At 40.6% G+C, this 72089-nt stretch overlaps 1 protein-coding gene across 1 annotated transcript; it reads right to left on the bottom strand.

Moving 5' to 3' along the window:
* Positions 1-22478: 22478 nt before the first annotated feature.
* Positions 22479-63847, bottom strand: igsf8 (immunoglobulin superfamily, member 8). Its single transcript, XM_060919380.1, has 6 exons — positions 63509-63847; positions 36437-36817; positions 35897-36349; positions 33657-34067; positions 29540-29962; positions 22479-24663 (listed from the first exon to the last, which is right to left on the bottom strand). Exons 1-6 carry the CDS (start codon positions 63576-63578, stop codon positions 24530-24532), a joined length of 1872 nt encoding a protein of 623 aa, XP_060775363.1. The 5' UTR covers positions 63579-63847; the 3' UTR covers positions 22479-24529.
* Between the last annotated feature and the right edge of the window lie 8242 nt (positions 63848-72089).

The raw sequence follows: 72089 nt of genomic DNA, 5'->3' as shown, positions 1-72089 counted from the left end.
AGTTTAGGGATAGGAATGTTAACCCATTCTTGTCTAATGTAGGATTCTAGTTGCTCAACTGTCTTAGGTCTTTTTTGTCGTATCTTCCGTTTTATGATGCGCCAAATGTTTTCTATGGGTGAAAGATCTGGACTGCAGGCTGGCCAGTTCAGTACCCGGACCCTTCTTCTACGCAGCCATGATGCTGTAATTGATGCAGTATGTGGTTTGGCATTGTCACGTTGGAAAATGCAAGGTCTTCCCTGAAAGAGACGTCGTCTGGATGGGAGCATATGTTGCTCTAGAACCTGGATATACCTTTCAGCATTGATGGTGTCTTTCCAGATGTGTAAGCTGCCCATGCCACACGCACTAATGCAACCCCATACCATCAGAGATGCAGGCTTCTGAACTGAGCGCTGATAACAACTCGGGTCGTCCTTCTCCTCTTTAGTCCAAATGACACGGCGTCCCTGATTTCCATAAAGAACTTCAAATTTTGATTCGTCTGACCACAGAACAGTTTTCCACTTTGCCACAGTCCATTTTAAATGAGCCTTGGCCCAGAGAAGACGTCTGCGCTTCTGGATCATGTTTAGATACGGCTTCTTCTTTGAACTATAGAGTTTTAGCTGGCAATGGCAGATGGCACGGTGAATTGTGTTCACAGATAATGTTCTCTGGAAATATTCCTGAGCCCATTTTGTGATTTCCAATACAGAAGCGTGCCTGTATGTGATGCAGTGCTGTCTAGGGGCCCGAAGATCACGGGCACCCAGTATGGTTTTCCGGCCTTGACCCTTACGCACAGAGATTCTTCCAGATTCTCTGAATCTTTTGATGATATTATGCACTGTAGATGATGATATATTCAAACTCTTTGCAATTTTACACTGTCGAACTCCTTTCTGATATTGCTCCATTATTTGTCGGCGCAGAATTAGGGGGATTGGTGATCCTCTTCCCATCTTTACTTCTGAGAGCCGCTGCCACTCCAAGATGCTCTTTTTATACCCAGTCATGTTAATGACCTATTGCCAATTGACCTAATGAGTTGCAATTTGGTCCTCCAGCTGTTCCTTTTTTGTACCTTTAACTTTTCCAGCCTCTTATTGCCCCTGTCCCAACTTTTTTGAGATGTGTTGCTGTCATGAAATTTCAAATGAGCCAATATTTGGCATGAAATTTCAAAATGTCTCACTTTCGACATTTGATATGTTGTCTATGTTCTATTGTGAATACAATATCAGTTTTTGAGATTTGTAAATTATTGCATTCCGTTTTTATTTCCAATTTGTACTTTGTCCCAACTTTTTTGGAATCGGGGTTGTATAATAAACTGTATAGTTTTCACATTTTTACAAGAGGCCTGTTGACATTGACTTCACCCAGTCAAAGTGCATATCTCCTCATTGTCTTCATTCTAAAACCATTTCAGTGCTGGTTCAGTCTTTGCTCCACATTTTATAGCAGGACAACCCTGAACTTTCACAAAATTCCTTGTAATCCTTAACCTGGCCTGCGGCAGGGGCCACTGAGTTATCCTATATGCAAACTTTTGGCCATGTAATATATTTATCATCTTGGTAAAAAATTAATGCTACATTTTATTACATTACATTTTATATATATGACAAACAGACAATGCACCACACAGAAAAGCAAAACCTTCATTGCACTGCTCTTGCATCACCTGATTGCTTCAGGGAAATTCAATCAACCTGGGATTGCTTTTTAAAAAATTAAAGGTGAAATGATGTAATTCTGAGTGGCACGGTGGTGTAGCCGTTAGCACTGTCGCCTCACAGCAAGAAGGTCTTGGGTTCGAGCCCAGTGGCCGGTGAGGGCCTTTCTGTGTGGAGTTTGCATGTTCTCCCCATGTCTGCGTGGGTTTCCTCCGGGTGCTCCGGTTTCCCCCACAGTCCAAAGACATGCAGGTTAGGCTAATTGGTGGCTCTAAATTGACCATAGGTGTGAATGTGAGTGTGAATAGTTGTTTGTCTCTATGTATCAGCCCTGCGATGACCTGGTGACTTGTCCAGGGTGTACCCCACCTCTCGCCCATAGTCAGCTGGGATAGGCTCCAGCTTGCCTGCGATCCTGTAGAACAGGATAAAGCGGCTACAGATAATGGATGGATGGATGGATGGATGGATGGATGATGTAATTCCTAAGCCATACTAGAGGATGTGGTTGTAATAGGACAAGGGAGAAGGGTCACAATCGTCATTTTCTAGGAGGTGTTGCCATCCATATACAACCCTAATTCCCAAAAAGTTGGGATGCTACAGTGGTGCTTGAAAATTTGTGAACCCTTTAGAGTTTTCTATATTTCTGCATAAATATGACCGAAAACATCATCAGATTTTCACACAAGTCCTAAAAGTAGATAAAGAGAACCCAGTCAAACAAATGAGGCAAAAATATTATACTTGGTCATTTATTTATTGAGGAAAATGATCCAATATTACATATCTGTGAGTGGCAAAAGTATGTGAACCTTTGCTTTCAGTATCTGGTGTGACCCCCTTGTGCAGCAATAACTGCAACTAAACGTTTGCGGTAACTGTTGATCAGTCCTGCACACCGGCTTGGAGGAATTTTAGCCCGTTCCTCCGTACAGAACAGCTTCAACTCTGGGATGTTGGTGGGTTTCCTCACATGAACTGCTTGCTTCAGGTCCTTCCACAATATTTTGATTGGATTAAGGTCAGGACTTTGACTTGGCCATTCCAAAACATTAACTTTATTCTTCTTTAACCATTCTTTGGTAGAACGACTTGTGTGCTTAGGGTCGTTGTCTTGCTGCATGACCCACCTTCTCTTGAGATGGACAGATGTCCTGACATTTTCCTTTAGAATTCACTGCTATAATTCAGAATTCATTGTTCCAGCAATGATGGCAAGCTGTCCTGGCCCAGATGCAGCAAAACAGGCCCAAACCATGATACTACCACCACCATGTTTCACAGATGCGATAAGGTTCTTATGCTGGAATGCAGTGTTTTTCCTTTCTCCAAACATAACGCTTCTCATTTAAACCAAAAAGTTCTATTTTGGTCTCATCTGTCCACAAAACATTTTCAATAGCCTTCTCGCTTGTCCACGTGATCTTTAGCAAACTACAGACGAGCAGCAATGTTCTTTTTGGAGAGCAGTGACTTTCTCCTTGCAACCCTGCCATGCACACCATTGTTGTTCAGTGTTCTCCTGATGGTGGACTCATGAACATTAACATTAGCCAATGTGAGAGAGGCCTTCAGTTGCTTAGAAGTTACCCTGGGGTCCTTTGTGACCTCGCCGACTATTACACGCCTTGCTCTTGGAGTGATCTTTGTTGGTCAACCACTCCTGGGGAGGGTAACAATGGTCTTGAATTTCCTCCATTTGTTCACAATCTGTCTGACTGTGGATTGGTGGAGTCCAAACTCTTTAGAGATGGTTTTGTAACCTTTTCCTGCCTGATGAGCATCAACAACGCTTTTTCTGAGGTCCTCAGAAATCTCCTTTGTTCGTGGCATGATACATTTCCACAAACATGTGTTGTGAAGATCAGACTTTGATAGATCCCTGTTCTTTAAATAAAACAGGGTGCCCACTCACACCTGATTGTCATCCCACTGATTGAAAAACACCTGACTCTAATTTCACCTTCAAATTAACTGCTAATCCTAGAGGTTCACATACTTTTGCCACTCACAGATATGTAATATTGGATCATTTTCCTCAATAAATAAATGACCAAGTATAATATTTTTGTCTCATTTGTTTAAGTGGGTTCTCTTTATCTACTTTTAGGACTTGTGTGGAAATCTGATGATGTTTTCGGTCATAATTATGCAGAAATATAGAAAATTCTAAAGGGTTCACAAACTTTCAAGCACCACTGTATGTAAAGCATAAATAAAAACAGAATATGATGATTTACAAATCATAGAAACCCTATATTTCAATGAAAATAGTACAAAGAAAACATATCAAATGTTACTGTTTTTTGAAAAATATATGCTCATTTTGAATTCAATGCCAGCAACACATTTCAACAACACAATATTTGGGAACTGAGGAGACCAGTTGCTGTAGTTTTGAAAGTGAAATGTTGTCCCATTCTTTCCTGATATACAATTTCAGTTAGTGGTTTGGGGTCTCCTTTTGTATTTTACACTTCAAAATGTGCAAAATGTTTTCAGTGGGATACAGGTCTGGACTGCAGGCAGGTCAGTTTAGCACCCAGACTCTTTTACTATGGAACCATGTAGTTGTAATACATGCAGAATGTGGTTTGGCATTGTCTTGTAGAAATAAGCAAGGTTTTCCCTGAAAATGACATCGTCTGGATGGCAGCATGTTGCTCCAAAACCTGTATATATCATATAGCACTAATGGTGCCTTCCGAGATGTGCAAGCTGCCCATGTCATATGCACCAATGCACCCCCATATCGTTACAGATGGTTGCTTGTGAACTGTGCGCTGATAACAAGCCAGATAGTCTCCTCTCCTCTTTAGTCTGGAGGACATAGTGTCCATGATTTCTAAAAAATAATTTCAAATTTTGATTCATCAAAGCACAGGACAGTTTTCCACTTTGTCTCAGTCCATCATATAGCTGGGGATAGCTGGGGCGATACCCCCCATGTCAAACAACCCCATATATAATCACCTCAGATATAAAACAAATACATCCCTTAATTTGATAAAGATATTTAATTGTCTGCTAGACAATCAATATTGAAGATATTGAGTGACTGCTATGGTGAGAAACAAGCTCATGAAGTTTTCCTGTTTTAGTTTGAAAGCTACTACTCTGCTAGGTGAGCAGAGGTGTATCACAGTGATAGCTGATGAAACACTGGAAGTTTACTGCAGGAGGAGAATAAGCTAAGATATTATGTTATTACCTCGCCTGGGATGGAGTCCACCAGGGGGTGAAGTATTGTTTTCAGTCGGGTTTCTTTGTTTGTTTGTTTGTTTGTTTTTTGTTAACAATATTACGGGAAAATGGCTGGATCAATCTTCATGAAACTTTCAGGATAGATGGGTATTGGTCTCAAATAGAACCTCCAGCATTTTGAGGGTCATCCGGTCAAGGTCACCAAAAAGGTCAAAATAGTTTTTGTTATGGCTACTGCCTCATATAGAGGTGCTAGCCACTATGTCATCATGCTGTAAGAATGTAACAATTGCGCACTGTGTATGCGCATACATGTGTTCCGATTAAAATGGCCGGTGAGTGTATACAATTCGAGTCACCATTCAAAATAAATAGACTAGATTTAAAAAATCCCTTTCAGACATGTTTATGCTTATTAGAGAGGGAAAGTGCGTTCCTAGGGGAGGCACGGTGGTGTAGTGGTTAGCGCTGTCACCTCACAGCAAGAAGGTCCGGGTTCGAGCCCCGTGGCCGGCGAGGGCCTTTCTGTGCGGAGTTTGCATGTTCTCCCCGTGTCCGCGTGGGTTTCCTCCGGGTGCTCTGGTTTCCCTCACAGTCCAAAGACATGCAGGTTAGGTTAACTGGTGACTCTAAATTGACCGTAGGTGTGAATGTGAGTGTGAATGGTTGTCTGTGTCTATGTGTCAGCCCTGTGATGACCTGGCGACTTGTCCAGGGTGTACCCCGCCTTTCACCCGTAGTCAGCTGGGATAGGCTCCAGCTTGCCTGCAACCCTGTAGAAGGATAAAGCGGCTAGAGATAATGAGATGAGATGAAGTGCGTTCCACTGAGCTCTAGTGCCCAACCATTTCCAGGAAATAAGAGTTTTGGTTATGGCGACAGCATGTGCATATCAGCCTCGGTTTGGAGGTTTCAGTTTCAAAAACTGTAAGGGGTAAGAGTAGAATAATATAAAGCACAGACACTTGGTATATTTTACTTCTTTGATTTTTATTAAATTGTTCATTTTTGGATTATGCTTCATTTTTGTGGCTACTGCCCCATAGAGTAAATATATATGCTATATATACTGTATGGACATGGTAACAAAACAATTTTATTTATAAGCAGTAGCCACATGTACCCATAGGGTACCTATTTTTTTCGTGATATCTTCTTATTCATCATAAGTGCTACCTGGCGAGGTTTGTTTTGCCTGGCAACACTTAATTATTTTCAGTGAAACTGTCATAAAGGCATTTTATTTCTTAACGTTATTAATATGTCAAGAATCAGTGATGGTAGGTTTCCCCTCAAATAATTAAATGTTACAGACTTTTTTGCTTGCAGTTTTGGCACAAACTTCACGTGTGGGTGGGCTGTGACTGATCCATTGACGGTAAACAAGGATCGAGTGGACTTCAGTGGCGACCATGATATTGAATTAATTCAACAAAGTGTAAATTCAATATCATAGTCGCCACTGAAGTCCACTCGATCCTTGTTTACCGTCAATGGATCGGTCACTCGTCAAACAGTCCGCCAGAATCCGAGTAGGAAATGGCCGCAACAGCCTCCAGGGAATGTCTGAGCGTAGCTGTCAGTCAAACACAAGTTAGCCAATGGGAATGCATTCCTGGACAGCCCACCCACATGTGAAGTTTGTGCCAAAACTGCAAGCAAAAAGTCAGGGAGCGCAAACGAGAAAGCTGGAATCACAATCAAAATAAATGACGTCAAACAAAACTGAGAAAGACGTGGAACAAAAATAAAAGGTTTCTGAAGAGTAATAGACTGATATTTTGCACGATTACATGAATAATTTGTTTGCCAGTCTAAAAAATTGACTTTTTTTTCCTTTTTTTGTATTTTGATTTGTCGTTTTTGTTTGATATTTCAAAAGTATTGTATGAACATTTTGGCACAAAATTGATTCCACAGACATCCATCCAAAATGCAAGCTCATGGCTCCTGGATGGTGGAACATAAAAGCATTCACCCTATTGTCAGGAGATTGTAAATTTGAATCCTGATGATGCCAATGCCATCTATGGCTGGGAGTCAAGGGAGCAAAATTGACCATGCTCTCTGGGTGGGAGGAAGGGATGGTCTCTCTCCCTCCCTCTCTCTACCATTAATCACACCAGCACTAGCCACTCATGAGCGTGTATGTGGAAGAGGGTAGTTAGTGTGTTATGCTGCCCTGAATTAACAACAGTTTAAAAACACACAGTTGGTCGTCTTGGTAACTGGTAGGCAGGAATTGGGGGGAAAACATGATTAGGTCACAGTTATCAAGTGATTTGTACAGATCATGTGGCGATTTTATTTAGCATATTTCTTTGCCACAGCCTTCCTTTCCTGATGAGTCTTCTGTATCTCATTACAGTGACACCTGTCAAGGGGTGGGATATATTCGGCAGCAAGAGAACAGTCAGTTCTTGAAGTTGATGTGTCAGGAAAAATGGGCAAGCGTAAGGATCTGAGCAACTTTGACAAGGGCCAAATTGTGATGGCTAGATGACTGGGTCTGAGTATCTCCAAAATGACACATCTTATGGGGTGTTCCCAGCATGCAGTGGTTATTACCTACCAAAAGTGGTCCAAGGAAGGACAACCGGTGAACCTGCGACAGGGTCATGGGTGTCGAAGGCTCAATGATTTGCATAGGGCACAAAGGCTACCCCATATGGTCCAATCCCACACTGTAAACCCTGATAAGTTGAGTTTACTCAAACAGTGTTTGGAAACTGGTTGCCTTGAAATTTATAGTACATTAAACTTCAGATGTCTTGTAAATGTAAATTGCTTTACCATGCAGCATGAACTAACCATTTTAAGTTTTTTGTACTTAAAAGCCTGATAAGTCGTATTTACTCAAACAGTGTTGGGAAACTGGTTGCCTTGAAATTTATAGTACATTAAACTGAAATATGTTTATTTGATTGAACTTAATATTTAAACTTTCCTAGAATTAATCTTTAGTGATTATACTTTACATTTTAACTTAACAAGAATTAATTTACCTGTTAAAGCAATAAAACAAATGACAGTGTATAAAGTTTTTCCATTGCATTTGTATTTTATTAACAAGTGCACAATAAACATTGAAACATGAAACGTTTTTTCTTTAACCAGATATGTGCTAACATTAATACGTAGCCCCTTAACATTCCCCGTACTGCCAGCGGGACGCTGTATACTTACATTATCCGAAAAGTTTTCAAAAAAAAAGTGTCCAAATCCAGAGAGCTCTCCACAGTGACAAAAGCAACTTAGCCAACAGATGAAAATGACGTGAAATTGGTAAAATACCACCTGTAACTGTAAAACACGCGATTTCCACTGCTCTTAAAGTTAAAACAAACATTCCCACCGACAGTCAGGATCCAAAATACTAAGTTCAGAGAAGAAACGTTGGCTGAAGCTCACTCAATTTTACCAAACCTCACGTAACTGCTGCTGATCTGTGAAAGTTAAAATGGCGGCTTCACAACTCTGCGCAGATTAAAAAAGAGGTGTGGTCATGACTAAAACTTAGAATTTTAAGGCCATTCAACTTAAACTTATTAACACTTTTGACTATGTGTACAAATTAGTAGAATATACTTAATATTTTTTAGTAATGCAATCAAACTTAAATTTTTACGTACATTGTAATTAAAACATTTAATTAAATACAAAGTCCGGGTTTACAGTGCACAGAAGAGCTACTGAAGCACAAACTGCTGAAAAAGTTAATGCTGACACCTTTCTGTTTTATCCAGCATTAACTTTTTCAGCAATCTGGGCATGTAACATTGAAGATAAAGGTTTATTTAACACATGCTTGTATTTCACCATTACTTTTGAAGATAAACAACATTTTATGCAGCAAAATCATTTTAGATTTAAAAATTGTTACAGTAAAAAGAACAGGATTGGTTTATATTCCTATTTATGGTGTTTTGATGGTTTGGAAACATTTTCCCCCTCCATTTTCCATTTACAGCTTTTACTGTTGCTATTTAACAGTATTTTACTTTAAATTTCACACTTTTTTTCACAATGTAATCGAGATTTTGTGATGTTAGAGTATTTTGTAGGAGCTAATAGCTTTATTTATTCATCTTCAGATTGACTGATTGATTCATTGTTTGTTTGTACACGATCCCTACCAAGATAAACAGACTAGATTTGATGGTCTACTAAGCGCTATTCAGGGAGTACAGGGGGAACTGAAGGCAGTGTCTGTGCATGTTACAGAAGCAGAAGACAAAATTAGCACCAATCAAGACAATATAGAATCACTGAAGACTCAGACCAACATGATGAAGGAGGCCACTGAAGAGCTTGTTTTTAAAATAGACGACATAGAAAACTGGGCATGCTGCTCAAACCTTCGCCTGGTTGGCTTTCCAGAGAAGAAAGAAGGGACTGACATTTGTGCTTTTCTGGAAAAGTAGATTCCTGAAGTGTTTGGTGAACATAATTTCCCAGAGCCCTTGCTGATAGAGAGGGCACATAGAATTGGCAGACCCAGCATTATGATACTGAGGCTATGGATCATTCTGGTGTGTGCCCCAGAGTGGTAATCATGAAGTTCCTAAACTACGTGGACAAATCTCAGGTCATGAAAGCTGCCAGGAGCAAGGGGCAAATACACCATGATAATCGGAGAGTCATGTTTTTTCCCCAATGTTTCTGCTGACCTGCTCAAGCAGAGGAAAGTTTTTGACTCTGTGGAGAAAGAACTGGCTTCCCTCTCTGTCCCAGCTCTGCACTATGGGATAATTTATCCTGCTAAACTTCTGGTAACTGTTAAGGGAAGACAGCACATCTTCAGCACTGTGTTGGAAGCGGAGGATTCTGTGCATGAGTTAAAGGCTGACACTTGGGAGGCTGGGGCAAGAGAGACAACTTCTGAGGATTGATTACTTAGCTGGTATGATTAAGACATTACACTCCACTTGCCATTCTCACGGAGGGTGATTTTTGGGACTGTTTAAACTGCGCAAAATACTTATAGGCCGTTTGGTTGATATGTATGTTATACGTTTAATTACAAATGCTTCATGTGGGGCTCTGTTATGATTGTTAAGCATGCTGTTCTTCACCATGATGTAGACACAGGTGGCCCAGTTAGGCTCCATAGTTAGCCTCTGTTTTGGGGCTGTTTGGATGTGTGTTCTAGGGGAGGAATGGGTGTATTTCAGTTGGGGAAGTACACTTGGTTATACAGTGTTTTAAAGCACATTTTTATTCCTCCTTTTGTTCTATTTTGGTGATCAGTCAATTCAGATCTACTGCAGTTAGATTAATTAATATTATCAACATGTCATATGAAATTCAGTTTACCTCTTGGAATGTAAGGGGTTTAAAAAAACTTGTCAAGCTAAAACAAGTCATGAGTAGGATCAGAAAGCTAAAAGCCAAAACAGTAATTACTCTGATACATGATTCCGTGCCTTTTCATCTTATTATTGTCAATAAGGATTGTTTTGGCAGATACCTTGTTATGCAATGTGAAATTCTTTCAGTTAGATTGAATCTGGTTAATTTGTATGGGCCCAATGATGACAACTCATCTGTTTTTAGACACCTGGTTTTATCCCTGGCTGCTTTGCCTGGTAGTTCTATTATAGGTGGAGACTTTAACTGTGTTCTCCAACCTGAGATGGATAGATTACTAGGACTGGTACTTCTCATAATCAGACAAGAAAGGAGTTATTATAGTATATTAAAGAATTTAACTTGGCTGATATATGGAGAAGGAGACATCCTGATCAACTAACTTTTTCTTGTTATTCGAGTACTTGCCAGACATTCTCCAGAATTTATTACTATTTGGCCTCTGCTGGTTTACTATCTATAATTTCACGATGCTGGTATGATAGCATTATAATTTCAGATCATGCTTTGGTTTCATTTACTCTGAACACGTTGGTCCTTGTTTGTAAAATTAACAAAATATTCAATAAATAAATGCTTATAAAACACACCTTTTCAAACTTGGGCAGCACGGTGGTGTAGTGGGTTCTGGGTTCGAGCCCAGTGGCCACCGGAGGCCTTTCTGTGCGGAGTTTGCATGTTCTCCCCGTGTCCGCGTGGGTTTCCTCCGGGTGCTCCTGTTTCCCCCACAGTCCAAAGACATGCAGGTTAGGCTAATTGGTGGCTCTAAATTGACTGTAGGTGTGAATGTGAGTGTGAATGGTTGTTTGTCTCTATGTGTCAGCCCTGCGATGATCTGGTGACTTGTCCAGGGTGCACCCCGCCTCTCGCCCATAGTCAGCTGGGATAGGCTCCAGCTTGCCCGCAACCCTGCACAGGACAAGCACTTACGGATAATGGATGGATGGGTGGACCTTTTCAAACTTGCCTATTCTGTCTGACTTCACTGCTAATGACATTTGCCATTTTATTTTTGTATTTTAGGCTTTGTATGTTGTTATTGTATATTGTAAGGTGTACTTGAATGCCTTGAAAGGTGCCTATAAACAAAATGTATTATTATTATTTGTTGTTATTACACCACTTATCACACCTGTTATAACATTGTCATTACACTGCTTATTACGCCTGTTATTACATTGTTATAATATGCGCTATTATGGGCCATTACACGTTACTACATTATTACACTGTTTATTACACCTGCTATTGTCAAACTTGCAGCTCATTTCTTTATAAAATTGTACAATGGTTGTGTACCTCTTTAAAAAAAGCAGTGTTCTCACACTTTTAGTTTATTACTCTTTACTGCTTATTATAGTATTTATGTTTAATAAAATGTAAAAACATGTTTGGTGAAATGTTTAATTTCATTTTTTTGAAGGCATCTTTCCTCTAACTTTGCAGTACTTGAGACTGGTCTTGACGTGACCAGTCCCAAATTGAACTTCCCATTCACATTTAATACAGAAAAGAATACTTTCCAAAAAAAAAGTGAGATTAGCATAAGTGCATTTGTACACTCATCATATATTTATATCCAGGATTAATGGTTACCACAGCTGTCAGTCACATTGTAGTATTTGAGAATGGTCTTGAGACCAAAAGACCACTTTTTAAAGGTCTCAGTCTCATCTCAGAATCAAACGCATTTTTACTCGGTCTTGTCTCGATCTCAGACATAGAGGACTTGGGATTTTATTTTAACACCAGTCAAGACCACAACTGTGGGGATTTCAACTAAATTACCTGTGTATTGTCTGATTTATTTGTTACCATCGTAACTGCGATTGGATATAAAACGTCCTCCTTCAAATGCAACAAATAATGTGACCCATTGCTAATTTGGAAAATTTCTTCTTGTTAATGGCTGTCACCCCTCCCCACCCTCCTTCACACACACTGGTCTCAACTCTGCCTTGGTCTTGACTTGAGCTCAACAACTCAAAGTCTTGGTCTTGTCTTGGTCATGATTTGATCTTGGTTTAGGTGGTCTGGACTACACTAGCTGTCAATCTGATGCTACAGATGTCCAAAATTTTTACCTGGTAGTGTATATTGTGGCTCTGATAATCAGTGTTGGATACAATCTAATCTACTTCACTTGATACTGTTTGGTATGTCACGATGATTAGATAATTTCAGTGACATTCACTTGTTTTCATAAAGTCCCAAACCAAGAATTGGGTCACCATGAACCAATTTTCAGAAATGTGATGTGTGTTATTGAACAGTCTTTCAGGACAATTTTCTGCTCTTGTAACACACAAAACTGAAAATATGACCTTTTCTTTTGTCATCTTTGCAATAATTTCATTTAACATTTTTTATCACTTCACACAATTTCACTTTTAAGGTTTATATAACAAGTAACTCATTAAAAGTACAATCAATTCATTTTTAATATTCCTCTTACATTGAAAATATAAATAATGGCCAACATCATTACATACAGAATTAGAAAAGCAGTGGCTTACATTATGGCAACTCCTGAGGAATTTATTGTTAAATCACCACTCTATAAATTACAAAGAACTTATATAATCCATTTATGTGAAATCGTGTAATTTACTGCATTACATTATCCCCACTACAGAAGATTTCAGAGGGAAACTGAAGCACACAAAAGGTTATCTATCCTCAAATAAATAAATTCATGCCACATATCATGAAAAAAATTGTGTTAAAGTCATTAATGGGTAATAAATAATTTGCTTAATCTAGTGTATTTCATGTAAAAAAAAACATCTGATACAAATAACTAAATCATGTAGGGGTCTTCACATATATGTTGTTTTATGCTTGATAATTAGAGGCTTGAATAATTAAATACACTGAAACTAAATTTTGAGAAATGGTCAAGTTACAGATCTTGTTTATTGTCATGACTATTTCAATAAGATTAGAAGTGCACATCTCCAATCTGTGTTAGGACTAGGACTGTTTTGGCCTCTAGAGGCCGCTGTTATTTCCTTTTCGTGTCATGTTTATTTTGGCCTCTAGAGGCCGCCACTGTTCCTGTGTTTTGTGTTTGTGTTAATTGCCTGTTTAGTCCTGATTATCTTCACCTGTGTTCAATTTAGTTTGTGTATTTATACCCCCTGAGTTCAGTCCTCTTGTCACGGAGTCTTTGTGCTGTTATGTTTATCTCCAGTTTCCTCTGTACCGTGTTCTTTATTTTGCATTTTGCCTTTCTTTTGGACCTAGTAGTTACTGTGTTTTTTGGATCTTCTGAGCTTTGGTATTTTTGCCTTTTCTTTTCTGTTTTTTGTTTTGTACTTTTGGATTTTTTATTTTTTCCCTTATATCTTCTGAGCGTTTTTGTATTTTTACTTTTTGGATATTTTTTGTACATATTGTAAATAAACCTTGATACTTTTTCTACTTCCACCTCACGCCTCTGCATTTGAGTCATCCCCCTGGTGGCCTAGTGGGGGTTTTCTGGATTATCACACCAACAAACCAGGTTCGAATCCCAGGAAAACCCTAACAATCTGGTGTTCTGCTCATTCTGATCACTCTTGTTATCTTCATCTCTATTCATAATTTTTGTACATTTTTAGGGTAGTATTGCAACCTGGTGGTGCAGGGGGTAATGATGGTGCCTCATGGTTCCAGATTTAATCCTGAGCTTACTATCTTGAGTTTTTGATATTCTCGTTGTGTCCAGGTACAACCCCGATTCCAAAAAAGTTGGGACAAAGTACAAATTGTAAATAAAAATGGAATGCAATAATTTACAAATCTCAAACTGATATTATATTCACAATAGAACATAGACAACATATCAAATGTCGAAAGTGAGACATTTTGAAATTTCATGACAGCAACACATCTCAAAAAAGTTGGGACAGGGGCAATAAGAGGCTGGAAAAGTTAAAGGTACAAAAAAGGAACAGCTGGAGGACCAAATTGCAACTCATTAGGTCAATTGGCAATAGGTCATTAACATGACTGGGTATAAAAAGAGCATCTTGGAGTGGCAGTGGCTCTCAGAAGTAAAGATGGGAAGAGGATCACCAATCCCCCTAATTCTGCGCCGACAAATAGTGGAGCAATATCAGAAAGGAGTTCGACAGTGTAAAATTGCAAAGAGTTTGAACATATCATCTACAGGGCATATCATCATCAAAAGATTCAGAGAATCTGGAAGAATCTCTGTGCGTAAGGGTCAAGGCCGGAAAACCAAACTGGGTGCCTGTGATCTTCGGGCCCTTAGACGGCACTGCATCACATACAGGCATGCTTCTGTATTGGAAATCACAAAATGGGCTCAGGAATATTTCCAGAGAACATTATCTGTGAACACAATTCACTGTGCCATCCGCCGTTGCCAGCTAAAACTCTATAGTTCAAAGAAGAAGCCATATCTAAACATGTTTCAGAAGCGCAAACATTTTCTCTGGGCCAAGGCTCATTTAAAATGGACTGTGGCAAAGTGGAAAACTGTTCTGTGGTCAGACGAATCAAAATTTGAAGTTCTTTATGGAAATCAGGGACGCCGTGTCATTCGGACTAAAGAGGAGAAGGACAACCCAAGTTGTTATCAGCGCTCAGTTCAGAAGCCTGCATCTCTGATGGTATGGGGTTGCATTAGTGCGTGTGGCATGGGCAGCTTACACATCTGGAAAGACAGCATCAATGCTGAAAGGTATATCCAGGTTCTAGAGCAACATATGCTCCCATCCAGACGACGTCTCTTTCAGGGAAGACCTTGCATTTTCCAACATGACAATGCCAAACCACATACTGCATCAATTACAGCATCATGGCTGTGTAGAAGAAGGGTCCGGGTACTGAACTGGCCAGCCTGCAGTCCAGATCTTTCACCCATAGAAAACATTTGGCGCATCATAAAACGGAAGATATGACAAAAAAGACCTAAGACAGTTGAGCAACTAGAATCCTACATTAGACAAGAATGGGTTAACATTCCTATCCCTAAACTTGAGCAACTTGTCTCCTCAGTCCCCAGACGTTTACAGACTGTTGTAAAGAGAAAAGGGGATGTCTCACAGTGGTAAACATGGCCTTGTCCCAACTTTTTTGAGATGTGGTGTTGTCATGAAATTTAAAAATCACCTAATTTTTCTCTTTAAATGATACATTTTCTCAGTTTAAACATTTGATATGTCATCTATGTTCTATTCTGAATAAAATATGGAATTTTGAAACTTCCACATCATTGCATTCCGTTTTTATTTACAATTTGTACTTTGTCCCAACTTTTTTGGAATCGGGGTTGTACATAATAAACCCAATTATTATACCTGTCTGCTTTCCTCTGAATAATTCCAGGGACCGCTATTATTGCTAGTCATCAGTTGTATTTAAAAATCAAGTTATGATAGAAAAATCTGTCACACTAATTTATTCTGTCATATACACACACATGCACAGAGATTTGCTGTGTCTGGTGGTTTGGGAGTGTGTGCTAAGAAAAGAGATGCACTTACCTTTGCCCTTTGGGAATATTCACCCAGGTTGATTGATATGGAGAGCAGTGAGGTCAAACATATACCTCCTCTGGCATGAGCCTGAGCATCAAAAGCACTTAACTGTTCAGCTTGATGGTGAGGCTAGGTCTGTCCTGATCCACCACTCATTACACCTGGATGCTAATATTTATAAGAATTACAAGAGCACTAGGTCATTTTTATATTTTATTCATATTACAACACCTCACATGCATATTCTGCCATTAAAGCAAAGCCAATAGTCTCTGGCAGACCCCTTGTAATCAATAACTGTAGTGAAGTACCCTATGTTATTTATTATCTCTTACATACAGGTTGATTGATTAGAATCGTTGTCGTCGGCCTCCTTTTGTCTCGAGAAACGATGGCTGCACCAGAGTATAGTCACTGCTGTGAATTGCATTTCCTGCTGTGGCTATGTAGACCAATGCGGGAGTGGCAGTCTCTCCTGCATGATGGGCAGATGCAAGTTGTGGCTGATTGCTCTGTAGGACTTGACTTGTGAATGGCTCTTTTCCTCCTCAGCAAGTCGATGTGTCTTCTCTCTGCTTGCTTCACCCCGCTCTAGATGGCAGACTTCCAGGGTCTATGCGATTCAGCCAGGCTTTCCCAGGACTGGACATCAATTCCTGTACTTTTCAGGTCCTGTTTGCAGACATCTTTGAAACGTAGCCGGGGATGGCCCCGAGACCTAAAACCCTCTGATAATTCACCGTACAGCAGATCTTTGGGGATACGGCCCTCGTCCATACGGCAAACGTGGCCAAGCCAGCGGAGACGGCGTTGGCTCAGAAGAGCGAAGACAGTCGGCGAGCCTGCACGCTCCAACACTTCAGTGTTTGGGATCCTGTCCTGCCACTGGATTCCAAGAATGCATCTTAGGCAGCGGAGATGAAAAAAAGAGTTAAGTCTCTTCTCCTGGAAAGGATCCCCGCAGCCTTTGTGATTCTTGCATTGATCTCTGGCTCAAGGGAGAGGTTTGTGGTTATTGTGGACCCCAGGTACTGGAAGTGGTCAATGGAGTTGAGCTCGTAGTCCCCTATGTGAATGTTAGGAGGGGAGTCGATGCCTTGTCCCATCACTTCCGTCTTCTTGAGGCTGATGGTGAGGCCAAACTCGTTGCATGCGTGCGCGAGGCGGTCTATCAGTCTCTGAAGGGCTTCCCCTCAGTGTGTGTCGCCAGTGCAGCATCATCAGTGAAGAAAGCCTCTCTGATGGTGACATGCCTGACCTTGGTCTTGGCTCTGAGTCTGGCTAGGTTTAATAGCTTTCCATCAGATCGCGTGTGCAGGTATACTCCGTCTTCATTGTTGTCGAATGCGTGGAATAGAAACTGCTGCTCCCCATGTAGTGTCAATGCTAACTTAGTGAAGCTGGAGCGACCTCTCCAGGTGCAGGCCTAGGCATGTTGAAATGAAGGATGAGCTGTTGCCCATGCAGCAGGTCCCCACTCTCCTCACCTCTGGTGGAGTCCAGGGGAAAAGCAGAAGCTAGTATGCCTGGCACCAGGGTGACGCAGGAGTTGCCAGAACAATGTTGATGACAACAGCGGACTGCCTTAGGGACTCCAGTTCCGGATTATTCCTCGGGGTTTACTCTCAAAGTATCTCCCAGGAATGGGTATAGCCGCGAGACAGCGGAGGTTTGAGATCAGAGTGTTCCTTCTCCTTTGATTAGAATAAACTAGGAGAAAACTATTGCATAGCAAAATAGAACTATCACATCTATCATATTTCTGCACGGTCTAGGAGGAAATAAATGGAAAACTTTTATCCAAAATGTTTTCCTCTCAGATATGGTGGCTGCTATAGGGGCCTTTCACATGATGTTATCATAACTGTGGATTTGTTTATGTGGCCATATTGCTGGGCAAACTTTGTGTTTGACAATGACCAGCACAGTAGCAGCACAAGTGTATATGAGTGATTGTAAGCTCTTTTCAGTAAACATTGACAGATAAACTTGTAGAAGTTCCATCTAAAAGAACAATGCCAGAGACCTGTAGTGTTTTTGGATGCAATAATAGATGTGAAGATAAGTCTGGTTTAACTTTTCACGGTGAACCCAGAAAGATGAGAAAAATGGCGAGCTAAATGAGAAGACTGGATCCCAACAAAGCATTTCCATGTGTGTGGAGAACATTTTATATCAGGTTAGGATGAAAACTCTGTGCCCGTTATTTCTTGAAACACTTTTTTTTCCAGCTCAAGGCCATTCAATTATAAAAATCCCATAGATCTATATCTAGCCTCGGTATACTCAAGTTAACATTCAACAAGTCTGTAAGTTGGCGTAACATGGACAGAATTTTGGTCTACATAGTAAAGCTTTTAATAGGCTGCATAGTCTGGCATGACTCAGTACAGTCGACTGGTACATACACAAGTGCGACATACTTGGCAGCTCTACTGCACTACAAAAAAAAAAAAAAAACCATGCCAAACGTATGAATGTTAAAATGTACATCTGGGTGTGGGCATTGGACACAATATATTTTATTAGACCTAATACTTGGTGAGACTAGCAGCATGTTTGTTATGTACTGATAATGAAGACTAGGCTAAACACCATAAAACATGCTAGCTCTAGGCCCTGGCTTACTTATTACTATTAGAAATCCACGTTTGAGCTTACCTTTGCCATAATGTATTTTTCTTTATCAGGAATTTCCCATAACATTCTGGCATGTACGAAACCTGCCTCAAAATATTGGTTGGCATCCGTACATTCGAATTCCTTTAGCATCTCTCCACCGTTTTTCTTAGTCCCAAATACTAAATAATTCAGGATGTTGTAGTGTCCCAAATCCAAGAGCTTGTTTGCTGAACACTTTTCAAGTGGAATAAATAAATTTGGATGCAAATTAAGAAGAAGCATTTATATTTTGTCACATGAACACTCAAGCACAGTGAAATTCCTCCTATGCATTTAACCCATCTGAAGCAGTGAACACGTACATGCAAACACAAGTATGCAATGAGCACATGTGCACACACGCAGCAGTGGGCAGAATAAATAATAAACAAATACATTTGTGGGTAAATTATATACAACCCCGATTCCAAAAAAGTTGGGACAAAGTACAAATTGTAAATAAAAACAGAATGCAATAATTTACAAATCTCAAAAACCGATATTGTATACACAATAGAACATAGACAACATATAAAATGTCAAAAGTGAGACATTTTGAAATTTCATGCCAAATATTGGCTCATATGAAATTTCATGACAGCAACACATCTCAAAAAAGTTGGGACGGGGCAATAAGAGGCTGGAAAAGTTAAAAGGTCCAAAAAAGGAACAGCTGGAGGACCAAATTGCAACTCATTAGGTCAACTGGCAATAGGTCATTAACATGACTGGGTATAAAAAGAGCATCTTGGAGTGGCAGCGGCTCTCAAAAGCAAAGATGGGAAGAGGATCACCAATCCCCCTAATTCTGCGCCAACAAATAGTGGAGCAATATCAGAAAGGAGTTCGACAGTGTAAAATTGCAAAGAGTTTGAACATATCATCATCTACAGGGCATATCATCATCAAAAGGTTCAGAGAATCTGGAAGAATCTCTGTGCGTAAGGGTCAAGGCCGGAAAACCATACTGGGTATCCGTGATCTTCGGGCCCTTAGACGGCACTGCATCACATACAGGCATGCTTCTGTATTGGAAATCACAAAATGGGCTCAGGAATATTTCCAGAGAACATTATCTGTGAACACAATTCACCGTGCCATCCGCCGTTGCCAGCTAAAACTCTATTGTTCAAAGAAGAAGCCGTATCTAAACATGATCCAGAAGCGCAGACGTCTTCTCTGGGCCAAGGCTCATTTAAAATGGACTGTGGCAAAGTGGAAAACTGTTCTGTGGTCAGACGAATCAAAATTTGAAGTTCTTTATGAAAATCAGGGACGCCGTGTCATTCGGACTAAAGAGGAGAAGGACGACCCAAGTTGTTATCAGCGCTCAGTTCAGAAGCCTGCATCTCTGATGGTATGGGGTTGCATTAGTGCATGTGGCATGGGCAGCTTACACATCTGGAAAGACACCATCAATGCTGAAAGGGATATCTAGGTTCTAGAGCAACATATGCTCCCATCCAGACGACGTCTCTTTCAGGGAAGACCTTGCATTTTCCAACATGGCAATGCCAAACCACATACTGCATCAATTACAGCATCATGGCTGCATAGAAGAAGGGTCCGGGTACTGAACTGGCCAGCCTGCAGTCCAGATCTTTCACCCATAGAAAACATTTGGCGCATCATAAAACGGAAGATACGACAAAAAAAAGACCTAAGACAGTTGAGCAACTAGAATCCTACATTAGACAAGAATGGGTTAACATTCCTATCCCTAAACTTGAGCAACTTGTCTCCTCAGTCCCCAGACATTTACAGACTGTTGTAAAGAGAAAAGGGGATGTCTCACAGTGGTAAACATGGCCTTGTCCCAACTTTTTTGAGATGTGTTGTCATGAAATTTAAAATCACCTAATTTTTCTCTTTAAATGATACATTTTCTCAGTTTAAACATTTGATATGTCATCTATGTTCTATTCTGAATAAAATATGGAATTCTGAAACTTCATTGCATTCCGTTTTTATTTACAATTTGTACTTTGTCCTAACTTTTTTGGAATCGGGGTTGTAGATCTGTGATGCTGGCACATTTCAGCTTTTCGATGTAATGTGATCTGCTGGTATAAAATAAATAAATAAATAAATATTTTTTCCATTATTAACTGTCACGGCTGTTTCTTTGTTTGCCTGGTGGGTGCCACATGATAAACAAAAATCTGTGACGTCAGTGAAAAGCCCCTATAGATGTAGCTTCAGGACAGCAAGGCAGGCAATCCCCAGAGTTTTGAGGTGGCCACCTGGAGGCTGAAACTAAATCCTTGAAATGATCAAATCTCAAAGTGCAGAATTCCCCCAAAACCTCTGATGGATAATGTACAACACTATACCAGGAACCACCCTAAAGGGGGCCCCATTTTGCTTGCATGTGGAACTTGTGGAAGTTTATTTTCCATTGTCACGCATTTCAAAATATAGGGAACGTTCCTGTCTGGAAGCCAGGAAAGAAACAGAAAAGAAGTAGAAAAGAGGAAGCAGAAGTGTAGACGCAGAACTGTGAAACACAAATAATAAAATAATTGGTTTGAAGCACATAATGTTAATCTTTGTTGGTATAATTCATCATTTTGCTCAAATTGCATGAATAGCTTGGTCTTTTTAAAGAATGTAGAGCATAAAACCCAAGACTTTACCAAAGATGTTTTGCTATACCCTACATGATGTTACATTGGTTTTATCTAAATGGGAAGATCTAGCACTATATCTAGCATGGAGAAGAATACAACACTAAAACTTTCAGACAGTTATCATATGGTTGCCTCATCATACTGGGTTACATAAACTTGAACGACTACAGTTTGGATTACAAGTAAAGCCAACAAAAAAAAGGACGTTTTCCAATTTTTAATTTATCTATCCAGCCATCCATTATCCATAACCACTTATCCTGTGCAGGGTCGCAGGCAAGCTGGAGCCTATCCCAGCTGACTATGGGCAAGCGATGGGGTATACCCTGGACAAGTCGCCAGGTCATTGCCGGGCTGACACAAAAAAAGACAACCATTCACATTCAATTTAGAACCACTAATTAGCCTAACCTGCACGTCTTTGGACTGTGGGGGAAATTGGAGCACCTGGAGGAAACCCATGCAGACACGGGGAGAACATGCAAACTCCACAAAGAAAGGTCCCTGTCAGTTACTGGGCTCGAACCCAGAACTTTCTTGCTGTGAGGCGACAGTGCTACTATTGCTAGAATTTTATAGTCAGGCTGTCTGTTGTTGCCCAAATGAGGATGGGTTCCCTTTTGAGTCTGGTTCCTCTCGAGGTTTCTTCCTCATGTCATCTGAGGGAGTTTTTCCTTGCCACCGTTGCCACAGGCTTGCTCATTGGGGATAGATTAGCTCATGTTTTAAGTCGTTCAAATTCTGTAAAGCTGCTTTGCGACAATGTTTATTGTTAAAAGCGCTATACAAATAAACTTGATTTGATTTGCTAACCACTACATCACTGTGCTACCCTTAATATATCTATTTTAACTTATTTTATATTCTACTCATTCAAGGAGTTGAATTGTATATTTCTATTAGCATAAAGCCATGAAAAAGTTTACATTCTAAAATGTTTTGTGTGTGTCTGTGTGTATTTCTGATTCTTTGTGTAGGCATCTGGGAAACATCTAAGAAGACAAAAAAATAAAAAATGCCAGGAGGACCCCTTGCATTTTCCTGCCTGCAGCGTCAACAGGCCATAGATTTGCCTCTGCCACATGTACTCCAGGCATTAAAAATCTCAGAATGCCTAGACTGAAAGCAGCCTAAGAGACATATGCAGCCAAACAGAATACAGAGCCTAAAGACAGTCAATATATTACAGTGCATTATTAATAGTAATTACACAAAGAATGCAACACTTATTTGAGTGAGACAAAAACATTGAAGGCAGTGGAGCAGAGTTAAAGGGTGGCCATGGCCAACTCTGAAAGATCAAGGACAGTGGAATATGTATATGCTGTTTACAAATAGATCTGACCATACACAACTTTGACCAAACGCAACACTCAGAGTTATTTATAAAATACTATGGACTGTATTATTTTAATAAATATGTTACTTCTTTCCTAATTGAGTCACCAAACTATACGTTTATTATAATCATCTTGATTTCATTATTTATTCATGTCCCTAAACCACAATTACGCAGTACAGGTTATTTTCACTGACAATGAAAATAATCACAGTTCACTGCCAACATGAGTAAAATGCAGTAGATTATGGACATCTAAACTAAATTACAAAATCACAGAAATTAGCTTTAATAGGCAGTCTAATCATCATTATAATTCACATTAAAAAAAACCCCAAACAAACAGATGGTACATAGAAAATTCACTTGTGCCTATGTGATTTTAGGTACATTACTTCTGAGGCCTGACATTTCCATGGGTTTGCTAAGTGAGTCCAAGCCTGTCCATGCAAAACCATGCAGAGCTATCCAGCAGCCACTAGTGCAAGAATGGGGGGGAGGCTACTAGGCTGCATGGAACAGATGCATAAATCCAGAACAGTGCATGACAAATTTAATGTGTCTTTGCAATGTAAAGATAAGGATTAATCGACAGCTCGTGTTACATTACTCTCACTGAAATGGTCAGATGGCCCAGCTGGGCGAGAGGATAAATCCGCTTTTAGATTTGTGAGCCGAACATTAAAAAGCACCTGCAACAGCAATGTGTGTTTAGTAACGTTCCAAATGTGTCCGCCCTATTAACAAATCACAGGGCTCAGAGATATTTGTTATCTCCTAAATCACAGTTGAAAACAACAATCAGATCAATTCTCTAAAAAAGGGACAGAAGTGCTACAGATTCATACAAGTGCCTTGTATTTTTGTCCCTGTACTCATGACCTAAGCCACTCTGTTTCATTTTCTTTCAACTTACTGTGGTTAAATCCTATAAGAGATGTTTAAAAAAATAGCAATAGTCTGATAGGAGACAAGTGCAGAATGATCCCCCTTATTCATACAAGTTACAACACAAAACATTTTTTTTTTTTTTTGAAAGACATCCATTTCACAGCCTCAATTCAATAGCAGTGCAACACAGGAAACCCAATAAAACAGAAAACATGCAAAATATAAAAAGGTTCAGAATACAGATTTAAAGAAAAAAATTTTAAAATTAAGAATCGCTTTGGTCCTACTGATTTAGCTGAAAAGTCCATTCATGGTTTGTCTGATTTGACCTGGATGCTTAGTTTTTGCGACATCATGTCATTTAGTCACTACATTTCAAGTTGTGTCTCCTAACAGCTCAAGTGCTGGTACATACTGCACTGCCTTACTGCAGTATAAGGGGAGCACCAATCAGCCTTTCAGCAGTAGAAAACATGGATCAGATTTATCAGCATTTTCAATTTTCATAAAGTGGTCAAGTTTCTTTTTGGTAGTTGAATTTATTTTACAGTGTGTACCATCACTGCTGGTTTAATTCAGAATATAACCTACTACTACTACTCCTACAGTGGCATGGTTCTATTCATTCAGTGGCTCCAAGCTGATTTCTAAATTGCTGGGATGCTACACACCGTGTTTAGCTTATTCCACCCACTGTAAACTAATTCCCATCATCAAGGATTACTTAATTACAGTACAGACTGCATAAACTGTGTGTGTGTGGGCTGAGTGTAGAAGTACCTGGAATGGCTTGTCTTTAACCCTACAAAGGTCAGTGCAACATTTTGCTTCGTTTTCATTGTTCCATAAATACCATAAAACAATGGTGAAACATTTATGGCATGCTATATAGGAATACTATACATGTTTCTTGTACCAAACCAGGTTTTGTTAAACCTATTACACATTTATAAAAAACACACAAAAAATTGGTCCATCCTTTGAAACAAACAAAAAAGCCATTTTAAGCCGCTGACATGTTTTGAATGCTGCGAATTTGACCACTTAAAATTTTTTACTCGTGTCAATTTGGCTAATTGTGGCTTAGAAGAAAATAATTAACTTGTTGGCACACTTTGAATGTGTGAGTTAATGATTCAACCCAACACTCAGAGCTCTCTCTCTCACAAACATACCAGCAGAAGTTCCTCCATTAAGTACACTCTTAGTTTTATATAATATATATTTTATCCATACAATTTGTTTATTGGCCTGCAGGTAGGGAAATTGGCCAGCTTCCTACTTCCTTATCTTGGAGCGCTGCCTGGCAAGGCGCTTCATGAAACAGCATGTTACCATGGCAATGATGACCACTCCCACAAACAGGGCAGATGAGACACCAACCACCAGTGGTATAAGCAGAAGGTCAGTAACTGGAGAAAAACAGACAGAAAGTAAATGCAAACAGATCCTTATGTAGTAGTTCAGCAATTCAGACTGTTTCTTATCGGCAAACATTTATAAATAACAGCACAGCAATGTTGCTCACTAAATCTGATTCAGTGCATTACTGTTGCAGACATATCAGCATGTCAGATATGCATCAAAATTAATCAAAGCCAATAGCTAAGCTTTTCCATAATCTCTTACTTTAATAATGCTTCTCTCTCTCTCTCTCTTTATTAAAGGCACGGTATAAAAAGATCACTAATATATTGTCTGAAGAGTGCCCTTTCGACAACTCCAAATCAGAAGTAGTAGGGATGGTTATAGAAAATGCAAATTAAAAAAAAGATTTCTAAATTTACTTTGACTTATATTTCATTTCAGACAGTATAAAATCAAGACATTTCATGTTTTGTCTGCATACATGTCAAGTTATACGGTTTCCTTGTATTTTGTACGGGAAAATGCAAATTTTTTGGCTAATACAGCGTACACTGATTTTCATATGGGAAAATTACGTTTTGTATCGGAGATTTTTTTTCTGTTACTCCCAAAAAATTCTTAGCATCCACCATTTATTTTTTCAAACACGCATGCCCAATGAAATGGAACTATTTTCGATTTATATGGTTTTATAGTTGCGCGTGGTTTTCTCGGTCATTTAAGTCCATTGGCTCGGACTGCCCAGACTTCTGGGACAGCTGCAGAAGTAATGTTCTGCCAATTTCTCGTGGAACACAACATGCCCCCGACTGTGGCAGACTATTTTTCGCAGCTAGTGAAAAAAAAAAAAGTTTCCTGATTCAAAGACTGCACAGGTAAGCATTTGCGTTTAAAAAAAAAATTTTTTTTTTTTTACTGTTTGCATGTAGGAAAGCTTCCTCCATTATGATGATAATTTAGGGAGGCGATACTGGGAGTCGCCGTTTATACAATGGCAACTGTAGTTACCCAGCGATTTCTGGTTTCGCTTCCCTAAACATTTTAATTGCTGATAGATGTTATATGTAGACACAGATGACCAACACCTGTTACTACCATCAGTCGTCAGTAAACTGGAAAAGTATTGAATGAAGAGTAATGGTGGTAACGACCGTTGGTAACCTGTCTCTAAAATGTGTAGTATGGGGATGCAAGCAATTTAACACCATCTACATGTTTGCCGTGCTCCGATTTTCTTTTATCGACCAGGAAAATAATAGATGTATATTGGGGAAAGGTCTTTGATATAAAAACTGCTCTGGGTGTTGCCAGGTTTCCAATGCTGAAACAACTTTTTACTGCTTTGCTGTGCCTCCCACATAGCAATGCAAATAGTGAGAGGGCTTTTTCATTGGTTAGGAAAATTCATCCTGAGTACAGAAAAAAAATATAGCTGCATATCTGCAAATTAAAATGAACTGTGATGAGGAGCTACAACTGCTGCCCAAGCAGTGATATTATAGCTAGTGCCAAATCTGCAACATCTTTGTACAACAAGGAACACTCCAAACAAGAATAAGATTTAAATTCTTGTTATAAATTACTGGGAAGATTTTCAATTTACCTTCATAATTTATTAATTTTTCACTTATCCTTGTTTACATAATATACTTGATGTGGTTCCGTCATCTTTAGTTGGCTCTAACACTGCTTGTGGAGTCAACACTTTTTTCTCAAATAGAACTTTTACTAACCTTCATTTACTGTTTGACATGATTATATATAATTGTGGCAGCGGGGGCGTGGTCAAGCGGCGGTCTGTGACCGGAGGGCGGAGTCAGGGAAGGTAAGTGGCAGAATCACTGCACCTGATGTTAATTAATGTTTGTGTGTCTTCCCCAGTGACCGCGCCCTATTTAAGGAGAGAGCGCGAGAGCAGAGGGAGCTCTCTCCCCAACCAGACGACTGTGTACGTGCGTGGCTGGGAGAGTTAAAGTTTTACACTCATCTCATCTCATTATCTCTAGCCGCTTTATCCTTCTACAGGGTCGCAGGCAAGCTGGAGCCTATCCCAGCTGACTACGGGCGAAAGGCGGGGTACACCCTGGACAAGTCGCCAGGTCATCACAGGGCTGACACAGACAACCATTCACACTCACATTCACACCTACGGTCAATTTAGAGTCACCAGTTAACCTAACCTGCATGTCTTTGGACTGTGGGGGAAACCGGAGCACCCGGAGGAAACCCACGCGGACACGGGGAGAACATGCAAACTCCGCACAGAAAGGCCCTCGCCGGCCATGGGGCTCGAACCCAGGACCTTCTTGCTGTGAGGCGACAGCGCTAACCACTACACCACCGTGCCGCCCAAGTTTTACACTGAAAAGTGAAAATAAAAAGGAGTTTTGTGAACTCAGTTCTGGCCTGCCGTCCTTCTGTGCTCCACCCACCCATACAAACTGTCACAGTGGTGCTGAAACCCGGGACCTGAACACAGAAGGACGGCAGGCCAGAACTGAGTTCACAAAACTCTTTTTATTTTCACTTTTCAGTGTAAAACTTTAACTCTCCCAGCCACGCGCGCACACAGTCGTCTGGTTGGGGAGAGAGCTCCCTCTGCTCTCACTCTCTCTCCTTAAATAGGTCACGGTCACTGGGGAAGACACACAAACATTATCAGGTGCAGTGATTCTGCCACTTACCTTCCCTGACTCCGCCCTCCGGTCACAGACCGATGCTTGACCACGCCCCTGCTGCCACAATAATTTATTACATGTAACCTACTATTTTAATTAACATACCTAGTTAGTACTGCTGTTATATTTCAAGTAATTTTCTTTGGTGGAATGTAATATTGTAGGTGATGTCAACACTTGTCAAATAGAACTTTGTGTAATTTTTATGAACTATTTAATATTAATACATTTTATTTGCAAAATTTACATCAATAATTCTGGTATTACTGATACAATGTATATTAAATAAGTTTATAGTTCAGTCACTCTCTTTAGTAGATAATTGTTTACTTGACTGTACATAGTCCTTTTTAATTCTGTTTTCTCTGGGATCTAAAATTTCTTTTTATTCAGTACATGCTTATTTGATCCCTTTAACTTGATGCAGTGTGATAAATATGCCTATTACAATAGGCGTGTATAATGTGGAATAAAATAATCGGTGCTTTGGATTATATATTGGAATTTTTTCTCGTGTATAAGGGCTCATGGGTGTATGTAAGGGAAAAGTACAGATTTTGTAAGGGCATGGGTAACTAAAGGTTGACATGTATGTGTCTGGTCAATTTTATTTCATTTGTGAACATACATCCATTCCTGTGTTTCAGGTCTGCAACACACTCCAAAAAAAGTTGGGATGTGGGCAATTTAGGGCTAGTAATGAGGTTAAAAAAAAAAAAAGATGTGATTTGAAACAGATGATGTCAAAAGGTGATTGTAATCATGATATGGTACAAAATCAGTATTCAAGAAAGGCCTAGTCTTTAAGGAGCAAAGATGGGCCAAGGATCTCCAGTTTGTCAACAAATGAATGAAAAAAAAAATGATTGAAATGTTTAAAAACAATGTTCCTCAAAGAAAGATATGAAGGTATTTGGATATTTCACCCTCTATGGTGCATAATATTATTAAACAATTCAAGGAATTTGGAGGAATTTCAGTGTGTAAAGGGCAAGGGCACAAGCCTAAGCGGAATACTCATGATTTCCAATCCCTCAAATGGCACTGCATCAAGAACCGTCATTCATCTACAGCTGATATAACCACATGGGCTCAGGATTACTTTGGCAAATCTTCGTCAAGCACTACAATACAGACTTGCAGCCAGAAATACCAGTTAAAACTTTACTGTGCAAAAAGAAAGCCTTATGTTAACGGTGTCCAGAGGCATCGTTGATGTCTCTGGGCTCTGAGACATCTGGGATGGACCATCACACAGTAAAAATGTGTATTGCACTCATAAATCAGTATTCCAAGTATTTTTTGTAAGAAATGGATGCTGTGTGCTCCAGACCAAAGACGAAAAGGACCATCCAGACTGATACCAGCAACGAGTCCAAAAGCCAAAGGTCTGTCATGAGGGTAACTTGCACTTCTGTATTGTCAGCATTAATGCAGAAAAGTACACTGAGATTTTGAAGCAAGATATGCTGCCTTCAAGACGACATCTTTTCCAGGGATATTTCAACAAGACAACGCAAAACCACATTCTGCACACATTACAAAGGCAGGGCTGTGGAAGAAGAGGGTGCCTGTTCACTCTGTCCTGAGTAGAGAACGTGTGGTGAATTTTGAAACGAAAAATGTGACGAAGACCCTGTACTGTTGCTCATCTTAAGGCCTATTTGCAGGAAGAATGGGACAAAATAACATCTTAAATGCTTCATCACTTGGTATCTTCAGTCCCTAAATATCTTTTAAGTGTTGTGAGAAGGAACAACAACATTATAAATGCTTTTCCGTCCCAACTTTTTTTTAAAAATGTGTTGCAAGAATCAAAATTGAAATAAGTGGTTATTTTTGGGGAAAAAACAAACAAACCAAAAAACCCACAATAAAAAACATGAGGTAAAACAAATATTGTGCTGTTGTATTGTTTTGAGTGCAATATAGGGCCAATAATTTTTTTTTAAACAAACAAATAATTGAATTATTTTCAGTTTTAATTTCAGTTTCAACATACCGTCCCAACTTTTTTTGGTATGGGGTTTTAGATGTAGATATACATATTTTCACATATTTCTTACCCACAAAAAAAAGTTAGGAAACCTCAAAACTAACAACAAAAAACAAACAAACAAAAAAAACCCATAAAAGTAAAAATAAACACAGAAGAGAAGGAATAAAGGGGGAGAGATACAGACAAAGCCACAATTTCACGTCTATTTTTTTTTTCTGGAATTGTCTTTCCTTAAAAACTTACCTCGTGCATATAAATACACGTATACCATGGCTGACTCTGCCGTGGCACCTGTATTGTACCAGCCTCCATGGGGGTCCTGGGTCCATACTTCTGCATGACACCGGTAATCCCCTTGGTCATCCTCCTGTGCTGAAAAGATGCGTAGTCTGTATTTTCCAGCAGAAATACAGTCAACGCTCAATTCACTTCCATTACTGTAGATTCGAGACATTCCATCATGGGTCAGTGTTGCGAGGATACTGCCTTTGGGATTTATTAGGGGCATTTCTTTCCCATCAAGGTCCTGCTTCTTCTGCCACCACTGCACTTCCACCTGAGTGGGGCCTGTGGTCACCACGGACACGTTACAGAGCAAGGTGATGGTGCTCCCACGTTTCAGGAGTGGCCGATGTAGTAACTCGATGACTGCCAGAACACTCACCTCTGTGCCAACAAAGGGAGAATCAGCATTTTAAACTTTGGTTGCAAGTGTGGAGCCTGTCTTTAGAGTATGTAATAGCAGAGGAATGATATGAGAGAAATGCTACAACAACCTCACAACTCAATATTTATGCTAATTTTCAATATTTGTGCTAGTTTTCAGCCCAATAAGTAAATGTTTTCTGTAGACATCTGTACACATTATTTAATTCATTAAAAAAAAAAAAAAAGTTAAAATGCTGTTATCCTTAAGTGGCTCATAAAAACAGTGTGTCTCATTTATCAAACTGGATATGAACAGATATGTGTAAATAAAGGGTGTGCAAATAGCAGAACTGATATTAATAGAAGAGATAGCACATTATGCCCTTTGGAGGCAAAATATTATATTATACACACACACACACACACCTCGAAATTCGCGGTGGTCCGGTCACCCGAGGCGACTTAATTTGTCATTTGGCGGGTAATTCCTGTCACTAGCCAGCCCAGCTGACTAGTTAAAAATAAAAAAATATATATGAAGCGAAGATTCAGACACACCGTCAACTAAAGCCACCACATATTAAGCGTGTGCCGTGTCTGTGTTAATCAATGTGTTTATCGGCAGAACGGAAAATACTGAAGAATTCCGAATCATATCGTGTACAAGTCAGGCTGTCGGTTTTTTCACTACTGCGCATGCATATAACGCATCTCGTTGAATATCGCGGTAATCACATGTAGTATTGGACCAGGTGGGTGGAGCACAGAAGCACGGCAGGCCAGGACTGAGTTCTCAATGAACTATTTATTGCTAGCTTTTCAGCCTTTTATCACTTCCCAGCCGCGCGCGCGCACACGTGTTCTGGTTGGGGAGAGAGAGCTCCCTTTCTCTGCTCTCCTCTCCTTTTAAAGGGCGTGGTCACTGGGGAAGATACACAAACACAGGTTAATCCCCATCAGGTGCAATGATTCCACCACTTACCTTCCCTGACTCCGCCCTCCATTCACAGACCGCCACTTGGCCACGCCCCCGCTGCCACATCACATTATCAAATTCAATAGATGTGGCCACATTATCGCCCGTTTAAACACGCGTTTTTGTTGTTGTTTACATCTACATCTGCCAAAGCTACATTGCGATGTGAAATTTTCTGAAAGGTGTACAGAAACCGCCAGAGACGGGGACAAAGCGACCTCGGTCTGAAGAGGAGAAAAGACAAAAGACTTATAAGCAAACGTGGGAGCAGGGTAGGCCTTGGCTGCGATACGATTTTTATGGAATAATTAATTTTTTTCAAGTTGATTCCTAGTCAATATGAAGCTCCTAATGCTTTCTCTCTCATAAATGGTTAAATACAGAAAGCATGTTGGACAGATTTTGGGTGCTATAGTCATGATAGTAAGTATATTTGCTTTCAATACTCATACACCAAGTTGCCAAGTTTTCCAATATTATTATTATTTGTTGATAGTATATTATGGTGCTCTGTGTTGTTCTCATTTATGTATTTAACAACAGTATCAAAATACTCGGGTCTTGAAATAAATGCACATTAGTCATGAACAATGGTAACTACTCTCTTTTGTGTTATTTTTGACAGAAGTAAAATTCATACATGAACAAATTTTGGCTTGTTGATTTTCTGTTTGGCTAGTTACTTTGGAAGGTAACTAGTCCGGCTGGCTGGTGGGGGAAAAAAAAAAAAAAAAAAAAGAATTTCGAGCCCTGATTTTTTTTTAATATATATTTTAGAGGCTGAAAGCTGGCTTATAAGTTGGTTTTGCTTTCCATGGGATTCGTCATGATTTGTCTTCCACTAGTAGCAGAGAAACACTAAATTAAAAGTAATACTTTTTTTTTTTTTACTCAGTTTTTGCGTCAAAATATTTTCTTTTGACTGCGCTTACAGTGGTGCTTGAAAGTTTGTGAACCCTTTAGAATTTTCTATATTTCTGCATAAATATGACCTAAAACATCATCAGATTTTCACACAAGTCCTAAAAGTAGATAAAGAGAACCCAGTTAAACAAATGAGGCAAAAATATTATACTTGGTAATTTATTTATTGAGGAAAATGACCCAATATTACATATCTGTGAGTGACAAAAGTATGTGAACCTTTGCTTCAGTATCTGGTGTGACCCCCTTGTGCAGCAATAACTGCAACTAAACGTTTCTGGTAACTGTTGATCAGTCCTGCACACCGGCTTGGAGGAATTTTAGCCCATTCCTCCGTACAGAACAGCTTCAGCTCTGGGATGTTGGTGGGTTTCCTCACATGAACTGCTCGCTTCAGGTCCTTCCACAAAATTTCGATTGAATTAAGGTCAGGACTTTGACTTGGCCATTCCAAAACATTAACTTTATTCTTCTTTAACCATTCTTTGGTAGAATGACTTGTGTGCTTAGGGTCATCGTCTTGCTGCATGACCCACCTTCTCTTGAGATTCAGTTCATGGACAGATGTCCTGACATTTTCCTTTAGAATTCGCTGGTATAATTCAGAATTCATTGTTCCATCAATGATGGCAAGCCGTCCTGGCCCAGATGCAGCAAAACAGGCCCAAACCATGATACTACCACCACCACCATGTTTCACAGATGGGATAAGGTTCTTATGCTGGAATGCAGTGTTTTCCTTAATTGAAAACACCTGACTCTAATTTCACCTTCGAATTAACTGCTAATCCTAGAGGTTCACATACTTTTGCCACTCACAGATATTGGATCATTTTCCTCAATAAATAAATGACCAAGTATAATATTTTTGTCTCACTTGTGTAACTGGGTTCTCTTTATCTACTTTTCAGACCTGCGTGAAAATCTGATGTTTTAGGTCATTATGCAGAAACATAAATTCTAAAGGGTTCACAAACTTTCAAGCAACACTGTATATTGTACTGGATAGACAACTCCTCTAATTTCTCTTCATATTTTGGCTTTTTCAGGTGCTGTGAACCTGCCAAATGCACTGCGAAATATTATAACATATACGACGGTAAGTCAAAAAGTTCTAAGACAGAGGTTATAATTTCAAAAGGAATTCAAAAGAATTCAAAAAAGGAATATAAAGAAGGAATTCTCCGATGGAAATCTCGCTTGCAGAAGTATTTAGACTTAAATGGAGGATATGTAGAGAAATAGCTTTATTTTCATAAATTAAGATTTTTTTCATTTGTCTTAGAACTTTTTGACTTACCCTCGTATATATTTTCTCATAGACATGAGTCAAAAGTACTTCCGCTTCAGCCTAATAGAAGTTTTTCTTTTGGCACTTTCTGACCCGTAACCTTGACATTGACATTTTTGTGGGCGTCACCACACGAAATCAGCCGTGGCATGCACACGCCCAGTAATCTCCAGGTGATTGCCATTTATCAACCAACATGCAAAAGAAATCAGCATTTATAAAACCTTTTTAAATGCAGCAGAAATAATTTTGTTTACTATGGCTTATGCAAATACTTACACACAAACATTTTCTACATCGCCAAATGTGGAAATACAGTTTTCTCTTATTTTCACCAGCTTTGTTTGGGCTTTAAAACTCAGCTTCCTGAAATGTAACATTTTGAGGGATGTACCATGCCTAAACGGAACAATACTTGTACATCATCTATACTCGTGTAACATTACAAGCATAAATGTTTTAGATTACCATACATTATCAGTACAAAGGTCAAGTCAACATCTGTGCTCTCAGCCACTCACCTTTACTCTGGAGGCTGACCATTACGGCCTCAGACCTCTGAGTAAGTGTAGCAGGGCTGGATGGTGCTGGACTGAGCTGTCCAGCGTACACACTCACAGAGCAGCGGTATTGTCCAGCATCGACTGGGTGGGTGGAGAAACGTCGCAGAGAAAATCTCCCCTCTGCCCCCTTCTCCATGCTGCCCCCTCCTTCGCTACTGATGTCATCGCCCCAGCTCACCACTCCGTTGGGGCTCATGCGGGCCACCTCCACTTCCACTCCTCCTGCTGGTCCACGCCGCAACCACTGCACCAGCAGAGCCGAGCGATTCCATGAGCCCGCACCCGACACCAAACACGTGAGGCTGAGACGAGACCCAGGCTGCAGTGCCACCTCACCCACTGGCACTGTGCTCACAGACAGAGTGTCCGCTGCAGCAAACAACAAGCATTACACAGGTATTGTACAGCATAGCTTGCGATTTAAATGCTTGATGTTGCATGGTAGCATGACAGTGGTATAAAATACATCTCAAAGTTGTGTTTTCAATCATGATTTTATAACAATTCCACCATATGAATGATTTAGCCTTAAAGATACATGAAGTTGTATGTTCCTTGCAAGTTGTATACACTGCATGACAGTTTCCCCAAAACTTACATTATAAGTAAGGTTTAACATAACCTCCTTGTTTTTAACCCAGGGGACCTACAGTCTATTAACTACTTTAAAAAAAAAAAATTCACAGACCACCTCAGTACAGTTCTGAACTTTCCATCATGGAACCTCCATTCATTCATTATCTGTAGCCGCTTATCCTGCACAGGGTCGCAGGCAAGCTGGAGCCTATCCCAGCTGACTATGGGTGAGAGGCAGGGTACACCCTGGACGAGTTGTCAGATCATCACAGGGCTGACACAGAGAGACACAACCATTTACACTCACATTCATACCTACGGTCAATTTAGAGTCACCAATTAGCCTAACCTGCATGTCTTTGGACTGTGGGGGAAACTGGAGCACCTGGAGGAAACCCACACAGACACTAGGAGAACACGCAAACTCCACACAGAAAGGCCCTCGTCGGCCACTGGGCTCAAACCCAGAACCTTCTTGTTGTGAGACAACAGTGCTAACCACTACACCACCATGGAACCCACCCATCCGTTATCTGTAGCCGCTTATCCTGTCCAGGGTCGCAGGCAAGCTGGAGTCTATCCTAGCTGACTATGGGCAAGAGGCAGTGTACACCCTGGACAAGTTGCCAGGTCATCGCAGGGCTGACACATAGAGACCAACAATTCACACTCACCTACAGTCAATTTAGAGTCGCCAATTAGCCTAACCGAAGTACTCCGAGGAAACCCACGCAGACACGGGGAGAACATGCAAACTTCACACAGAAAGGCCCTCGTTGGCCGTTGGGCTCGAACCCAGGACCTTCTTGCTGTGAGGCGACAGTGCTAACCACTACACCACCGTGCCACCACCATGGAACCTATTTTCATTAAAAAAATTGTCATTAGATTCCTTTTGACATAGGCATATTAACTGATAATGCTGTTGGCTTTCCACCACTGTGGGGGGAAAAAAAAAAAAAGGAAAAAAAAACCCCTCATGGAAACTCTGACCTATAATGCTTTCACGGATCCCACTTTGTGAATCATGGTTCTAAGCTGTGTTTAATCTGCATGAATATGTAGTCACTGTCTACCATGAAACAGGCACACTTTAGTTATGAAAATAAAGAAATAGAAGTCCACTGTATAAAACTGTATACAAAAGCACAAAAACACATTATGACAGCTCGGGAGGTACTAAATATCAGTTTCAGGGTAAACACTGGTCTGACTGAAAACAGTCTTGGATCAGGTATTGGAACAGACTTGACATACAGTTTTGGGAAAAATTAAGAGACTAATTTTTAATAAATGGTCACCATTAAAATTTAGTCCCTTCATTTTTTCCACAGCTCTATTACCCAGTTACAGACAGGACACTATGCTGAATGGTAGTATCATATCAGAGCACTCAAACCAGGATCACATTGAAACTGGAAAAATGGAAAAAAAGTGCAAACCTGATGATGATGTCATCCCCCTTGGCAACTTTTCCTTAATCTGTGATTAGAAAGTCATCTTTAAATATATACAGCAGCACTGGTATTTAGACCAAACTGCTTGGGTTTTCTGAGCGCTGTTTGAAAAGGAGATTTCTCAGTGAAAGTCAGAACAACAGGGTAGGTTTTGCAACATCTTACCAAGTGGTTGTACAGACAGGCTTCCCAGTTCCATGGTCCTCTGGGCGATGCGTTCCCACTGGCCTGATGGGTCCAAGACCCACTGCACTGCCTCACAGAAATAGGAACCAGAATCCTCCAAGGCCAGCATGCTTATCTTCAGAATGTAAAGGTCCTTCCCTTCCTCTCCACTCCTCTTCTCCAGAGAAATCTTGCCATTATTACACCTCTTCTCATAAGAGCCTCCCCGGCCAGGCGTAACACGTAGCTCACGGTCAATAGAGATGATTTCCTTCAGATTATGGCCCAGAGAGCCAGAGCCTGTGCTGCCTCGCATCCCGAATGTGACAGACAAATGTGTGTGCTGTTCTGACTGGACAGAAGCAGCACATGTCAGCTGAAGCTCTGTCCCTTCTATGACAGTCTGGCCACTCAGAATGCGAGAGTGGGTTATCAGCAATGTGTCTTTAATCACTGTAAACAGGAAATAACAATAAAGATATAACAACCATTTAACAAAAAGGCACAGGGTATGTTCCATTTTGAATCCATGTAAGCTACCTTTGACGATCACAGATGCACTGTAGGTGCCTTGGTATTGTGAGTCAGTGCTTGGTGTGTAACACTCATAACGTCCCTGATCTTCTGGCCGAAGTCTCTGAATCACCAGTCTGGCTTTGTCGCCAGAGTCCCTCTCCACCCGAATCTCACCTGATTTCACTCGATCCTGGAAAACGGCATAGGGAAAGCCTCTATCTCGAGTGGACACCACCCCAATCTGTATTTCTGGTGCATCCTCATGGTACAAGTACCACTCAAAGTCCTGTGTTCTTGAACCCTCATAACCTGAAACAGTGCAGGGCAGAGACAGGGAGAACCCAGCTACACGGTACAATGGACCTGGTGGAAGGGTCACCTCACGACAGACAACACTCTGGAACTCTGTCAGATTGAGATAAAGGGGGAAAACAGAGGGAATGAGCAGGAGAGACACATGGAGAGACAAATGGAGAGACAAAGCAAGAGAGAAATGTCAGTGGACCCTTTGCATACTATAAGAGGGAAGAGAAGTTAAACATATGGGTTTATGATCACAAACAAGCTGATCGAGACCTACAAGATGATCAATTACTGATCCAATGTCAACTTTTGTCTGTCATCAGCACTGCCTTTTTTTTGTTTCTTTTTTGATAACGCTGTTCTCATGTGATCTCCCCAATTCCAAGATAGAAGAAAAGAACTGTGTTCTTTCTGGTTGAGGTATTTTCATTCTGTATTTTTCAGCTTTATATAGCATATATATTTACTCTATGAAGCAGTAGCCACAAAAATGAAGTGTGATCCAAAAATGAACAATTTAATTTAAACAAAACAAACAAACAAACAAACAAACAAACAAAACAAGTAAAATATACCAAGTGTCTGTACTTGATATTATTCTACTCTTAGTTTTTGAAACTGAAACCTCTGAACCAAGGCTGACATACACACGCTGTCGCCATGAACGAAATTCTTATTTTCCGGAAATGGCCCAGCACTAGAGCTCAGTGGAACGCACTTTCCCTCTGTAAGAAGCATAAACCTGTCTGAAAGCAATTTCTTTAGTCTAGTCCATTTATTTCAAATAGTGAACCGAATTGTATACACTCACCGGCCATTTTAATCGGAACACGTGTATGCGCATGCGCGACTGTTACACTCTTACAGCACGATAATGTAGTGGCTAGCGCTTGTATATGAGGCAGTAGCCACAACAAAAACGATTTTTACCTTTTTGGTGACCTTGACCGGATGACCTTCAAAATGTTGGAGCTTCTATTTGAGACCAATGCCCATCTATCCTGAAAGTTTCATGAAGATTGATCCAGCTGTTTTCCCATAATATCGTTACAAACAAACAAACAAACAAACAAACAAACAAACAAACAAACAAACCCGCCTGAAAACAATACCTCGCCCCCTGGTAGACTCCGTCCCGGGTGAGGTAATAACAGCAGGACTTATGATTTAAGAGTCATTTAAAAGGCTGATCGCAGCAGGAATAAGTGACAATTTGAACCTGTTAGTTCTGCATCTTGGCAGACTGTATCTCGTTAGTTCTGCATCTTGGCAGACTGTATCTGCACCCTGATGGTAACAAAATAAACTCATACCACAGGGGAAGACTTGGATCAGCCAAGATAGATCGGTTTTTTTCAAAGATCTGACCTTATACAAGTAGTTGAGGTCATTCAGAGATGTTCCTGCAATTTTGCTGCACACCTTCACTAAACCCTGCAGGCGATTTTTCTGTTTAACAGAGTGTCCTGTGCCAGCAGATAAAAGGTAAGAACAGATTCAATAAAACATTTTCATAAAGGCGGTGTCAACATTAAAACTGAGACGCTTACAATAAAGTGTGTATGCTGATGTGCTTTCTTACACACAGCATCAATATGGAGCTCAAAGCACAGTTTGTTGTCGATCCCAGTACCAAGATATTTGTACTGCTGCACCAGTTCAACAGCCTGATTGTCCATCACAACAGGTGAGATGACAATTGGATTTTTTCTAAAATCAAATCAATGCACATCTTCGTTTTTGCCACGTTGATGTTTAAAAAGGATGATTTGCACCAGTCAATAAAATCACTCACTACCAGACCGTGTTCAGTGTCGTTACTGCTGAGGAGGGACACAATAACAATCATTTGCAAATTTGATGATGTGGTGCCAATCATGATGGCTTTGGCATTCATTTGTGTATAAAACAAATAGAGGGGAGAGGATACAGCCCTGAGGAGATCCAGTGGAGGAGAAAAGGACCGCTGATAAAACATCTGATGAAAACATCCAAGAAAAGGACATCTGATAAGGGATTAAATGATCCAAAAGTGGAGTCTGGTCCATTAACATAAGAACTTATTGCCATGTTTGTGTTCAGCAAACAAGCAAGTTATTAAAACCAAGAAGTACACTCAAAAGGAATGGATATAGAAACCACTCAATGGGGTAGATCCTTACATGCTAACAAAGAAGGATTTTTCCTACGAGTTGGAGAATTATCCATCCATTGAGTTCCCAGACATCTCAAACTACCTGGTGCTGCAAATATCATTCTACATGAACAAACAGATGAAAACCTGGAAGAGCATGGAGACATGGAACTTTTTATATGTGGCTCGGTTAAAGATCTGGGAATCAGGACACGACAAGATAGACAGCAGTAGATGGATCTAAGTGCAGGAAGAGTGTTTATTAGCAGGCGTGATTTTTAAGTCAAGTTTATTTTTATAGCGCTTTAAACAATAGACATTATTGCACAGCAGTTTTACAGGGAATTAAAAAGACTTTAAACATGAGCTAATTTTATCCCTAATTGATCCCCAATGAGCAAGCCTGTGGCGACAGTGGCAAGGAAAAACTAAACCTCGAGTGGAACCAGACTCAAAAGGGAACCCGTCCTCATTTGGGTGATGACAGATTGTGTGATTATAAATAGCTTGCTTCTACAACAGTGTCCTATAGAGTCACAAAGTACAACTGTGTAACCAGGAAATTCATTATAGTTTTAACATGAAGTCTGTTTTGTTGAAGTTATAAACTGTTCATTGATGGAAACTTGAGTGCAAAACTGTTCATGACAACTGCAGTCCTAAAGTTAGCAAGTCGACTGTAGTCCTCAGACATAAATGCATTACTGTAAGTTTCCAGAGCCATCTTCCAAGTGTTTTTTTTTTTAAACAAAAACAGAAAGCGGAGAGTATTTAAACAGCATTATAAACATGGTTAGAAACAAAACGCGACAGTGCTGATAATGGTTTGCAAAGCCTCTGTGAAAGCAGCTTCTATATCTGTGTGTGCTGGTTGTGTTCAAATCAGCGTCAGGTGTTTCCCATAACGACTGGGTCCCAAGTGTGCGCACCACACCCTCCATGAGTGCGCGTAGCCGCTTGAGCTGTGCCAGACTCAAGCACGCAAAGGTGTGACAGTCAAGTGTTCACCTACTGTGTAACCACAACTTTTAGCTCACATGTGTATCGCCACCAAAAGGATTCATTTTCATTGATAACCCATCGCAAAAGCACCACGAGCTGTAGTGTGACCGTAGCTTAATGAGGCGGATGGGATATCGGATGCAATCCAGTAATTGTACCCTACGAGTAAAAATTAGCTTCAACTTGGGGGGAGTTTGTGGCCCACTAGATAGTGCTTCGCAGCCCACTAATGGGCCAAGGCCCAGTGGTTGAGAAACACTGTGCTAAAACATGGGGCTGGATGCAGTTAAAAGCAGAGGAGAAAATCAATGAAAAGTAGACAGACAAGGGACTTTGCTCCCTCCAGATGTTTAAAAACCCGTGTTTAAAAAATTGTCCTTGTCGCATCATCCACACCTCTGCCTGACCTATAAGCAAACTGGAGAGGGTCCAACTTATCCTGTATGGTGTCCAAGAGTGCATCCTTCACTAGCTTCTCAAAAGGTTTTCATGACCAAAGAGGTGAGTGCCACTGGCCTGAAGTCATTGAGTGTCTTTGGAGTTTTGCTCTTACGTACAGGAACAATTATCGAGTCATTCCAAAGACAAGGGACCTTATGCAGCTGTAAGGACAGCTGGAAAATAAAACAAAAGATGTCCGGTAGCTGCATGGCACAGTTTTTCAGAACCCGACCTCCGATACCATCAGGGATGGGACTCTTCCTGTCTTCGACACCACAGAAAAGTTTCAAGGCTGTGTACTTATTAATAGACACGTTATTATATAAAGGGTTAAGATCGATGTTTTTAAAAACAGACACCTCCTCATTAAAATCCATCCATCCATAACCGCTTATCCTGTGCAGGGTCATAGGCAAGCTGGAGCCTATCCCAGCTGACTATGGGTGAGAGGCGGGGTACACCCTGGACAAGTTGCCAGGTCATCACAGGGCTGACACATGGAGACAACCATTCACACTCGCATTCACACCTACGGTCAATTTAAAGCCACCAGTTAAGCCTAACTTGCATGTCTTTGGACTGTGGGGGAAACCGGAGCACCCAGAGGAAACACACGCAGACATGGGGAGAACATGCAAACTCCACACAGAAAGGCCCCCGCTGGCCACTGGGCTCGAACCCAGAACCTTCTTGCTGTGAGATGACAGTGCTAACGACTACACCACCGTGCCGCCCCTCATTAAAATCATCTCATCTCATTATCTCTAGCCACTTTATCCTTCTACAGGGTCGCAGGCAAGCTGGAGCCTATCCCAGCTGACTACGGGCGAAAGGCGGGGTACACCCTGGACAAGTCGCCAGGTCATCACAGGGCTGACACATAGACACAGACAACCATTCACACTCACATTCACACCTACGGTCAATTTAGAGTCACTAGTTAACCTAACCTGCATGTCTTTGGACTGTGGGGGAAACCGGAGCACCCGGAGGAAACCCACGCGGACATGGGGAGAACATGCAAACTCCACACAGAAAGGCCCTCGCCGGCCCCGGGGCTCGAACCCAGGACCTTCTTGCTGTGAGGCGACAGCGCTAACCACTACACCACCGTGCCGCCCCTCATTAAAATCATATACATTAAAATGATTATAAAAACAAACAAACATTCAGTTCATTAGAAAGGTCCAGGTCAGATTTCCCATTCAAGAAAACTGCACTTTTTTTGGAGTGCATCCCCATCATGTTTTTCCATGCCCTTTCACGCAGGGCATGAGTTTCAGTTCTGGTCCTTATATGCATGCTTGGCAAGCTTAAGCTCCTTTTTCACTTGCTTAGAGAGAACTCTGTACTGTGTCAAGTCCCCCTGATTAAAACTGATGTTTCTCTGGTTGATTATGTTTTTGACAGATTTGGAGACCCAGGGTTTATTATTTGGATAAATGGAAATGGATTTTCGGGGGATCATCATCTCCTCACAAAAGTAAATATACGCAGACAGTTTCTGTGAGTTCATTTAAATCCTCACAGACATTTTTAAGCACATTCCAATCAGTGCAAGAGAAGCAGTCCTGGAGACACTGAGTGGACTCCTCCGTCCAGGCTGGAACTAACCATTACTCAGATTTGTTTCTCTTCAGGACCGATTTGTAGGACGGAAGAAGAAGATAAACAACATTATGGTCCAATGTGTCAAGTGGGGCTCTTTGAAGGGATTTGTAAGTCCCCTTGGATGTCCCAAAACAAAGGTCCAGACACTTGGAATGACGAGTCGGACAAGTCACACATTAGTAAAAGTTACCCAGAGCCTTGCCTGGTTTATAATGATTAAAATCGCCCATGACAAAGATTGGTGTGTCCGGTGCAATGCCCTGAAGCCACCACACTGTTTTGGTCATGACTTGGGTAGCAGTGTCAACATTAGCCTTCGGATGAATATAAAAAAAAAAAAGAGTCACAAATAATTGTGGGAATTCCCTTGGAAGATAAAAAGGACATAGAGATACGGACAGGAGTTCACGGTCAGGTGTGCAGGGAACTCTAAAGCCATCGATTTCCAGATCGGACTGGAAGTCATGCTCCTTAAGCCATGCTTCTGTAAAGGCAAGAAAACAAGTACTGCTGTTCTCTGCCAGGAACTTGATGTTCCGGTGTCCCCATCTCCTGAGCCTCTGGTGCACGCCGCTGTGTCTCCCTCTTCTCCTCGCCGTTGGCCTCGGTGCCCGGCTCCGGTTCCATACAGAAGGGTCCAGCTGCCAGATGTTCTCCACAGGGAAAACTGCAGAGAGATCCACAATGAAGTTCATCAACTTTGTTGGGGGAGTGACTGGACATTGGCGAGGATGACTATGGGAAGGGGAATCCTCCGGTGTCCCCGTCTCCTGAGCCTCTGGTGCACGCTGCTGTGTCTCCCTCTTCTCCTCGCCATTGGCCTCGGTGCCCGGCTCTGGTTCCATACAGAAGGGTCCAGCTGCCAGATGTTCTCCACAGGGAAAACTACAGAGAGATCCACAATGCCCACACTGGTGCTGTGCAATAGTAGGAGGAATTCCCAGCTGTACTGGAGAGGCTCTCCATACACAGAAAGTCCGCATAAAAAATGACGACAGTCAGTACGTTTACATGCACGTCCAAATCGAGCTGCTGTCGGTAATCGAGCAAAGGGTCCCAGCAGGGGTGCCAGAGAAATCCAATCCTACATGCACAAGTGAAATCGGGCTATTGTGCAAGGTGCATTGTGCACCTGAGCCACACGTGGCGCTACACGCCCCATCGTGTTGGTACACTTCCGGTTGTCGTCATGAAGAAGAGCTATAGTGTTGCCAGATACTGCTGACGTTTTCCAGCCCAAAACATGTTCAAATCCGCTAAAATGCACTTAAAACCCCCAATCTGGCAACACTAGCAGTTCCGTGCTCAAGCTGTTAAGCTTGCTCTAACAGACTGTATGGCTACAAACTGTCCGGCGCAGACCACTGTTTTGTAAGACAACTTATTTTGCACAATAATATTTTTCTAAAGTCCATTTTTTGCTTACAAAATATTTTTTTTTTGCTTACAATTTAACTTATGTCTTAATAAACACACAAAAAGTTCAATTGTTTTGTTTTTATTGACATTCTTCAGATGTTGGACATACACACACATATATATATATATATTTTGTGTATATATACACACACACACACAAATACAATGACTTGTTTATGTACACAATTCACAGCTATGCAACAGCTGTACAGATGTATTTGGTGATACAGTAAGTGAGCTAAATTTTAACAGTGCAAACAATGCCACAAAAAGAAAAGATTCATGCCGTTGTCATGACTCGTTGTCATGCCGACCGAGGCTGTTGTGTTTCCCGCTTGTGGTCTCGTCACTCGTCACTTCCGGAAGTAGCTCGACAAGTAGCTCGATAGGGTATACATGCACAAAGTAGCTCGGCAGAAATCGCATAAACTAGGTCGTGTAGCTCGATTCCGAGAAATCAAGTTCGGTTCAATTTCAGCCGAATTAAGGTGTATACATGGCATTTTGAACTTCGATTTCAGTCGAGCAACGGCAGAAATTCGATTCTCTCTATGTGCATGTAAACGTAGTGACTGTCAGCAGGAGTAAAAGGCCCATCATATTAGGGTGAGTCATCATGTTGGTTCAGTTCATATGCAGATCAGTCAGAAAGTGGTTTAGTAATGACGATAAAAATAGGACAGACAAGACAGGTTAAAACCACAGTTCTAAAACTGGTTAAAAGCACAATTAAAAACAGTTAAAAACCAGTTTTTCCGACGCAGACTGCACACACTCCGCACACATTGCTGATATGTGTCGCCATCCCTGGTGAAAAACCTCACAGGATCTTTAGGGATCCAAGAGGATTGTCAAAGACCTGCCAAAGATCCTTAAAGATAAGGATCTTTATAGGATCCTTAAAGGATCTTAGAAAGATCTTCAAAGACCTTGATATGCAAAATCATTTGTAAAGATCCTCAATGATTTGACAAAGATCCTCATAATGATCCCTGCAAAGATCTTTGCAAGGATCCTTTAAGATCTTCAAGGATTCAACAAGGATCTTTCAAAGATATTACAAGGATCCTTCTAAGGATCCTGTTAAGATATTTGCTAGGATCCTTGAGGATGTGATCAGGATCTTTTCAGGATCTTTGTCAAAATCTTCATAAGATCTTTGCAAAGTTCCTCCAAGATCCTCAAAGATTTAACAAACATCCTTCAAAGATCTTAAAAGGATCCTTTTCAGGATCTTAAAAGATTTTAACTGGAATCCTCAAGGATTTAATCAGGATCTTCCAAGAATCCTTGTCAAGGACTCTACGAGATCTTTGTTAGGATCCTTTAATATCCTCAAGGATCTAATGAGGATTTTTTAATTTTTTAAAAAAATGATCCTAATTCAACAGAATTGGCAAGGATGGAAATAGATTCAAACTTACATAATTATGATTCATAAGAATTGGATAAGGATATACCACGGAATCCTGAATAGCCAACATCTTAAAAGAATCTTTGAAAGAATCTTTCATGATTTTTCAGTGTTTCAAAAGAGCTTGAAAGGATCTTAAGGATTTCATTAAAGTTCTTTTTAGGATATTTTCAAGATCTTCACAAGATCTTTGAATGCATCTCAAGATCAAGAAAGCAGCGGAAATCAAGTCTATCCCTGGTGAAAATCTTTCAAGGATCTTCAAGGATCTGTAAAGTTCTTTGTGAGGGTCTCTGAGGATCCTGTTGAAGATCTCAACAAAGATCCTCAAAAGATCTTCAAGGATCTTTAAAATTATTGGCAAGATCTTCAAGGTTCTACAAAGATCTTTTAACTTCTTGCCAAGATCTTCAAAGATCTACAAAGCCCCCCAAGATCTTCAAGGACCTTTAGAATTCCTGTCAAGATCTTCAATTTTCTTGACAAGATCTTCAAGGATCTACAAAGATCTTTTAACTTCTTGCCAAGATCTTCAAGGATCTTTGATATTCTTGATAAGATAGAAAAGAATCTTAAACCCCCCCCCACAACACATTCAATTCCAAACAAAACAATTCTTTATTGATGCCATCATATCATGAACACAAAGGAAAAAAGCAAAACAGATGGCAACATAATATCCTCATCAATCTGTTTGCTTTTCCCTGAATGTTCAACATAACATATCATGAACACAAAGTTATGATAGAATCAATAAAAATTGTTTTGTTTGGAAGTGAATGTGTGGTTTTTTTTTTAAGATTCTTGTAGATCTTGTCAAGAATATTAAAGATCCTTGAAGATCTTGTCAAGAACTTTGATGACCTTAACAAGAATTCTAAAGATCCTTGAAGACCTTGAAAAGAACTTTGAAGATTCTTGCAGACCCTTGAAGATCCTGGCAATAAGTTAAAAGATCTTTGTAGATTCTTGTAGATCTTGTCAATAATTCTAAAGATCCTTGCAGATCTTGAATAAACTTTGAAGATCCTTGAAAATTTTGGGAAGTTAAAAGATCTTTGTAGATCCTTGAAGATCTTGCCAAGAATTTTAAAGATCCTTGAAGATATTTTGAGGATCTTTGTTGAGGTCCTCACAAAGAACTTTATGGATCCTTGAAGCTCCTTGAATGATTTTCACCAGGGATGACCAGCGCCAGCTCAGGCTTACTGCGGACTAGGCCTTTGTCAAACCATTCTAAAATAAGTCAAACACTTTTAGAATCCAACAGATAAAAAGCACACAGATACTATTACTGTGGGATACCTATGAAAGAATTAATGCACCTCACTAGAAAAACAATTTGGTAATAATATTTCTTAAGAGCTTTATCAAGATCTTAAGTTTGTGTTAAGCTGGAGTATTTACATGTTTTCCTCCAGGTCCAGTGTACATATGGTATAAAAATATGTAGGGGAGAGCAGGTAGACTTGGGAAGGTTTGCATTTCCCAGAAATTAATTTCAACCAATCAGGTTTTAGATTACATCAGAAGTTAGATGTTGCCCTTTACAGTAACCAACTTCCTCTGTAGCCACGAAGCTGAACACTGCAGTAAGGTTTGTGCAGTTCAATATTTTTGTGCAACAAAACTTGTATTTTCGACTTCAGTCCACCTCCATTCTATGGTGTAATGTCTTCTAGTGAATTCAGGATTTGTTAGGAATTAAAATATGTAGCCGAGAGTTACCATATATAGTATAAATTTATTAAACTTACATTCTGGGGGAAAAAAAAGGATTTTTTTTTTTCAAAATGACCAGATAGTGAGAGTTGGGACAGCTCATGTTACAGGTTTTTTTTTCCCCCTAGTGGTTTAGAAATATAAAATTGTTAAAATTTTTGTTAAAAATGTGCGTGTACCTGCATTAAGTTGATTACATTCCTTCTTGAGAATGGAGCCGTTTTGTCTGGTCAGGTTTTGTGTTAACTGACATTTTTCTCTCACTGTACCAGTACTGCGTGTTCATACAGTTCATATCTTACAGGTTTTGATAATCAGGGCTTTCCCCAAAGCGTGGATACGCAGCGCCCTGCCGTACTGTGAGATGTCAGCGTTGCGCTGTCACTTGCCCGCGCGCGCACACAAAATTAATTAAATAAATAATTTAATAAATAAATAAATAAATAAAACCCCGATTCCAAAAAAGTTGGGACAAAGTACAAATTGTAAATAAAAACGGAATTCAATAAATTTACAAATCTCAAAAACTGATATTGTATTCACAATAGAACACAGGCAACATATCAAATGTCGAAAGTGAGACATTTTGAAATTTCATGCCAAATATTGGCTGATTTGAAATTTCATGACAGCAACACATCTCAAAAAAGTTGGGACGGGGCAATAAGAGGCTGGAAAAGTTAAAGGTACAAAAAAGGAACAGCTGGAGGACCAAATTGCAACTCATTAGGTCAATTGGCGATAGGTCATTAACATGACTGGGTATAAAAAGAGCATCTTGGAGTGGCAGCGGCTCTCTTTCAGGGAAGACCTTGCATTTTCCAACATGACAATGCCAAACCACATACTGCATCAATTACAGCATCATGGCTGCGTAGAAGAAGGGTCCGGGTACTGAAATGGCCAGCCTGCAGTCCAGATCTTTCACCCATAGAAAACATTTGCCGCATCATAAAATGGAAGATACGACAAAAAAAGACCTAAGACAGTTGAGCAACTAGAATCCTACATTAGACAAGAATGGGTTAACATTCCTATCCCTAAACTTGAGCAACTTGTCTCCTCAGTCCCCAGACGTTTACAGACTGTTGTAAAGAGAAAAGGGGATGTCTCACAGTGGTAAGCATGGCCTTGTCCCAACTTTTTTGAGATGTGTTGTTGTCATGAAATTTAAAATCGCCTAATTTTTTCTCTTTAAATGATACATTTTCTCAGTTTAAACATTTGATATGTCATCTATGTTCTATTCTGAATAAAATATGGAATTTTGAAACTTCCACATCATTGCATTCCGTTTTTATTTACAATTTGTACTTTGTCCCAACTTTTTTGGAATCGGGGTTGTAAATAAATAATTAAAAAAAAAAAAATTTGAACAATGCATCATACTTTCCGCACCTAAATATCTCCCATTCCCCTCTGAAAATGAGGAATAACTATAGAAATAGGATGGTACTGTTATATGTAGGACTAGACCCGGGCTGTTCGACTGGTGGCCCTTGGGCCGGGTCTGGCCCGTGAAGCAATTTGTTCCAGCCCTTTAAGTAGTGTTAAAACAACAACAACCAAAAAAACCCACCACAACACGTCTAAACGCATGCGCTGCTCTCCACTCTCACGTCTCTGCTCTGCTAACTATAGTCCTGTTCTTGCTAGCATGTTCGCTAGACAGAATGTCTCTTTCTACTTTAAAAAAAAAAAGTGAAAAGTTGATGCAGAAAACAGGCAATTCAACAGTGAATGAACAGAGAAAGACTCTTTCTGTGTGAACGTTGACAGAGTTTGCATAGAAAGGAAATGAGCTAGTAATGTCATTAAATGAAGTGTCTTTACAACTCGAATTCAATGACATTCAGTCATCAGATGACCTGTGACAGTCATTACTAGGGGTCGACCGATAATCGGCCTGGCCGATATATTGGGCCGATATTCTGCATTTTTAGGGTTATCGGTATCGGCCATAATTTCCACCGATATGCCGATAATAGGGCTGCACGATATCAGAAAAATATGCGATATTCGATAACATGACTGAATATCTCGATATCGATATGCATCACGATAATTAAATATATAATGTTTTTCTTACCTCTACTCGCCGTTCTGCCCTGTATCTAGCATTTTAAAAAAAACATCCAATGCATCGCTTCCATTCCAACATTATTTTTTATTGGAAAAACATGGCTACACCTGCAATGGTGTCCATCAATCATCTTTAAATCTCTTAATTTTTGTGAGCGCAGCAGAAAATGTCTTAAGTTGAAGTAAACAAAAAACTGAAAACTACATTACATTAACATAAAGCATTCAAAATGGCAATTTCAGCGGCTCCCGGGAGATGAAGGTGAGCGACACAGATTCACCATAAACTCAAACACAATCTGTTAATAACACATGCGGGTGAGAGAGCAGTGGTGTGTGTGTGTGAGAGAGAGAGAGCGGTAGTGTGTGTGTGTGTGTGTGTGTGTGTGTGTGTGTGAGAGTGAGAGAGAGAGAGCGCGGTTTTATGTTTTTATGCTTCTGTACAGCAGTGTTTGTCCCAGTGAGCCGCCCCACCACTGTTTTACAGGTACATGTCTTGCAAAGTACCTGAGTTTGCAGTACATCACCCCTCCTGAATCCAAAGTACTTCCAAATAGCAGACGTGCATTTTTTTTTTTTGGAAACCAGTTCCTCCTCACACAAGTTTGTCTCACCACACTTGCTCCCGCCTTCCGCCATCACCACGAGGCTTTTACTTGTTTTGCAATAGGGGGCAGAGTTATCCCGCGGCGCTTGTTGACATTCAAATGTGATTGGACGGCACAGAAAAATGTGCCTTTTATCGAAATTTAAGTAATTTTTGCGGTATGTGTATCGCAAACTATGATATCGCGATATCGATACTTTTTCGATATATTGTGCAGCCCTAGCCGATAACATGCCTTTTTGCAGCCATTTCGTTCCTAACGCGACTGTCACTGCACGTCCTTTCCTGCACTCGCCTCTCTGAGTTCAAGAACACGGTCCCGCCCACCACAACATCTGATTTGTTTGGCACAAGAGATATAGCCAATCGACACGTGTAGCTAAACGCTGTGAACTGTTTCAAGGCAGCCGTACGGGCACTCGGGCAGAAGCGGCACAAGGGATACAGCCAATCAACATGCGTAGCTAAACACTGAACTGTTTCAAGGCGGCCGTATGGGCACTCGGGCAGAAGCAGATCCCACTTCAAGGTAAGGACATGCTGCTTTTGCCGCAATAAGTCACAAACACACAAGTTGCAAAAGCACAACATCATTATATGTTTACATTCATCTACTACTCGTTAAAATTGTCCATTTGCATCCGTGTAGCCAGGCAAACTTAGCTTACGGAAGGAAGCACTTGAATTAGCCTACAACCAACTAGTCTCGCTGAAACTACATGTAATGTTGTCCATAGTAAGCAGTCCCCAGCATAACGTAGGCTGCAGTCATTTTTAAATCCCCGTCTGGAAACGTTGTGAATGTGTCAGTAGTTCTACTCGAACAGTAGAATGACAGCCATACAGAGAGGTGGTCAAGGGAAGACGAAATAAAATGTAGTGTTTGTGTTCTGTAGGCTAGTGCAAGCCTACTGGCTATTTGTTATGGTGATGAGTAAACTTCATGACGTGACTCGTGCTCAAAAAGCGCATTGCACTTGTATATGTTAGGTAACTTTATAAAGCGCTATTTGAACATTTAAACAAGCCAGGTGTGATATGGTGCTAGTAGGCTATGTAATACTGTAGGGAGTTTGTCAGGACGCTTGTTGTGGGCTCAGTAATTAATTGTGTCGTGGATGCACACTTGCTTGGATAAACGGTAATGAACGAAATACATCAATTAAACTCTTGACTTAAATGTTCTTATGCTACTTCACATTGTGCTGTAATGTACCCCCCTAGTATTTATAATTCTTGCGCAAGTGATTCTCCTCGCTAGCGCTTCTCGGGGCCGCCCCCTCACTCCGACTTCCGTTCTCCGAACAGACTCTTAAAGGAGCAGCCGCTCCTTTTAACCAGAGCTTTTAACACTCCGTTCTCACTTTCTCTATCCTGGCCGTTCTCATCTACATTAGAATGTAGATGGTTACTTGTTAAGTTGTTACATAATAGGGAGTGATAGCCTACTTTATGTTTGATTTTACTTTTTAAAAAATGCTGCAGGCAGCTCCCTACACTTGATTTGTTATTTAAATACTACTTGAAGTTGGTAAGTCTTACTTAGGCCCTGTCCACACGGCAACGGATTCAGGTGACTCCGATACAATTGCTTATCGTTTAGGCCTGGCGTCCACACGGCGCCGGCGTTTTGGGTGCCCAAAACGCAATCTTTTTGAGAACGGGTTCCAGAGTGGAAAGATCTGGCAACGTTGCCGTTGTGAAGTCGTCTGGATGAGTAAAACGGATTTGTTTACGATGACGTCACAACCACATGACTGAATGCTTCACGCCGGGTAGAAGTGTAACGAATATCACCAGGAAAAAGCCTTACAGAGCACTAGTGAGAGTGAAACACGAGCTTGGATATTATTATTATTATTATTATGTTCAGTGTTAGTTCACAGTAGTAATGCAAGAAGCAGAATAGTGACAGTAATAGTGAAGCAAAAACATGCAATTGTACAAACACTGCAGCTCTACAGCAAAATATTCATTTATAAAATGGTCTGATTCTTAACACCAGTAGTGCCAATGATCTCATTGCGATGCGAGTTGTCAAGAAATCCTATAACTTGGTTCATGAAACGCGCTTACAAAATATTTTCACTGTGAATATTTATTGTGTAATGCCTGGTGCAAAGTGAGAGAGAGAGAGAGAATAGCCCTTAGGGCAGAGTCAATCCCGCCAGCAAAAATAAGGGGGAAAAAGGAGCGATCTCACCTCTTCAGATGATGGTTTAAGTCCTACAGTACATTCCTCAAAAAAGGGCGTAGAAAAGCAAATTAATCCATCAACGTGTATCATTCAATTTATTCCGGACAATTAAAGACGCCGCCTTCCGCGTACGTCATCCTCGTCGCCATTTTGGAAAGGTCAAAGCGGAGAATAAAGATTAGCTGCGTTTAACTGTACCAACAGGTTTACCGTCCAAAGGAGATCACATGGGATTACCTTTCACAGGTGAGAAACAGCAAATTAATCCATCAACGTGTAGTATTCAATTTATTCCGGACCATTAAAGACGCCGCCTTCCGCGTACGTCATCCTCGCCGCCATATTGGAAAGGTCAAAGCGGAGAATAAAGATTAGCTGCGTTTAACTGTACCAACAGGTTTACTGTCCAAACGAGATCACATGGGATTACCTTTCACAGGTGAGACTGGAAAAATACTTTTCATTGTATTTGGTCATTATAATGTAATTTTACGAACAGATTTTCCTGACTTTGTGGCTAATATGAAGTCTCGCGCATAATAGTTTATGCGCATGCGTCCTTACTTCTATTCCCATACGAAAAAGAACAGTAAAGAACTTATAAGAGTTTACCACTGTCTTAGTAGTAAATCCTTATAAATATAAGGATAAATCCTTATAAGGATTTATAAATAAATATATATGCCATGTATGATTTACTCCTGAAAGTGGCCCATTTTGCATTTTCCTCATACTAGATTTTCATAAAAAATTTGTATGTATGAAGTGAACATTGTGCATGGTTTTTACAGATAATGTGTATGATGAATTACACCGTCTTTGTATGCTTCATGTAATGTTTGTAGTTTTAAATTATATTTTACAGTTTAAAATGTATATGCCTTTTATATGTAAATCCACATATGTTTGTGTTGGATTTACATATAAAAGGCATGTACATTTTAAACTGTAAAATATAATTTAAAACTACAAACATTACATGAAGCATACAAAGACAGTGTAATTCATCATACACATTATCTGTAAAAACCATGCACAATGTTCACTTCATACATACTAGATTTTCATAAAAAATTTGTATGAGGAAAATGCAAAATGGGCCACTTTCAGGAGTAAATCATACATGGCATATATATTTATTTATATTTATAAGGATTTACTACTAAGACAGTGGTAAACTCTTATAAGTTCTTTACTGTTCTTTTTCGTATGGGTTGTTCTGGTGTGTCCGAAGGGACCGTCTTACAGCGCCCCTAGAGGTGTGGCATGTGTATTGCATCGTTTTCAGCAAGCGTTGCGTTGCCATATGGACCTGATTTCTACTGATCGTTGCCCATTTGGAGGCGATATTTTTTTTTAAATAACATCACGTTGCCGTTGTCGTGTGGATGTGGCCTTAGGCTACATCCACACGACAACGGCAACGAGATGTTATTTAAAAATATATCGCGTCCAAATGGGCAACGATCAGTAAAATATCAGGTCCATATGGCAACGCAACCCTTGCTGAAAACGATGCAATACACATGCCACACCTCTAGGGGCGCTGTAAGACGGTCCCTTCGGAGACACCAGAACAATAGAAGTAGTAAGGACGCATGCGCATAAACTATTATGCGCGAGACTTCATATTAGCCACAAAGTCAGGAGAATCTGTTCGTAAAATTACATTATAATGACCAAATACAATGAAAAGTATTTTTCCAGTCTCACCTGTGAAAGGTAATCCCATGTGATCTCGTTTGGACGGCAAACCTGTTGGTACAGTTAAACGCAGCTAATCTTTATTCTCCGCTTTGACCTCTCCAATATGGCGGCGAGGATGACGTATGATTCTACGCGGAAGGCGGCGTCTTTAATGGTCCGGAATAAATTGAATACTACACGTTGATGGATTAATTTGTTGTTTCTCACCTGTGAAAGGTAATCCCATGTGATCTCGTTTGGACGGTAAACCTGTTGGTACAGTTAAACGCAGCACATGAATCTTTATTCTCCGCTTTGACCTATCCAATATGGCAGCGAGGATGACGTATGATTCTACGCGGAAGGCGGCGTCTTTAATGGTCCGGAATAAATTGAATGTTACACGTTGATGGATTAATTTGCTCCTCTACGCCCTTTTTGAGGAATGTATTGTCAGACTTAAATCAACATCTGAAGAGGTGAGATAGCTCCTTTTTTTCCCTATTTTTGCTGGCGGGATTGACTCTGCCCTAAGGGCAGAGTCTCTCTCTCTCTCTCTCTCTCTCTCTCACTTTGCACCATTACACAATAAATATTCACAGTGAAAATATTTTGTAAGCGCGTTTCATGAACCAAGTTATAGGATTTGTTGACAACTCGCATCGCAATGAGAAGATCATTGGCACTATTGGTGTTAAGAATCAGACCATTTCATAAATGAATATTTTGCTGTAGAGCTGCAGTGTTTGTACAATTGCATGTTTTTGCTTCACTATTACTGTCACTATTCTGCTTCTTGCATTACTACTGTGAACTAACACTGAACATAATAATAATAATAATATCCAAGCTCGTGTTTCACTCTCACTAGTGCTCTGTAAGGCTTTTTCCTGGTGATATTCGTTACACTTCTACCCGGCGTGAAGCACTCACAGTCATGTGGTTGTGACGTCATCGTAAACAAATCCGTTCTACTCATCCAGACAACTTCACAACGGCAACGTTGCCAGATCTTTCCACTCTGGAAACTGTTCTCAAAAAGATTGCGTTTTGGGCACCCAAAACGCCGGTGCCGTGTGGACACCAGGCCTAAACAATAAGCAATTGTATCGGAGTCACCTGAATCCGTTGCCGTGTGGACAGGGCCTTAGTTCTTAGTGTAAAAGAATCCAGAGTGTATTTTCATTTATTTTCCACTGAAAATGGTGAGCTGTAATATAGTAGGGAGTGATTTAATTTTTTTACTGGTGAATATTTTATTATTATTTTATTTCTCATTTTATTCTAATGTTTGACTTTATTGTACAAATGCTGCTGGCATCTCCCTGCACAAAATTTCATGTTCAATTTTACAATTAAACATACATTTCATGGATATGAAGGTCTGTGTCAGTGTGTGTTATGTTTAATTTCATGTGAATTATAATGTTTACATTTATCGGTTGCACATATCGGTTATCAGCATCCCAATTCCATAATAATCGGTATTGGCCCTGAAAAAAAAAAACATATTGGTCGATCCCTAGTCATTACAGTTAACAGGTTCTGAAAAATTTTGGACTTAAGACGTCAGCCACAAGAAATTCCCCTCATTCAAGGGGTCTTGCTCTTTTTATTCTCACAATGTTTAGCAGTACTTAGACATGCGAACTGTCATTCTCACTAGGGGTCGACCGATAATCGGCCTGGCCGATATATTGGGCCGATATTCTGCATTTTTAGGGTTATCGGTATCGGCCATAATTTCCACCGATATGCCGATAACATGCCTTTTTGCAGCCATTTCGTTCCTAACGCGACTGTCACTGCACGTCCTTTCCTGCACTCACCTCTCTGAGTTCAAGAACACGGTCCTGCCCACCACAACATCGGATTTGTTTGGCACAAGAGATATAGCCAATCGACACGTGCAGCTAAATACTCTGAACTGTTTCAAGGCGCCCGTATCAAGGTAAGGACACGCTGCTTTTCCCGCAATAAGTCACAAACACACAAGTTGCAAAAGCACAACATCATTATATGTTTACATTCTTCATCTACTACTCGTTAAAATTGTCCATTTGCATCTGTGTAGCCAGGCAAACTTAGCTTATGGAAGGAAGCACTTGAATTAGCCTACAACCAACTAGTCTCGCTGAAACAGCATAACGTAGGCTGCAGTCATTTTTAAATCCCCGTCTGGAAACGTTGTGAATGTGTCAGTAGTTCTACTCGAACAGTAGAATGACAGCCATACAGAGAGGTGGTCAAGGGAAGACGAAATAAAACGTAGTGTTTGTGTTCTGTAGGCTAGCGCAAGCCTACTGGCTATTTGTTATGGTGATGAGTAAACTTCATGACGTGACTCGTGCTCAGAAAGCGCACTGCACTTGTATGTTAGGTAACTTTATAAAGCGCTGTTTGAACATTTAAACAAGTCAGGTGTGACTAGTATTTATAATTCTTGCGCAAGTGATTCTCCTCGCTAGCGCTTCTGATTCGGAAAGCGATATACTCTTAAAGGAGCAGCCGCTCCTGATAGGGAGTGATGGCCTACTTTACTGTACGTTTGATTTTACTTTTTAAAAAATGCTGCAGGCAGCTCCCTACACTTGGTTTGTTATTTAAAAACTACTTGAAGTTGGTAAGTCTCACTTAGTTCTTAGTGTAAAAGAATCCAGAGTGTATTTTCATTTATTTTCCACTGAAAATGGTGAGCTGTAATATAGTAGGGAGTGATTTATTTTTTTATTGGTGAATATTTTATTATTATTTTATTTCTCATTTTATTCTAACTAATGTTTGACTTTATTGTACAAATGCTGCTGGCATCTCCCTGCACAAAATTTCATGTTCAATTTTACAATTAAACATACCTTTCATGGATATGAAGGTCTGTGTCAGTGTGTGCTATGTTTAATTTCATGTGAATTATAACGTTTACATTTATCGGTTGCACATATCGGTTATCGGCATCCCAATTCCATAATAATCGGTATCGGCCCTGAAAAAAACATATCGGTCGATCCCTAATTCTCACACATGAATGCCATTAAAACTAATAACCGTGCATCCCTCACTGCCCACAATCTGCACAACTGTATGCATATTGCCCTGACTACGTATACGCCTGACTTCACTACTCTTGCTCAGTCAAAAAAAAAAAAAAACATTTCTCATGAGACGGCAAATGTTGGCTGATTTTTGAAATGTCTGATGCAGTTTCAATAGAATTATTTTGCCTTGATAAAACACTGCACTGATGTGTTGTCATATAATTCCCCAGAAGAAAACATTGCTTCTTACAACAGTCTTATCTTTGTCTTTCAGAAACAAAATCGGCTCTTACATTGAGCTCTCTCTCGCTCTCTCACTCACTCGCTCGTTCCCCTCCTAAAGGGGTTTTAGGAGAAACGAGTCAGAATTCAGTAAGATCTGGCCAATGTTGCATAACATTACTTCTTAATTTAAACTCCTAAGAAATAGTCTATTGTCAAAGCCCAATTAAGTTCAACTTAAGATCTTAAAATACTCTTCTGCTATTCTTTTGCTCCTAAAGGGATTTGAGGAGAAAAACAGATCAGAATTCACCAAGATCTTATTTATTTCGGTGAGACAAAGACAGGACTGTTGTAAGCAGTAATATTTTCCTCTGGGTCATTCCATACTATGCACTTGTCTTTTTGTTGGTACAATTGAGTCTTAGTTAAATGAGTGAAATCCTCAATGTGATATGGCTCACCTGGACTGATTTCCTAACATGCCATTTGAATGTAGAAAGGCTTGGGCCTTTGTTTTTAAACAATACAATGCACTGACGTTATGCAGTTACAAAATACAAATTATATAAGAACTCCTATATTGTTGTACTTTACTGTATCTGTTGCTGTTTACTCATGTGTGATTACTCATATTTCAAGCAGTATTTCTCAGGCTTCTCATTTGGGATACTTGTCATGAACTGGTCCTCATTACGAACTAATTGAATAGCCCTGGTCTAGCCTATCTTAGTACTCAACCCGAAAGTGAAAGTAAAGGGTTTTACTGTGTGCACTGACTGCCATTCGCAATCAGACATAAAACCACGCTCTAGGCGCTGTTGCATGAGTTGACCTCGATTCTGTTCCTGGCATCGGAAAATGAAGAGGCACGCTACGAAGTGTTTTCATTTCAAATCTAATTTTGCCCTTTATTTGACAAGGTAAAAAACAGGAAATTTATAATGTTGAATTTGTGCCTAAATGAGCCCTAGATGCCACCAGAATGCACCATTTGAAGTCTCTAAAGTCAAAATTTTCCGGGGGAGCATGCCCCCACCCCCAAGTAGCCTTCAGGGCCCTCCAGGCTGGGCTACATCAGTAGTACCGCTCTGATATTTTTTTCTGGGGAAAGCCCTGATAATAAAAAATAAAAAACAAAAAACCTGTAGGCCTAGGCATTTTATTTTTGTTCTCTGTCTCCCCACTATGTCCCAAGTCTCCCAACATAATGTCCCATGTCTCCCATCAATGTTTCATATCTCCTTGCAAAAAACTAATGACAGAAAAAGTGAAGCTTGAAGGCCAATATATGTGATGAGCTGAGAAACTAATGCTGTGGTAAGAGGGTATAGTAAATACTCTCTAATGCAATATGAATGTGATGCTACTGGCAAAGAATTTCACACAATCTACAAAAGCTGAAAAATTCTCCCAAGTCTTGCCGCATTGCCCTGTATTTATGTCTGTAGCTGAAGGGGGGGGGGGGGGGGGTAGTTAGGAGTTTTGTTTAGCCTGCTTCTCGATTCTGAATACTTAGCACCCCACTTGGCAGTCCAACCCACAAAGCAAGCATGAACTGTGCATCTTAACAATCGTGCTTTATACAAGTGGTAATTTGTGCTGTTCTCATCTTCAGAGTACACTGGGTAACTAGTTAGGTCAGACATAGAGCTGCACAATGTTTTTTTTTTTCTTTGTAAGTCTTTAACTGGGACCAATAATTCACCAATGGACTTTAATACATTACAGTGGGGCAAGAAAGTATTTAGTCAGTCACCAATTGTGCAAGTTCTCCCACTTAAAAAGATGAGAGAGGCCTGTAATTTTCATTGTAGGTATACCTCAACTATAAGAGACAAAATGAGAAAAAAAAATCCAGAAAATCACATTGTCTGATTTTTAAAGAATTTATTTGCAAATTATGGTGGAAAATAAGTATTTGGTCAATAACAAAAGTTCATCTCAATACTTTGTTATATACCCTTTGCTGGCAATGACAGAGGTCAAACGTTTTCTGTAAGTCTTCACAAGGTTTTCACACACTGTTGCTGGTATTTTGGCCCATTCCTCCATGCAGATCTCCTCTAGAGCAGTGATGTTTTGGGGCTGTCGCTGGGCAACACGGACTTTCAACTCCCTCCAAAGATTTTCTATGGGGTTGAGATCTGGAGACTGGCTAGGCCACTCCAGGACCTTGAAATGCTTCTTACGAAGCCACTCCTTCGTTACCCGGGCGGTGTGTTTGGGATCACTGTCATGCTGAAAGACCCAGCCACGTTTCATCTTCAATGCCCTTGTTGATGGAAGGAGGTTTTCACTCAAAATCTCACGATACATGGTCTCATTCATTCTTTCCTTTACACGGATCAGTAGTCCTGGTCCCTTTGCAGAAAAGCAGCCCCAAAGCATGATGTTTCCACCCCCATGCTTCACAGTAGGTATGGTGTTCTTTGGATGCAACTCAGCATTCTTTCTCCTCCAAACACGACAAGTTGAGTTTTTACCAAAAAGTTCTATTTTGGCTTCATCTGACCATATGACATTCTCCCAATCCTCTTCTGGATCATCCAAATGCTCTCTAGCAAACTTCAATCGGGCCTGGACATGTACTGGCTTAAGCAGGGGGACACGTCTGGCACTGCAGGATTTGAGTCCCTGGCGGTGTAGTGCGTTACTGATGGTAGCCTTTGTTACTTTGGTCCCAGCTCTCTGCAGGTCATTCACTAGGTCCCCCCATGTGGTTCTGGGATTTTTGCTCACCGTTCTTGTGATCATTTTGACCCCACGGGGTGAGATCTTGCGTGGAGCCCCAGACTGAGGGAGATTATCAGTGGTCTTGTATGTCTTCCATTTTCTAATAATTGCTCCCACAGTTGATTTCTTCACACCAAGCTGCTTACCTATTGCAGATTCAGTCTTCCCAGCCTGGTGCAGGTCTACAATTTTGTTTCTGGTGTCCTTTGACAGCTCTTTGGTCTTGGCCATAGTGGAGTTTGGAGTGTGACTGGTTGAGGTTGTGGACAGGTGTCTTTTATACTGATAACGAGTTCAAACAGGTGCCATTAATACAGGTAACGAGTGGAGGACAGAGGAGCCTCTTAAAGAAGTAGTTACAGGTCTGTGAGAGCCAGAAATCTTGCTTGTTTGTAGGTGACCAAATACTTATTTTACCAAGGAATTTACCAATTAATTCATTAAAAATCCTACAATGTGACTTCCTGGATTCTTTCCCCCCATTCCGTCTCTCACAGTTGAAGTGTACCTATGATGAAAATTACAGGCCTCTCATCTTTTTAAGTGGGAGAACTTGCACAATTGGTGGCTGACTAAATACTTTTTTGCCCCACTGTACATGTCCATACCACTTGACTCTTGTACAATATATAGCAGTATAACCACAATATGAGCTTTTGTCCAGTCTTGTAGCATACGTCCTGCCATTTCAGGAAAGTTAAACTTAAAAAAAAAAAAAAAGCATGCCATACACTTTTCAATAATTTACCATTATTGAAAAGTGAGATGCTTTTTTTAAAAAAAAAGATGGCAAGCTTTTTTTTTAAATTAAAAAAAAAAAAAAGCCCTGGTTCTTTTTGCCTCATGCCGTTTTTACGTGGTATGAAAAACCTTATAAGATGAGACAGGCTGATTTTGCAATTGTGCCTTTAAATATCAAATAAGTAGCTTCGCTCTGATTGGCTACCATCTTTAAACCATAACTCAATCAGCCACACCCTCCCCAGCAACATGTGTGGAATAGTAGCTACACTCTGAGAAGCAAGCAATGGCTTCTGCTCCAGGATTTCAGCTTTACATGAAATCGGAACCTGGGTCAGAAGAGGAAAATAGAGGCACAGACATCAAACCAGTGGCACAACCAACACTTTGGAGATCTGCTGCGGACATGGGGAGGGGCCGGCACAAGATTTACACCCTCTTCCCTGAAGTTTCAAGGGCCAGCGGGAGATCACTGGACACTTTGGAAGAATATGTAGACTCAGGTTTTGTTTTGTGCATCCTGTTACAGCACGTATTTCAAAAACTCTTTTTCTTTCGGCTGCTCCTGTTTGTTCAGGATCGCCACAGTGGATCTATTCTGCATATTTGATTTGGCACAGGTTTTACACTGTATGCCCTTCCTGAAGCAACCCTCCCCAGTCTATCCGGGTTTGGGACCAGCACTAAGTACGCACTGGCTTGTGCAACCCCAGTGGCTGGGTATTTTACCTAATCTGCATGTCTTTAAATGATGGGGGAAACCGGAGCACCCGGAGGAAATCCACACAGACACAGGGAGAACATGCAAAGTCCACACAGAAAGGCCCCCTTTAGCCATGAGGTTCGAACCCAGAACCTTCTTGTTGTGAGACAGCGCTAACTACTGTACCACCATGCTGCCTGATGTATTTCAAAAACAATAGGAAAAAAAAAAAAAGTTTTCCATAGCATGTCCCCTTTAAATGCTACTTTATCGAGTTAGTTTGGACATTGCCCAAAACATCTACAGTGGTGCTTGAAAGTTTGTGAACCCTTTAGAGTTTTCTATATTTCTGCACAAATAGGACCTAAAACATCAGATTTTCACACAAGCCCTTAAAGTAGAGAAAGAGAACCCAGTTAAACAAATGAGACAAAAATATTATACTTGGTCTTTTATTTATTGAGGAAAATGATCCAATATTACATATCTGTGAGGGGCAAAAGTATGTGAACATCTAGGATTAGCAGTTATTTGAAGGTGAAATTAGAGTCAGGTGTTTTCAATCAATGGGATGACAATCAGGTGTGAGTGGGCACCCTGTTTTATTTAAAGAACAGGGATCTATCAAAGTCTGATCTTCATAACATGTTTGTGGAAGTGAATCATGACACGAACAAAGGAGATTCCTGAGGACCTCAAAAAAAGCGTTGTTGATGCTCATCAGGCTGGAAAAGGTTACAAAACCATCTCTAAAGAGTTTGGACTCCACCAATCCACAGTCAGACAGATTGTGTACAAATGGAGGAAATTCAAGATCATTGTTATCCTCTCCAGGAGTGGTCGACCAACAAAGATCACTCCAAGAGCAAGGCGTGTAATAGTCGGTGAAGTCACAAAGGACCCCAGGGTAACTTCTACGCAGGGGCAGTTCTAGCCATTTTGGGGCCCTAGGCGAAATACAGACATGGGGCCCTCAAAAGTCAGTCTTGAAACACACATACAGAATAATGGTCATCCCTACTTGGCAGTGCAGCTGCATTCTTTTTGCTTTGCGCTCTTTTTTTCGCTTAGCACAACCACTCTCATAACTGTGCTTCATCTTGTTTACAGTTCTCTCTGCTTTGGTTTGAATTTCCGTCGCGCACCTGTCTACGTCGTCAGATCATGGACTAGTCCAATGTAAAACAACCAGGGTGTGTGCGCGCGCGCGCACTGGGACAAATACTATATACACACATGAATTTGATATTCTGATGCTATTTTGGTGTGTTTTTCCATTTATATCGTTGACTACTTAATATCAGAGACAAATTTAGATTACATATATATTGTTTGGTGTTTACCGTGACGGGGCTGACTGTTAGGGGCCCCCAAATTTTGGGGGCCCTAGGCAACCACCTTGGTTTGCCTAATGGTAAGTCTGCCCCTGCTTCTAAGCAACTGAAGGCCTCTCTCACATTGACTAATGTTCATGAGTCTCATTCCAGCATGAGAACCTTATCCCATTTGTGAAACATGGTGGTGGTAGTATCATGGTTTGGGCCTGTTTTGCTGCATCTGGGCCAGGACGGCTTGCCATCATTGATGGAACAATGAATTCTGAATTATACCAGCGAATTCTAAAGGAAAATGTCAGGACATCTGTCCATGAACTGAATCTCAAGAGAACGTGGGTCATGTGGCAAGGCAACAACCCTAAGCACACAAGTCATTCTACCAAAGAATGGTTAAAGAAGAATAAAGTTAATGTTTTGGAATAGCCAAGTCAAGTCCTGACCTTAATCCAATCAAAATGTTGTAGAAGGACCTGAAGCGAGCAGTTCATGTGAGGAAACCCACCAACATCCCAGAGTTGAAGCTGTTCTGTACAGAGGAACGGGCTAAAATTCCTCCAAGCCGGTGTGCAGGACTGATCAACAGTTACCGGAAACGTTTAGTTGCAGTTATTGCTGCACAAGGGGGTCACACCAGATACTGAAAGCAAAGGTTCACATACTTTTGCTCCTCACAGATATGTAATATTGGATCATTTTCCTCAACAAATAAATGACCAAGCATAATATTTTTGTCTCATTTGTTTAACTGGGTTCTCTTTATCTACTTTTAGGACTTGTGTGAAAATTTGATGTCGTTTTAGGTCCTATTTATGCAGAAATATAGAAAATTCTAAAGGGTTCACAAACTTTCAAGCACCACTGTAAGTTCCACACACCTGCACTTCTTTAAAAGGTAAAATTCAAATGTCTGAATGTCCTAAACCTTTAATTAAACTTCCCTTTCCCGATGACTCACATTTTCCCAAATGTACACACTCACACAGAGTTCTGTTTACATGCTGTCATTAGCAGCTTCACCTTATTTGGAAATGCTGCAGTCTATTTGCACCTGCGCACTTCTCACTGTGAACCTGTTACTTTAATTACATGGGAGCTGCACACACAAATTCTACGCACATAACCTGAAAAACAAGACTAGTAGTCTTGTGTGTGTCTAATATGCTTGTGAAGACATGCAATGTGTCAGGTTTTTCCCCCCACCCGGATTCTGACAAACCTTACCATGTGGTTTATTCACCAAACTGGAGTCAGGACAGATACAGGTTAGAGTCAGGCTGTTAAGAGGATCATGACATAATAAAAAGTGCTACCACTAGGGGGGTGTGACACAGAAAGCCATGTTAATATGACTTGCTCATTCAAATGCAGCTGATGTATATCTGATTATAACTCGTATAACCAGCACTGCTGGTAGAAACATACTGAATTTCCCCCTTGTGCTGGTTCACTGAACTGAGGTGTTTGGCTCCATGAAGGTTTGGTTTCCATTATACAGGACTTTATGAGCTGCCTTTGGATCAGGTTATTATATTATTATCATCATCATCATCACAAGCCAAGAACTGAAGTGAATCAATCAGATTAGACTCTGTGGTGTGTGAGTGAAACACACAGCTCTGTGCACATGGAAACACTGAGACCTGTGACTTAAATTCACATTATATGAGTGTATAAGTGTTAGAGATCAGATCAGATCAGACTCACCCCACAGCAGAGCAATCAGCACTATCCTCCTCCTCCACCACCTTGCCATCTCGCTTCCCAGTATTCCCATTCACGCCCAACTGGTTTTCACAGTGACACACATAGTATAGCCACTAACATGTGCTTGCAGATAGCATTAAAAAAAAATAAACAAACCACACAACACTAAATCAGCGCGCGCGCTAAAAACAACTCATATATTTCCATCGATGAATATTATCCAAGCAGATATGTTTATGATCTAAATATATCAATATTTGCAGGTTATAATATCATCCAAAGACGCCCGTGTGTTTATATTGCTCCTGTACTCACTAACCAGCTTGTCTTCTCCACTAGTGGGCGGGTTCAGTTCGACTCTCAGTGCTGTAACTGCAAAGCTATTGGTCATTCAGCAGATAACCGACACTGCACTTAACCAATGAGAATCAAACATGATGACGCCACCGTGACAGCTAGCCATCGACATTAGAGGCTATGACGTAGCACCTTGAGCGGGCTCACCACGCCTTCCGGAGGTGTTAATTGTTATAAAATTGCTATACAGTGCTTAACAAATTTATTAGACCACCTGTCATAAAAGCAAGAAAACACAAATATTTTAGAAATCTCTCAAAAATTTGTTTAAAACTAAAAAGTTAATGGTTATTTATTAGGAAAACAACAAAATGAGACAACTAAATAGTTTTTGTTTATATATAATAACCAAAAAACTTGGGTGGCACGGTGGTGTAGTGGTTAGCGCTGTTGCCTCACAGCAAGAAGGTCCTGGGTTCGAGCCCAGCGGCTGACAAGGGCCCTTCTGTGTGGAGTTTGCATGTTCTCCCCGTGTCCGCGTGGGTTTCCTCCGGGTGCTCCGGTTTCCCCCACAGTCCAAAGACATGCAGGTTAGGTTAACTGGTGACTCTAAATTGACCGTAGGTGTGAATGGTTATCTGTGTCAGCCCTGTGATGACCTGGTGACTTGTCCAGGGTGTACCCTGCCTTTCGCCCGTAGTCAGCTGGGATAGGCTCCAGCTTGCCTGCGACCCTGTAGAACAGGATAAAGCGGCTAGAGATAATGAGATGAGATGAGATGAGATGAGACCAAAAAACTTAATATTTTGTATGGCCTCCTTTGGCCTTGATAACGGCTTGCATTCTTGCTGGCATTGCTTTTACGTACTTTTCAACAGTCTCTTTTGCTATCGTGTTCCAAATAGTTTGTAACTGTTCCCAGAGACTTGCTTTGGATGAAACTTTTGTTCGATCTATTTTTGAATCCACTAAATCCCAAATCTGTTCAATAGGATTCAAGTCGGGACTTTGACTTGGCCAATCCATCAGTTCCAGTACTCCAGATTCCCTTTTCTTGGTCAAATAGTCTCTGCACAGCTTTGCAGTGTGCTTAGGGTCATTATCTTCTTGGTATATGAACCCACGACCAATCAGTTTCAGTCCAGAAGGGATTCCATAATGCACCAAGATGTTGTGGTAGACCTTCTTGTTCATGATACCATCGATTTTCACTAATTTGCCCATGCCGTTTCCAGAAATTGAACACCATACCATAACGGAACCTCCACCGTGTTTCACTGTGGGTGCAATACATCTAGCATCAAAACGTTCTCCAGCTTTTCTACAGACATAAACATGATGATGCTGACCAAAGAGTTCAAACTTGGACTCATCCATCCAGAGTACCTTCTTCCAGTCATTTGCAGTCCAGTGTTTATGCTTCCTAGCAAATCTGAGACGTTTCTGGATGTTTGCAGTCCTCAATAACGGCTTCTTAGCAGCTATTCTTCCCTGTAAGCTTTGTTCCCGCAGTCGTCTGCTTATGGTCATTCTGGAGACTTTTTCGGACTCTGATCTAGACCTATTCATCTCCGCCTGAAGATCAGCAGAGGTCTTCCTTCTGTCTCTAGTACTTAAAATCTTGAGGTGCCTGACATCTGCTTCAGTCAGCTTTTGTTTTCTACCTTTTCCTTTGCGCATTTTGTAGGTACCAGTCTCGCCAATGGAATCCAAAGCATACTTGACCACACTGTGAGAACACTTAATGTCTTGCCCTATTTGTCTCAAAGACCATCCAGCATCACGGAGTGCTTTAATGCACACGCTTTCCTTTTCAGTCAGTTCTCTGCGTTTTGCCATTTTGAACAGAAGTGAGGAATTTCAAACTGAATTCACGGTTTTTATACCCAAATGTGAGCTGACAACCAGGACATCTTTGACAAGTTAGAAATTAATCAAGCATAATATTTGAAAATTGAAACTAATTTTTCTACTTGGGAATGCAAGTAAATAACTATAATTTGGTATTTTAATAAAAAAAATAACACTGTACTTTGCTATTTAAAAAAAACAGTAAATTAAAAAAAATTCAGATAACAACACTAATTTTATTTTAGCATTAAAAATGTCATTTCAGTTCAAGATGCACATACTGGTGGATTAACCATTTCAGAAACATAAAAAACTATTTTGGTGATCACCATTACTGCATATTTATGGTTGCTGTGGCATAAACCTTAAATCAAGTGGTGGTCTAATAAATTTGTTAAGCACTGTATATACAAGTTAATAACATAATAACTCTACTAATAACCATCATGGTTATCATAAGAAAGTATTAGTCTTATGGGTCCTATATTGATTTGATTTTTTAGGTTAAAATGCAGTATATACAAAATACAGTATGAACATGGTATAAAAAACAGGATTACACAAAAAAAGTGTGAACACTTGTTTCCATTGTGGTCCCAGAGACTTATCACAGACAGCCATGGTTACCATACTAAGTAAATACCCAAACTATTGGCGGCACGGTGGTGTCAGAGCAAGAAGGTTCTGGGTTCGAGCCCAGCAGCTGGTGGGGGCCTTTCTGTGTGGAGTTTGCATGTTCTCTGCGTGGGTTTCCTCCTGGTGCTCCAGTTTCCCCCAAAGGCATGCGGTTAGGTTAATATGGGACAGCCTTGGGCTGAGGTGCCCTTGAGCGAAGCACCTACTGTAACTCCCAGGTGCTGTTAGCATGGCTGCCCACTGCTATGTGTATGTGCTCATTGGTCACATGTGTGTGCACGTGTCTGTAAATGCAAAGAGGAATTTCACAAGTGTGTGATGAATATTGTGTTCTGTACATTACCACAATGAATTTTGAACAAAACAATTCAGATGCAGTTGAAGTTCAGACTTTCAGCTTTAATTCAGTGGGTTGAACAAAATGATTGCATAAAAATGTGAGGAACTAAAAGCATTTTTTAAACACAATCCCTTCATTTCAGGGACTCAAAAGTAATTGGACAAATTAAATAACTGTAAATAAAATGTTCATTTCTAATACTTGGTTGAAAAGCCTTTGTTGGCAATGACTGCCTGAAGTCTTGAACTCATGGACATCACCAGACGCTGTGTTTCCTCCTTTTTAATGCTCTGCCAGGCCTTTACTGCAGCGGTTTTCAGTTGCTGTTTGTTTGTGGGCCTTTCTGTCTGAAGTTTAGTCTTTAACAAGTGAAATGCATGCTCAATTGGGTTGAGATCAGGTGACTGATTTGGCCGTTCAAGAATATTCCACTTCTTTGCTTTAATAAACTCCTGGGTTGCTTTGGCTTTATGTTTTGGGTCATTGTCCATCTGTATTATGAAATGCCGACCAATCAGTTTGGCTGCATTAAGGCTGGATTTGAGCACACAGTATGTCTCTGAATACCTCAGACTTCATCCGGCTGCTTCACATCACATGTGTCACATCATCAATAAACACTAGTGGCCCAGTGCCACTGGCAGCCATGCATGCCCAAGCCATCACACTGCCTCCGCCGTGTTTTACAGATGATGTGGTATGCTTTGGATCATGAGCTGTACCACACCTTCGCCATACTTTTTTCTTTCCATCATTCTGGTAGAGGTTGATCTTGGTTTCATCTGTCCAAAGAATGTTCTTCCAGAACTGTGCTGGCTTTTTTAGATGTTTTTTAGCAAAGTCCAATCTAGCCTTTTTATTCTTGAGGCTTGTGAGTGGCTCGCACTGTGCAGTGAACCCTCTGTATTTACTTTCATGCAGTCTTCTCTTTATGGTAGATTTGGATATTGATACGCCTACCTCCTGGAGAGTGTTGTTCACTTGGTTGGCTGTTGTGAAGGGGTTTCTCTTCACCATGGAAATTATTCCGCGATCATCCACTACTGTTGTCTTCTGTGAGTGTCCAGGTCTTTTTGCATTGATGAGTTCACCAGTTCTTTCTTTCTTTCTTTCTTTCTTTCTTTCTTTCTTTCTTTCTTTCTTTCTTTCTTTCTTTCTCAGGATGTACCAAACTGTAGATTTTGCCACTCCTAATATTGTAGCAATTTCTTGGCTGGGTTTTTTCTGTTTTCGCAGCTTAAGGATGGCTTGTTTCACCTGCATGGAGAGCTCCTTTGACTGCACGTTTTCTTCACAGCAAAATCTTCCAAATGCAAGCACCACACCTCAAATCAACTCCAGGCCTTTTATCTGCTTAATTGAGAATGATATAACGAAGGAATTTCCCACACCTGCCCATGAAATAGCCTTTGAGTCAATTGTCCAATTACTTTTGGTCCCTTTAAAAACAGGGTGGCACATGTTAAGGAACTGAAACTCCTAAACCTTTCATCCAATTTTAATGTGGATACCCTCAAATGAAAGCTGAAAGTCTGGACTTTATGTCCATGTCCATTATATAACTATAACTTGAATATGTTTCAGTAAACAGATAAAAAAACAAAATTTGTGTGTGTCCAAGTATATATGGACCTAACTGTATATCACGTGTCTGTACTTTATATTATTCTACTCTTACCTCTTACAGTTTTTGAAACTGAAACCTCCGAACCGAGGCTGACATACACATGCTGTCGCCATGACCGAAACTCTTATTTCCCAGAAATGGCCCAGCACTAGAGCTCAGTGAAACGCACTTTCCCTCTGTAATAAGCATAAACATGTCTGAAAGTGATTTCTTTAGTCCATTTATTTCGAATGGTGAACTGAATTGTATACACTCACCGGACATTTTAATTGGAACATATGTATATGCATGCACAGTGCGCGATCGTTACACTCTTACATTCTTACAGCACAATGACGTAGTGGCTACCGCCTGTATATGAGGCAGTATCCACAACAAAAATGATTTTGACCTTTTTGGTGACCTTGACTGGATGACCCTCAAAATGCTGGAGGTTCTATTTGAGACCAGTGCCCATCTATACTGAAAGTTTCATGAAGATTGGTCCAGCCGTTTTCCTGTAATATCGTTAACAAAAAATACAAAAAACAAAGAAACCCGACTGAAAACAATACCTCGACCCCTGGTGGACTCCGTCCCGGGCGAGGTAATAATCTCTGGATGTGCATGAGTAGGTCGTGTATTTTAATTAGTGGCAACACAAAATTATATACATAGCTGTAAATTTGGTGCTATTTAAAAAAACATACTCAACAATGAGGAATCACAGGTTAGTGATTAGTTGCAGGTTTAGTTTCATATTCATAGAGTGGATTCAGGTATTGTTAGACATGAATGAATGAATGAATGAATGAATCCTTTATTGTCACTGTTACCAGTGAAATTGACCATCAACCTGTCCTTACAGAGGGGGAACAGGACAGGAAGACAGGGATAAAAGAAAAAGAAAAGAAAAAAGGAAAGATGAGGAAAAAAGAAACCCCCCCCCCCCCCCCCCCCCCACACACACACACACACTATGCTCCTATCAGGAGTACAGTGTGGGAACATTTAAAAACATCCACAAAAGCACACAATAACACAAGTACACTTTGAAACATGGGACTTGGGGGGGGAAGGAGGGGGTAATCAGGGTGGGGGGGAAGGGGGTAGGAGGGGAGGGGAGGAGGTAGAGGTAACCCAGCGCAAGCAAGCAGCCGTCCGCTCCTGCAGCCATGCAAACGGCGCTGGTCACGCACCCGCTCGTCACACTGGGGGTGAAAAACGGCGACCGCGGAAAATTGGGGAAGGAATGCGAGAGTGTCTCCCAGCAGTGACCTTCTGGGGGAAATATTACCCCAGCAACGGCCTTGATTGAGGCCGGTGCTGTTCAGGGAGCCGAATGTCGATAAGATAGAGATTGTTTAGTCTTTCAAACAGACACAGTCTTTACACGTCCACACCACTCGTCCATATCTGTCCATTATGTCCATTCTGTTCAATTCAATTCCATTTGGTCTGCGAAATACATATTCCTTGCAAAGCTGAAAGGTGAGATAACTACCATTTTGTGGTTAAGTTCTGAATGTCCACAGTCCAAGTGCCAACAGCTTTGCCCACCGCTCCAATCATCGGGCAGCTTTGTGGGGCTTTGAATAGCTATCACTGTTGTCTGATTTCCTCGATATACCAGGGCAATGCCTAATCCAATCAGCAAAAGTCCTGTAATCATGGTTCCAAATAGGTAGATATCTTCAATGTCCTCCACAGACGTTCCGGCAGGACAGATGGGTTCCCCCGAACCCAGAAACTGTGTCAATTTCGTTGGGAGATCAGTTTATCAAATCCATGCTTTTTTAGTTTAGAAATTCAATGCGGAGAGAGTCTCTCAAAAAAAAAAAAGGTATAGGCAGATGAGACGAACAAAGAGCACAAGCAGGAAAAAAAGGAGAGGAGAGCAGAGCAGAGATGCGACCGCCTTCCGTGAGAGCACGGAGGGAAAAAAAAACATCAGGTAAAGTATGAAGCTTTTAGTATCCTGGTGAGGTTGAATCCAGGCCTCTGTGTGAGCCTATCCCAGAGATACTGGGCATATAAGACTAGTCCCTTACAGGACACCGTTCGTGTCGTCATTCATACCTAGGATGATTTATCTTAGCTAATTCACCTAATGGCATGTTTTCTGGAGGTGGGAGGAAACCAGACAACCCAAAGGAAACTCACACAGACATGGGGACTACATGAACACAGACTCCATACAGAATGTAACCCAAGCTTAGGATGAAAACACACTGATAAAAATGATGCAGGGGTTAGTAAAGTTAACAAAGAAACAGTTTGTATTTGAACAACAACAACAAATCTATATTTTCTACCCTACATCCTTATCATATTGCCATTGGTAAATTTAATTTGTTTACCTAACATCTCATCTCATTATTTCTAGCCGCTTTATCCTGTTCTACAGGGTCGCAGGCAAGCTGGAGCCTATCCCAGCTGACTACGGGCGAAAGGCGGGGTACACCCTGGACATGTCGCCAGGTCATCACAGGGCTGACACATAGACACAGACAACCATTCACACTCACATTCACACCTACGGTCAATTTAGAGTCACCAGTTAACCTAACCTGCATGTCTTTGGACTGTGGGGAAAACCGAAGCACCCGGAGGAAACCCACGCGGACATGGGGAGAACATGCAAACTCCACACAGAAAGGCCCTCGCCGGCCACGGGGCTCAAACCTGGACCTTCTTGCTGTGAGGCGACAGCGCTAACCACTACACCACCGTGCCGCCCAAACTGCATAATGTCAGCATAATTATATTGTTGTTATTCTTTAATGCATATCCATTCTGTTGCACTTGAACTGTAAAGTTCTGTGGTCTCATCAGAACAGCCACTATTTTGAAGAGAACTGATGTGCAGACGTGCAGTATGCTCAACTGACTGTTCTGTCTAGCTACTGAAACATAGCCTATTGTTTTTATTGCTTGGAGTTACATATAAACATAACCCAGTGTGATATTCTACATTTTGTCCTTGCAAATATGTTAGCAACAGCCAAGTTTTATATTGACATGCTTGCTAGCCAGTAAAGTCCCTCTCTATCTATCTGGCATATCACTGCAGTGACGTGGCCGCTCTGACAGCTTCAGCCATCAAAGTCTCTAGGGAAAAATTACAGTAGTGGTTTCCCGTTACCTTCTACTGGATTATTATAGAGGTTTTCTCCTCTAAATTATTCATACTCACATCTATGGACAATTTAGAGTAGCCAGTTATATCTACTCTAAAGACATAATACAGTTATGTATTAACCGTATGTCTTTGGACTGTGGGGGAAACTGGAGCACCCGGAGGAAACCCACACAGACACGGGGAGAACATACAAACTCCACACAGAAAGGCCCCCGCCCATCACTGGGCTCGAACCTTGCTAACTAGGCAACAGTGCTAACTAACTGCACCACCGTGCCACCAGCCAGTAATGTAACACTAACTTGTAATGTCAGCTAAAGTAGGATAAACTATTGTTGAACTCCTGTCGTAAAGATCATACTGTACAAAGGTGTGCTGGTCATGTTTTTTAATATCATGTTAATGTAAGAGTATATGTTTACTTGTTTATAACTCATTGTTATATTAGTTTAGTGTTTCTGAATGAATACAATACTCGTTACTATGTTTATGCTAAGCTCTTGACTAGCAAACTAACATCTTGGTGGGCTAACATAACTATAAGCAATAAAATGCAAGATGAAATACAATATTTTGTGCAATGCAAAAGCTGTACCAACCGATCCATAGTCTAAATTTTAAATGCGTTCATTTTTGATCAACAGATGCCGAGCTGTTTGAGAACTGGCTGGATTGAATGTAAAAGTAAGGTGAACTGAACTGTTAACTA

The sequence above is a fragment of the Neoarius graeffei genome, chromosome 4 (assembly GCF_027579695.1).
Source record: "Neoarius graeffei isolate fNeoGra1 chromosome 4, fNeoGra1.pri, whole genome shotgun sequence".
NCBI lineage: Eukaryota > Metazoa > Chordata > Actinopteri > Siluriformes > Ariidae > Neoarius > Neoarius graeffei.
The sequence above is the reverse complement of the archived record's forward strand: the minus strand, read 5'-3'. Positions and strand labels throughout refer to the sequence as shown.

What these genes read in the sequence shown, in the direction of transcription:
- igsf8 (XM_060919380.1), bottom strand. Translation starts at nt 63,578, where the DNA reads ATGGGAATACTGGGAAGCGAGATGGCAAGGTGGTGGAGGAGGAGGATA. An exon ending in TGCATCTGTGATCGTCAAAG is followed by an intron (nt 36,350 to 36,436) that starts GTAGCTTACATG and finishes TCCTGTTTACAG; the next exon opens with TGATTAAAGACACATTGCTG. An exon ending in CCTGTCTGTACAACCACTTG is followed by an intron (nt 34,068 to 35,896) that starts GTAAGATGTTGC and finishes TGTTTGCTGCAG; the next exon opens with CGGACACTCTGTCTGTGAGC.